General features: G+C 47.1%; 1 protein-coding gene across 1 annotated transcript; it reads left to right on the top strand.

Annotated features, from left to right (window-relative positions):
• Positions 1-32,239: 32,239 nt before the first annotated feature.
• Positions 32,240-70,135, top strand: MMP17 (matrix metallopeptidase 17). The gene is made up of 10 exons (XM_057387278.1): positions 32,240-32,821; positions 54,568-54,700; positions 56,384-56,510; positions 58,367-58,650; positions 61,503-61,679; positions 61,812-61,911; positions 63,502-63,584; positions 65,199-65,351; positions 67,629-67,886; positions 69,077-70,135. The coding sequence occupies exons 1-10, from the start codon at positions 32,693-32,695 to the stop codon at positions 69,400-69,402; spliced, it is 1,770 nt and encodes a 589-aa protein (XP_057243261.1). The 5' UTR covers positions 32,240-32,692; the 3' UTR covers positions 69,403-70,135.
• Positions 70,136-71,427: the final 1,292 nt, after the last annotated feature.

The raw sequence follows: 71,427 nt of genomic DNA, 5'->3' as shown, positions 1-71,427 counted from the left end.
GGCAGACTGGAATGTGAAATATGAGTCAAGGTGTCATTTTGAGAGCACCCTGCATATAGTCTCTCTTAAACAATTGTAATCAAAATGGCATTTAGTCTTTGATTTCTTTTTCCATATATCTTGTGGAATAAGAAACAGAGAGATCACTTTCAGTGATCTTTATTAAAAAAATTCTATTGTTTCTTATGACAGTTACTCATCTCTTGACAGCCTGTAATTAACTGACATGTGGTAGGTATAACTGAGAGCTTCCCAAGTATGCTTCAACTGATTTGGTTTGTAATATTCATCAGATTAAGACAATAGAGGCTCCTGTTGAATTAATGCAAATTTGGTTACGCAGAAAAAATACGGAAGCTTAAAATACTTGTTTTCCTATAAACAGACAAAAGCATTTTCTTTGACAGCCCTGTGCTATTTTTAATGCTGTGTTGGTGTGTCTGCTGCTTGACTACTCAGCATTTTAAACTATAAATTATTTTTAGAATTGTGCCACTCCAAGTTGTAAATTATAATGGCAATTGTGAAATGAAGTACATTGCTCCTCTGTGAATAAGATTACTTGATAGGTAAATATTTTAAACTTCTGTTATGCCTCAAACAGGAAACCAGAACACGACACAATAAAATATGTCAGTAAGTACAGAAGATGTAGACTGAAGAAAGAGTGTTGGAGTTAAACATAGATAATGATATTTTTCAGCTCCGATTGCTGTTATTGAACCAAAAACTCTTTGAGCCCGGACATGTTAAATTTTCAAGTAAAAATGTGATGTACCAGTATTCATGTTCAATTACTTAAGATTCTTCATCTTTCAGCTGTTCTATTTGTTCCTCGTAATCTGAGATGAAAAACACTGAAAAAGCTTACTGTAACATACTTTTTTTGTATGACAAATGTTTGCCAAGATTTTCAAGATTTAAAAACGAAATCTGTTCACATCTTGGTTACATGATGTTTTAAGAAACTGAACCATTAAAGTACCTAGTAGCTAGTCAAGGAATAACTGACTTTGTAGCTGATGGTTTTGTATAGTCATGAAAATGTTAGAGGCTGTGGGGTTTTTTCTCTGTCTCTTAATCATTATTTATGCAAGAAGAGTGTAAGGAGATTTTGCACTTTTAAGTCTTGAATCTTAAATTCTGTTTAAAAATTTTTACTAAATTCTAAGCATCAGAGTTGCACATTGCTTGTATGGGAATTCAATATGTTTTAGCATAGGACCTTTTGAAGTAAAGAATTCCCATGAAAAATCAAAGTAAAGGAATGAATAATGTAATATTTAAAAGATAGTTTTAGTGTTTTRACATGTCCTAGAAGCTTCAACAACATTTTTCTGAGTGGACCTCTGGCAGCGCCTACTAGAGAGAGATGTCTACAATGAGATATTGCCTAACTCTAATTAAGGCATCACTCTGTAGTATCAATACTAGTATGTAACTCATACTGGCAATATCAATACTACTCATTACTCATACTGGTAATATCAATACTAGTATGTAACTCATACTGGCACGAGTTCATAACTAGGTAAAAAATTTTGATAGTTCCATCTCTAATATAACACTAATTGAATTCTTTTTGAGTATATTGCCCATGAGGTGACCATCTCTGTTCCCTTCTGTCAGTAATGAGCACAAGTTTTCATAGTGACAAACATTTGTGGATTTCATTTCCATGTCACAAACAAGTTTCCACTTAAGGCACACTGCTAGGGGTCCAGGTCGGTCTGAGCGCAATGCAACAGCTTGTTTATAATTTTGATCTTGTGGTTTGTTGCATTGCCGGTTGGATCACAAGGAAAAGGGTATATTCTTTTAAAAACCAAGGAAATCATGGATTTGCCTTGTAGATGTTTTACATTAGCTATGATTCCATGTTTTGCTTAATTGATGAGMTAGGAAAATTGTAAGGCTATAAATACATTTATTTCTCATTGCATTTTAAGTGTCTGATGTTGTTTGGGAAGGAACTTCCCTCTGGCAAAGTTATTCTACAAATCTCCAATGAAAGGCTTTTTGTTGTCATCCTTCAAACCGTCAAACACTGACCAGTAATTCCTGTGCATCYGTGAAACAGTATTTCAAATGAGAACCTCGGGAGCCAGCAGTTGTTTAGTGTAATATACTTAAAAGAGCTTCTGATAAAGTGTTTTGTATAACAATAGAAGTGCCGTATTGAGTAAGACTAGTGCTTGCTGAATCCAAGAGCAACATCCTATGAAAGAGGGTACATAAGCTTTCAGAGGTGTGAAAAGTAACTTCAGCTGAGCTGGTGTGTAATATTGCTTTAAATATTGTTCAATGAAATATTTTCTTCTCACAGAAGTCCCCATGAAAAGAAGAAGAAGAGGCRGTCTAGATCACGTACTAAATCCAGGGCTAGGTCTCCCTCACCATCTGTGTCACCAGGCGAACCATCCACACACAAAAATTCTGTACATTCAACTAGTGTCTCTCCTGTGGAGAGCAGGGAATCCAGCCAGGAACGCTCCAGGTACCGTGCTGTGCTGCTGTGMTACCGCCGTGCTGCTGTCTCTTGACTGTGATGGTGTCTGTGACCAGACTCGTGGGGTGAGGAGCTGTGGGTGTGTGTGCAGTGTGTGCCCGTCAAAAGTACAGGCCACCGGGAGCACAGCACTATCTGTCTGATGAAGATGTTGGATCTCTGTTGCTTTCCGGAGGAAAATCTCAACCTACTCTTACAGGAAAACTGATGCAGAAAATTCTGCAGCCTATTTCTAAGTTAGAAAGTGGAAGCTTTCATTATAACTGTTTGAAGTAGAACTTTTGTTGTAGTGGTTTGAATTTTAACATGTCAAGATTCTTATTTAAATTATTTCTACAGAATRTGGAACAGTCTTGTTAAAAATTCTGACCCTGACTTACATCCTCTAGTTGACTGAGAGAACTATTGACTGACATATGAGAGAGACATGTACAATAAAACCCAAATCAAGATGGTGAGTCAAATGCATTTTCAAAACTTTTAATATAAATTTTAAATTTTATTTTTTAGGGGAGTTTCTCAGGAAAAAGATGGCCAAATCTCTTCAGCAATTGTGTCGTCAGTGCAGAGTAAAATCACTCAGGTACAAATAGACARATTCAGAGTGTGTTGCCTAGTTAAGTGTGTCCAGTATGTTGTTTTCTTTTATCACCTTGTGCAGTTCTGAACTTTGCATATGATGCAGAGACATGTTCATTGTCATTCTTAATCGGTTTGCTTATGTGAACACCAGTTCTGTTGCTTCTCTAGCTTCTGTCCTTTCAAGTTTGATCAAGCCTCTAAAGACCAAGCTAACTACGTTATGCTGTAGTGTATTCACTGTAAAGATGTGAAATTCCACATTATGCTGCGATACCCCCCTTAACAACAGCCCATCTTACTGTGTAGAGCTCTTCACAAGTTTAATGGAAGAAATAAATACTTAACTTYTTTTCAGTTGAATATACCAACTTTAAAGGAAAAAATTCTCTTAATTATGCTTTGAAAAATTTACAGTAGTAAAAATCAGAGTTGCTTTTTATATTCTGATGCTTATTCAGTGGACAGGTTATTCTTTAAAGAAATGAATATTGTGCAAAGATACAGTTCTTATATGGAAGTAGTGGTAATTGGAAGTTAATACTAGTGGTCTAATACCTTACATACATTTGATCAATTTTTTATGAGAAACCTTAAACAGGATTATTCAGGAGACATTGCAAATATAGGTAGCAGAGAAAGAAAGAAGGAGTATTAATGCCACAGTACTTCTTGGGCTGCCAAACAAATGCATGGGAATTCCTGGTATGAGAAATGAGATAGAAACTACAACATGGTCTTCAAAAGAGAGTAAACATCCCACTTTTTAAAAACATAACACCCTTCAAASGTGATTGGTTTATGCATTTCTCGGGTTAAATGTTGCTTGTGGCATAGCATTTCGTAGTTTAAAATTAGTCTGCTTGCTTGAAGTGCAGCTGTAAGAGACTGAAGAACTACTGTATCAAAATACAGTTCTTGGTTGCTATTTGCAAAAAGTAAAAATAGGAATGAAACTTACGTGAATCTGCAAGGTATTTCCCAGCTTACATTAGTTAAGCATCTGTTTATCATGAAGGGCTCTAAAAAATGGAATTTATCTAATTATTAGATTGTTGTGCTGCCAACGTGCTGGCTGACCCTAACCAAGTCAGGATCTTTTCTCATTTAGATCCTTCCATCTGTGAAGCAGAAGGAATAACGATGCTAAATTCCCTTCTGGAGTGTTTTGACAACTTCGGATGCAAAATGCATTTAAAGAACAGCAAGGCATTTATTTATATTGCATTTATGAACAAGTGTTCAAAGTAATTCTGATTCATTATTGATACACACTTTCTATTTTGTTACCATTTTTTGCAGCCCAGTTATTCAATGCGGTTGCATGAAATTCCATCTCTTTTTTGTAATGCCATTCCAACTGGATGCTCAGACAACACTGAGAGTCTGGTTGTCAGAATCACTGTGTCATACATGAGAAAACGCCTCCGCTCTGTAAATTTTTGCTTCAGATTTACAAAGCAAGCAGAAAAACCTTTATGTTTTAAAGTAATTGTTGCACTCTTTTCTTACCATCTCTCTCTTTCCTTTTTTGTTTCCTATTCTAAACTTTTAGTGATTAGTAATTGTGTCTTCACTACAGGGTTTCTTTGAAGATCTGGTCATAGTTTCTTTCCATTTCAATTGATGTGATTTGTGTGCTTTGTTATGTAGAAGCAGATTGAAATGTTTATGCAGAGCACTTTGTTGCATTGTAGTAAAACCAGGCTTCAGTTGTTGTTATAGGAACTTTCTCCAAATTATTTGACTCRTTTATCTTAGGGACTAAACATGTGATGGACATGAATCCAAGTATCCAGTGTGACTGGAATACACGCTAACCCTTTCATGAAGGTTTTTGCAGTCGTGTGTTTTAGCTCTGTTCAAAGCTCAGACATGTCTGATGATTTTTCTTTTCTCTTCTACAGGATCTTATGGCCAAAGTGAGAGCAATGCTTGCAGCTTCCAAAAACATCCAAACCAGTGCCTCCTGAGACCTGTTGAATTGACCATCAAGAAATCGTGTGAAAAGAGCGATTGACAAAAAACTGCCTCATCTCAAATGTACAGCTGAGCTTGGCTCACTTGGTTCACAGCTCGCCTAATTAACGACAGTTCGAGAAGCTAAAACCTATGTTTCTGTACAGAAGCTTCTCCTTGAAATTTCATTAAATTTTTTTCAGCCAGAATATCTTTGGAAAGTTTTTGGGTTTTGTAAACTGATTTTTTTGACTAATTCTTCAGTAACATTTTATGATCAACAGTCTATACATGTATATTTGTAAATACTCTGTTTCTGTAAAAAGTATTACACAGTAATAAAGAAGAAAACATCTTTCATTAGCTAGAGGTTTGTGGAGTCCTTAATTGTTTGCAGTTGGGTTTCCTTACAAATTTATTTTCTTTTCCTTTATTATTTTCTTTTTTTTAATGTGACAGCTGTTCTGCCTGCTGACCCCTTAAGCTGACAAATTCTATTTGTCTTCCTTCATGCACATGATGATCTCAGAAGAATGCTTGTTTASCTGGGTGTCAGTAGTAGACGTCCAAGTAGTTTTTGAAAAAGGGATGTGACTTTCTGTCCGTGAGTTAGAAAGATCTTGGAGTGTCCATGTGAGGAATGGACCGTTTGAAGTCCATAGCTAATGGTCAGTAGCCCCATTGTCTTAATGTACCTTGTTCTCTCTGCTTGGGTACAGAAAAGAGGATATTTTTGGACATTCATCAGGCATCCTGTACAGAAACCCAGCATTTTTCTGATCTAACRTCTTTTATGCAGTTGATAAATATATTTACTCACTCATGTTTTACTGACTTAGACCTATTAACTTTTCTCCTGCTYTGGGTTACACAGGCGATACATTCACCCTACTGCGTTTTGTGAAATCTTAAAGCAAATTGTGAGAGTTTATAACAAATCCACTTTTACCTTTCAGTGAACTTGAAACTTCCCTGCTATTAATTTAGTGTCTTAAATTGGGATGAAGACGATAATCTCTTGGCAACAATTAATCCTGAACATGCCAAATGACAAACATTATAAAAAGCTCTGGTAGACCATTTTAGAAGTGATGGTGGTAATCTGCTGTCTCTGGCTTGCTGCCATGCTCTCCTCGGGAGATGTGCTRGGACTTGTTTTCCCTGATAAGGACAAAGTGGCTCCACATGCAATGGTTGCCTGCTGACAAACTCATTTTTCTCTTTACACTGAGTGTTAAACTGATGATCTGTGCATAGGAAGTAAGATGACTTCTTGTTGATATTTGACACTGTTACAGCTGCCTGCTTGGGTAAGAGCAATCCCAGTGTACGAGGCTGGAGGAGGGCGAGTGCTGACCTCCACAGATGGCAGAGAGTGGCAGATATGACGCCTCACCGCAGGGAAACACGTCGTCTGGGATCTCAGATTTTTCTTGTCCTGTTTCCTGTAAAATAAATTCTAAGGATGTATTTTTCCAGGGAGAAATTCCATATATGCTTATATTTTCTCTATTAAAAGGTAGGAGGATTTGGGATTTCTCATTAAAATGCAATCCGAAGATGTGTATCTGCAACATTATTTATTAGGCTATGGCAGCTGTGGTGATTGTGGCACTTTCAGGTAAATTATTGCTCTGGCTTGTTACWATAGCTTTACTCCTCCAGAAATGCTAAAGCTTGAAAAAAAAACTAGCCTTCACCGATCAAAAAATAGGTCAGAGGGTTTGGTATCACAAGGAAGGAAACAAAATCTGTAGCCTTAGCTCCTCCTTTCTGAAGCGAATTCATTTTCTAAGATAAAATGGAAAGGAAAAATTAATTTTGTAAGGACTGATGCAAAGATGAGCATTTTTCCACCTTGAGTCGCGTGAGAGATGATACTTCAGCCTGAAGCTATTGAGACGATCAAAAATACACTGTCCACMGATCTTTGAGTTTTCTAGCTTATGCATAGTGAAGATTATAAATCATTGATTGCAATGATTAAAGGATTTTTATCTAAATCATAAGGTGTTACTTTAAAAAAATGGTGAGCTGGGTGAAGCCTGTATTACAATGGTATTATTGCAGTCCTTTTTCAGTAAGCTCTGCTTCAAGAGAAATTGAAGAGCTTTATGACCTTGACCTTACCTGGAAACCTTCTCGCAGTGGATACTCAACACAGAGTGAAAAGACAGCTACTCCACAGGTACGGTTCTAGCTCTAAACCCCTTATTCCCTTAGAATCTTACAGTAAAATGTGCAGGATTTAAGTATAATGGTGTAATGACAGAGGAATAAAGGTACTTTAGATGCCCCAATATGTTGTTTAATATTCCCAGAACAGAACATTTCTTGTATTTGCATAATGAGGAGCCACCAGTTTACTCAGTTTAATCATGAGGTGTGAAAGCTTGTGACTTTTTAAGTTGATAGTTTTCTTGGAGTAGCCATTTCAAGCAATAGATGATCTTGTGTAGGTCCGTTCTCTGTTTGGATTCACACTGTCCCTGAGAGGGGGTTGCTGCTGCTTTTTGTCAGTCGGGAGGTATGTTACAGCTAGCACGTAGCTGAACTCTGAAATGCATTCCGGATGATCACTCAACTCGCCAAATGATGTTGCGTAGAGGTGACTGTTTGCTGGAAGGCAGCTGTAATTTGAGTTCCTTATGTGGGTTTGTTAGGCATGGCTTCAGACAATGGCAGGAAAAGAGGGAAATGTTCCCTATCTGTCAGTCAAAGCAGTATGAAAATAAAGGTTAAGAACTACCTGCTGGGGGCAGGGCCACTCACTGCCCTGCCCAGGGCTGGAGAGGAGAGGATGTGATGCTGGCTCACTGAGATAAATTGTTCAAGGTCTTGCCTCTGTTTGCTGCACTGTTCTGGTACATCTGCTGTTCACGCTGGCACTGAGCTCTTCCTGACTCGTGGGACTAATAACTCCGGAACTGCTTTCAGAAAGCATTGCTGGCAACTAAGAGTCAGGAGACTTTAATTCTTTTAAGAGAGGAGGGACAGCTATGGGTTAAATCTTCAAGTGCTTAGGCTTGGTTCAMGTGTGACTGTAACCACAGCTACCTGGAACCCTGGATTTATGAAGAAAATGAAACATATTGTGATATAAAAATTTTCCTCTCAAAAAAGTCAGCAGCCTCCAAATGCAGAGAAAGTGAGCCCCCGTGAGCATCAAATCAAATTTATTGGGTTTTATTCTACCAACCATTGATGTCTTGAAATAACAAGGAAAAATGCTGTAAACAGTGCTGTGTTGAAACACTGAATCACTGAATCTAACTTTCTTTTTAATTGGATTGTCTGAAGGATGAGCCTCTGCAGTGTCCAGAAGTGCCCATGAAAACTCAAAAGGGAGAAAATGAATATATTAAAGTAGTTAATTGGTAGCACGGTACCAGTTTCCATGCCCTTTCCATTCTCCCTATCAGCAGAAACCATAACAGGCTAATTTCTTGTTGTAAAATGTCCTTTTTTATTTTTACATGTAAAGCTCATGACATGCTGCATGGAATGGGAAACAGGGAGATTGACTGGTGCTATCAAAGAAAATAATCATCTCATTCCCTTGGAGCAGCACTGAAAGCTATCCTTGCTAAAGGAAAGGCAAAAGCGCTCTGCTGCTGTATAAAAAAAATGGAGGGATTTGCCTTTTCTATGTAATATTTTAAATTTTATTGCTTGGAGTTATAGTAACAAAACTTGTTTAGAAAGAGAAGTTCCAAATTTCAGACTCTATTGTTATCTTTAGTGACCCATATTCGTAGCTCAAGTTTTATTGGAGGGGGACACAGGTTCCCACTTGTGGGCTCGAGWGTTGCTGCTGTTGAGGACTGGAGAGTTCTGTGAGTGCTTCCCCTGCTCCTGCAGGCTGTCACTGCCTCGTTGCCTTGCAGGGAGAGGAGTTCAGCTATCTTTCTCCTTCCGCCTACATCCTCCAAGAATGAAGGAAGACACTTAACTGAGCACGAAGTGMGTGTGTCCTTGTGGGCTCCTGGCTGGTTCGTTTCTTTGTGAGGCCACAGGCAACAACAGGATTGCAGAAATTACGAGTAAAGGCACAAAGAAGGGTTGTTTRTTGGTGTGCTGTTGCTCCTGTGTTGGCTGCCATGAGATTTAGAAGTATTTCATTTTGAGTTAAAGCAAAAAGAAAAACATCAAAGCATTCCTTCCACAACCAAAATATAACCTGAACCCTGTCAGCACACAGCTTTGCTGTCTCCAAATGCTGCTTGTCAGAGAGATTTGCAAGTGCCTTTAGAAATCTGTGTTGTAGCGTAAGTTTTAATTTATATTCATTAAAAATTTTATCTGGACACAGTTTACCCTAGCATTGTAAATGTTATTACCTGCTGGCTTCAATTTTCAGGATTTGTACAAAAATGTTGCTGATTCACTAATTAGACTCTGTCCAAGTGCACAGCATCAGGCCTTGGGCACTTCTGCTAATTGCGTTTGGCTTCCTACCTGTTAGTGTATTTGGATAAATATTATCAAAAGGCTTTGATAATTAGCAGCTGTTCACAAAATGTGCTTGTCACCTGTCACTGTCCTCTCAGATTGCGTGTTTCCTGACCAGGAGGTTGAAGTATTATTCCCTATGTCAGCATATTAACATGCCAAGCAGGGCAACTGAAAGAGACAAAAATGAAACGGAAGATTTTGGCACTCTAGAAGTAAAGCAGAACCTCTGGCGTGGCCAGAGCACGAGGTTGGCCCTGGATGGGAGCACGTTCAGATCTCAGCTCTGCAGCTGTGTCCTTATGTGATGTATGGATCACTTTGGTTCTGTGTGAGAAAAATCAAGGTAATTTCACTTCTTTGCTTTGTTCAGCGGTGCAGAATCAAGGGCCTAAGGGCAGTATGTTTTTTTCTGAGACCTTTCAGCATAGCTCAGAAGTGACAAGCAAGAAAAGCTTAAACTGAGACCAAAAGAGACGGTAAAGTATGTTGCTCGGGTGTAAATGTATGGTTGCATATTGCTGCTCTCAGCTCTGAGGCAGCAATGTTTGTTTTACTGTGCAATGAGGTTGAAATMTGTAGACTGCTCTGGAATGCAGAAACAATCCTACAGCAAGGTGTCTMCACCCCTGTTGTGTCATCACAACGATCTGTATACACTGTTTGATAAGAAATGCACTTTGTGTAGTGCCGAGGTGGACTGAGGTCTCCCGGTGCCAGAGGTTCTGTATAAGACTTCTCTAACCTTTTAAACTGTGTTTTTCTCTTTTTCTAGAGCTTAGCTTACCTGATTTTCAGTTGTATCCTACCATTAAAATTGCCTTTGGAGTTAATTTTAAATAGATTAAATTATTGACTGTTGAAATCTGAACAGTAAATGCACGTAATCTGGCATAGCATTTTTCTTTGACTCTGCATCTTAAATACCTTCACATAGATAAGAAAATAGTTTATAGTTTGTTTAACAAAACAAGCTCATGGTGATGGATGAAGGAACTTTTCCTGCCTAGTTCCTTCTGATCTGTGTACGCCTTTTCTTCTTCCCAGCASTGGGAGTGCAAAAGGCTTCCTTGACTGATGGGTTCATTCAGGACATCTCAGAGACAGGCAGGGAAGATAACTATTGACTTAACAGATGATGGTGGTTGATCTGAATCAAAAAGATGAATTCATAACTAAAAATGACATCTCAGATCTTGAAACATGGGAGTTTTCCAGGCTGTAAATAGTGTCTATGTAATAACAACAAGAAACAAAGGTGGAAGCTGAACCTTAGTAATCATTCTTTCTTCAGTAGCAATCGGTCTGTGCTGGGATATTTTTATAATCCTACCTATTGATCTTCTGAAGAGCTGTTACGTTTGAAATAATTATTTCAAAGAAAGATGGAAGAAAAAAGCAATACCATGTTTCCACAGGAGCTTTTTTCATCACCTAAATATATTCATTGTAGAAACATCTCCCTCAAAAGAGGTAAAGATCATTCCCAGCATCTAGGGCTGCTGTTTTTCTGCTCCATCTGCCAGAAGTTTTGCAGCTGGCACAATTCATTATTTCCGTTCAATCTGTGTTCTCTCAAACCAGCAATGAATTTAATAATTGGCRTGCTGGGCTTTAAACATAGAGTTTTCTTTTGATTCTGAGCTACTCACTGACGAACAGAGCAGCTTTTTCCAGGGCTTGCTCTGGAGAGACACAGCTGCATATGGATGGTGTGATGGGATCTCTGTTTCCTTGGTAGGCAACTGCTTAGTGTCGGTGGTGGAGCTTGTTGGACCTGGCTCGGTGTTTAGCCATTATTTTGAACATCAGCACAGTGTCTCTGCTTGTCCCCCAAGCTGTAGGGCCACCAGGAAAGTCAGCAACAGTGCTCTGTTTTTGTAGAYTCTTGGGTCATAAGGAGCCCATTAACATCCAGGAAACGGATACTGCGAGACATCGGCCCTAAGTGGTRACAGAAGGAGTTGGTGCTGTGTTTGAGACACCTTTTGAGCAATGCATTTGAGTGTCCCAGCTCTGTTCTTGGCTACTTAGTTTGAATTTTGTTGATCAAATAGCACTAAGAAGGGATYGGTTCTATCACCTTCGTGAAGGGAAAACCCCACACTTGCCAAGATGCCCCAGAGCAGACTGGGAAAGAGATCAAAAGGAGGGAAGAATTTGTAATTGGGAACACGGACAGGGGTGCAGGGATGAGGAAAAGTTAGAGGGACAGTGAGAGCAGGAGTAGGGAAAACTTGAGAAGAGTAAGGAGAATAAAAATATCACAGGCTTTTCCTTGTGATAAGGAAAAGCCTGGATAAATTTTCCTGGATGCAAGTGTGGTTATGTATGAACAGGAAGATATAGGCAGTGATGACTATCTCCATAGCACTCTATACCGTTGTTACAACCTTCAATAGCTTACTGTTCTTACTTGCCTGCCTGTTCTTACTCTTCTGAAAGTTAACTGTTTTCTGACAAAGCTCCTTATGTACTTAATTCATGTAAGTCCAGGATTCTGTACTTGTTTTGCTTGTGTAGATCTTACTCTGGAACACTCCAGGGACATCCATTTATCAGGTCCAAAGCAAAGCTTTGTTTTCCCCTCTCCTCCTTGACAAAAAGCTATCAGTAGGTGCCACTGTTCACAATCTGACGTGCTCAGGACCCCGCTGTTCYGTCACATTCCTGATGTCTTTCAGTTAGTGACAAACAGCTGCCACCTTCATCTCCACACGTGTGTGGTATTAACAGCTGATCTGGTGACCCGCGCATTTTTGAATGTATCTGTAGAATTGAAGCAATACACGGATTTTTCTGGGAGACATAACAGATGGGTGACTCAATGGAAAAATCCACCTACTCCTTTGACTACCTTGTTCAAATGTTTCTACAGMTGCTGGTAAATTTGCATAGGTGATGAACTGAGAGCAGTGTGCCGGGACAGGAATCTGATTCAGTGGTTTAAGCATTCTCCAAATGCTTCTGGCTGAGCAAGGATGAAGCCAAAACCAGTGCGCCCTTGGTGCTTGTTGTGACCTTGCACACCTGGCACATTCCCGGCTGCTGGAGGCAACCTGAGCAGTTCAAGTGCCTTTTGATGACCCCTCCTTTTCTTGTAGAGGAAATGACATCTGACTCTTTCTCGGTGACCAAATCCCCTCCAGAACTCCAGGGATTCACTGAAACTGCTGGCAGGTTTTCCTGAGGCCAAAATGCTTGGAGAGTGCAAGCTGGTGGTGGTGTGGCTGCAGTCTGGGCTGGATTCCCAACTGAAATCCTCGTGTTGAGGCCCAGAGAGAGACACTGAAGGATGGCAGGGAGGGAACAAAGCTTTCAGCTCTTTTTCTATGGGTATTTTACAGCAGGAACGGTTGTGTTTCTTTTTGTATTAGGACATTTTGGGTGCATAGGAGAGACTTCAAGGGATGATGATGCTCCTAGGCAACTCTGCTGCTTGTGCCAGCAGTCAGAGCTGAGCTAAGGGACTTGGCGTGGCAAGGGGCAAGGACACTGAGTGGATATGCAGTCTAGTGTGTGAAGGCAGGGAGGGGAACTGTGGTGGTGCTTAATGGATTGTTCTTCAGAAATACAGCATTTGCCTCTGGGAAAGATGCACTCTCCCGGCTGAGCCAGGAGTGCTCGGAGTGAATTAGGCTGTATAATTTCAGGCTGCCTTTGAGTCAAAGAAAGTTTTTGAAAATTTGCTCTTTATTTACTGATGTATTTTCTTTTGTTTCACAGAAAGAAGGGATTTCCTTCAAGATGAAAAACTAAATAAAGCATTTTCCATCTTGCCTGTAAAAAGTGCCTCAAGATTTTTGTGACTTCTTTGTTACAGATTGCCAACAAAGTTAATTGGAAGACTGGACAAAAACCTAGACTTTTTTTCTTGCCTGTGCTTTGCCTAAGAGCACTCAGTGCCTATGCTATTGAATGTGTCCATCTGCAAAATGAAAATGGATTGCTGCTGGAAAGGTAAAGAAAAAAGATCCAACAAAAGTTAATCTGGAATTGCTCAAAATATTTCTTGCATTATATCTTATTGGCTTAAGGCTGACAGTACCTCAGAGGTACAAAATCAACAATGCATCCCTTTCTCTGATAAACTGGAAAAGTAAGAGAAGTTTTGTTGTGCCCTCGGCCCCGGCTGGCACTGAATGTGCCCAGTTTTCTGTGCTTCCCTGTTGCTAATCGGGGTGGCCTTTTCCTGCTGGGGATCTGTTCTGAGCCTTCAAGAGCCTCCCATGCCTGTTTGTGTCTGCATCTCCTCACAGAAGAGTGGCAAATTTATGAAACGCCTCTGCTGGGAAACCACTGGCTTTTCTTTTGGTCTGGCCCTTGCGATGCTGGAAGAGGAAATGATCCATGTTGAGAACAAACAGGAGGGAACAGGTTCCAACACGCATCACTGCATGGGAATGACAATGGCACAGCAGCTATTATCATTYACTGAGGGCACAGAGACTGGCTCCGTGGAGGGATGCCGCCGAGGTGAAATCTGCTCCAGTATTTTCAATAAGAGATGTGCAGACCATAAACAGGTCGGTATCTTCGACATGATCAGCAAAACAGTGCTGGATTAACTCCTGTGTAATGCCCTGCTCGATTTACAGCAGCTCTGGACGTGCRTTACCGACGTCCCCACGCTTTACAAGTGTCCTCACCTGCTCACACTGCGGCTGGAGAATCGCAGGTACAGCAGTAAATCAGCATCATTCCTCAGGCTCCTCTCGTGACTCAGCCCAAGATTTGTGCAGCTGATATCATCCTTTGTCAAACACCTTCTTCGCCCATAAATCAGGCCAAAAATAACTCCTGTCTCCTGCCTGCTTCCTGATTAAGGTTTTTAGGGTCAGGATTCTCTCTTAGTAGCCTGTAACTGCTACGGTCTTAGTCAAGCCCTTTCAGGGCTGTTTTTGTACCAGTCCAGGTGGGTTTGGGGCGGGATGCTACCATTATATCCCTGTCACATTCCTGAATGGCAGCCAGTGTTCCCTCCCCGGTAAAGAAAATATCTAGCAGCAAGTTTTGTGACTTACTGAGACCACAGATAGAATGCAATGTGGCAAGTCTTTCTTAAGGCACAGTAATTTTCATCAGAGTGCACTGCATTTTGAAGTAAAAAGGTTGTCCTTTTTTCCTATATGCTCTGATTTTCCTTATGTGCTGGAAAGCACAGAGAACCAGAGAATATCTGAGTTGGAAGTGACCCATCAGGGTTATTGAGTCCTACTTCTGGCTTACACAGAATACCCCCAAAATTCCACCACATGCCTGAGAGCATTGTTCAAATGTTTCTTGAACTCAGGCTTGATGCTGTGACCACTTCCCTGGGGAGCCTGTTCCAGAGGCTTCACCTTCCAGAGTGGGTGTGTTTTGTAGCATGAGTGAGTCTTTCTTATCTGCTGCTTTCAGTGTCACTGCTGAGGCTGACAGCTCACTCAATCAGAGCTGAGTTCAGCAGCCACACCCCGTTCATGTGCCCAGCACACCCTCCCTCCAAAGCAGCGGTACCACTGGCAGGGCCCTGATGGGAGCCTGGGACCCCTGTGGGGAAACACATTTGAAGAGAGGGAGAGAAGAGGAAGAGGGCACGTGCAGGGTGGAGGGCTTGGCATCGCAGTCCAGCAGCCGCAGGGTTAATGTGCAGCTGCTTTTTGTCTTGCATGAAATGCCCAAGACWTGGGTGTTATGGGAACTGCGGGGTGACTGGGAGCAATTGAGTGGTACTGGTGCAGTGAAATCTGTCATATCGGTGATCTTTGAGCACGGCTGGAGCCATCAGCTGGGTACTAAGGAATGGGAAGAAATGTGGGTCTGATTGTGCCCCTGGGGACGCTGCACTGAGCCCTGTGCTGATGTGCAGGGGACAGGGAGGCAGTGGGACCAGCACAGCCTGCCAGCACAGCAGCTTCGGAGCGTGGGGACGCCAGTGCCCAAGGGCTGAAAGCCTCGAGGTGGAGAGTGGACCAGCCTGGACCCTGCCCGGTCTGGGGAGAGCAGACACCACTGTCCTGTGTTGTGGATCTACTCCGTTACCTCTGGGTTCTGAGAGAGATTGGCCTGGACTAGAGGCACCATGTGAGCTGAAGTGCTTCGTTCGACATTAACACGGTTGTGTTTTGGAGTAGCTTCTGCCAGACATTTAACATCTGCATGCTGATTGCTAATATTCACCCCCCTTAGACCCGAGCGAGGTGCAAGAACTCTGTGATCCTTTTCTCTCAGCACATTAGTGTAAAGCCTCATGAATCTCTATTAAATTTGAGGGAGAACATGAAGATAGTTTGCAGCTGCCTTGTTGATTTCATATTGCCTCTCATTGCAGTGCCTTGCCATGAAGCTGAGAATTAAATGGCTAATAAGGCATCTGCTCCAAGCAGGAGCCTCAAGATTGTGACAAAAACAGCTTACATCAGGGTTTGGGTTATTGTTTTTTCTTGCCATCGTATAATCATGTTATTAAAATCGTTAGGGCTACCTGATTAGGAGTAGTGACTTTCAGAGGCAATTTAGCTGGCAGAGCAGCTAAGTGAGTGTTTCCTGGACTTAATCTTGGTGCTGGAGCTGTGTCTGGGAGCTGTGTCTGGGAGGTGGCCGGAGCTGTGGGACTGAGCAGCATCCACGGGCAGAGGACTCAGGAGGCACAGGGGCCCRGCTGGCTCCTGCTCTCTGCATAAGCTATGATAGATAAGCTGGAATCCTGGAAGAAATGGACTCTGAAAGAAACAGAAGTGTGCTCTGTTTTGGGGCGGCACTTCAGTCACTAGAACACCTCCCAGTCTCCATGTGGAAGAGTGGTACTCAAAGGGAAAGGAATCCTCTCGGGGAGCACGAGGCAGGGTGGTCCGTACTGTCTAACAGGGAATTGCCTGTGGGCCTGGGAAGTAGCAGCAGTCCTGTGGCATTCCACACTCATCCCATAAGGATCCCTGAGCTTTGCACAGGCCTAAGCCCAACCAAAATAAGACATTGCTTATTAAAACTGCATTGCCTCCTGACTTTGAATTTATCCTTGAAATCTGTCTTAAAAAGATGATAAGAGTCCCTGAGTGACTGTTGCTTTGGCTCATGGTTTTCAGAGTGGCTTTGGCTTTTTCTAAGAGTTTTCCCAGTGACCTGACAGTACTGTGCAAGCTGCTTTTGCTGATTTTTTAYGCTGGATCTCCCAGTTTTCCCCATGTGAACATGTTTCCATGCTTTTCAGGCTACTAGTGACTCCACCAGACCAGTGGCTGCCTGTGTGTTCTCAGTCAAGAGTCTTCCTGCCATAGTTGTGTTCTGGATGATGGACGCAGCTACTGCATGTCCAAGGCAGGTGCTCACTTCACTTCTTTTTTAAACTTCTAATTCTACCTTCAGCTAGGCAGGTCTTCACCCTCCCACTTTGCTCCCATCAAGTTAGTGATAAACACCTTCCACATCTTGACCCTTTTGATTTTAACATGCTCAGATTAACAATGATCATGTTCAGTGGCTAGGAGAGAATATATATGTTCCACTTGACTTTGCTAGTGCTGTTCAGGTCAATAGGAAGAAATTTTTCTGGTGATAAAGGCCATTTAAAAATAAAGCTGTGCTGCTAGCATGTGAACTGAAATGATGAGTTCATTTTGGGAATATTACCTCCCCTCCTAAAATACTTCACTATCTGTTTCTAGCCACAGCAGGTACACGTTTGGCCCCAGCAGGCCTCARAGAGCAGGGTGATGTTCTTGGCCAAGATGAAGAGCAATGGAGAGGCTCTAAAGATCAGGAGAACTCAGTTTCCAGCTCTGCCACCAAACCCATGGCTGATACCTCAGTTTGGAGGAGTCTTGTGTTCTGCAGGCCATGGCCTCAGACAGGAGCATCCGTCTCCGGAGAACACAGAGACTCCCAGAGCAGACCCTGCCRTGTGGGCCAGGGGCTGCAAAGGCTGCAGGACAGCTGTGGTGTGCCCAAGAGCAGAACTGCTTTCTCCTGGTAAAGATGTAAGTTGTTCTTCTACTGCAGTAAAGACGGGTGACATGATCTCCTCACAGAGTTTGAGATCCCTCCCTTGCGATTCCCTGTAGACATCTTTCTTTCCTCTTCCCCTCCTCACGCTTGTGGGGTAGGATGTTAAATTACGGAGAAGGAAATCACGACGTGGCTGGACAAGGGGCAGTGACTTCAGGACAAAGCTCCCACGAAGGGCTTAAACCGATGCGGTGCTGCCTGCTGGCCTGATGAGAACATCCTGACAGCATGAAGGGAGGGCAGAGAATGGAGTGGGGTGTGAAATCCACGTCAGGCATTGCCAAGAGGCAGAGATGGGGCTGGCTTGGACTGGGACAAAATGCTCTGTGACTGTCTGGCGGGGGTAAATTCAGGAGCCCTCTGCTCCACTGCATCCCTGTAATCTGCTCTCAGGTGTGCTGGGGAAGAGAGGAGGAGAAGAGGCACGATACAAGGTTGATGCAGGGCTGTGTCATGGGAACAATGATAAAATGCACGTCAGGGACGCTTCTCTGGGTGTCAGGCTCAGGAGAGCAGCTGGATTCTGCAAGTCTGCTGTCATGCTGAGGTAGGGACCGATTCCATTCTCTGCTGCGCTGGAGGGTTGTTTGCTCAGGTTTGCAAGGTGGCAATTGCCGGAGCTCTGGGATGTTGTGGCAGCTTGTAAAGGTCAAAACTCAGCTCTGTGATTGGTTTGCTTTTGGYTTGCAGGGTGCTGCCCTGCTGCACGGTGGCCTCTGTGTCACTCCCAGGGTGATGTCCTGGCTGTGTGTGGGAGCTGCATTGCTGTTTGATGGGGCAGAGGCTGAGACGTTTCTTTCAGAGGTACAAAACCAAGCTCTAGAACCCCACACAGTCACCCCAAATCCCTACTGAGCCCATAATGCAAGACTAGAAGAAACTGCAGCACAACTGACCTATACTGTTAAGCTCCCTTGTGGCCTCACTGTCAGTGCTCAAGTTTAGCAGTTTCCCACAGCTCCATACCCATTGCTCACATTGAGAGCAGAGGTGTTGCAGTACCTGGAAAATGCTCAGGATAACTGAGGATAGAAGAAAATACGGGGCCAGCTAAGAGTCCTGGAGTCATCGTACAGTTAAATGAGATTTGCAGATTAGGCACCTGAAAGTCTCATCAAACAACCTGCTCGCGAARGATTTGCAATTTATGTTGAAGTCTCTGAATGTAGCCCCTAAACTTTTGGGGACCAGCCTGATATGCCTACTCTGAGGAATGCCTCAACGACATGTCACATACCAGCTTTACTCCCTGCATTACAATAGCATTCAACAGGATTTAAATTAGCTTCAACACTCTAATCGTGTTGCTTCTATAACAGCAGCAAGATAACTCCCAGGCGTTGGTCATGTAGCCTCCGAGGGAAAGAGTTTTCAGACGTGTTCAGCAAAAATGCACCGTGTGAACCATGGTTGTAATTTCATTAACAGGATGCTACTYGGCTCCAGCTGGGAGTTGGAGGAGATTAGCATTATAATGGGGATCCTTTCCTTGTGTTCGAAAAGCTCTCCAGCCTGCAGGAGGATGAGCTGTAGGAAGATGTGATCCTCCGACCTCTAGGCCGGTATTTGATGCAGACTTGAGGCTTCTCAGAACACGCTGAGCTCTATGCGGCCCCTGCCTGGGGAGGCAGTGCTGCTGTTGGCTGGGGGTTGGGACATTTGCTGTGGGACCCTTCAGGCTCTGGCATACCATGCTCCGTGGAGGGTTGTTCCCATCCTCACGAGCCTCCGGCGGCGAGGCCAGACTTACAGTGAAGGACAGGGAAGCTGGGGACTGGTTTCAGTGGGACATGGTGGGATGTTGTGTGGGAGGTGAGGAGCTGAGAACCAGCATGAGGTGCCTGCCATCCCTGACTTCCCTGCAACTGCCTGTCCCATGCCAGGAGTTTGCCCCACAAAGCCCGAGCCACATCCCTTGCAGGACAAACCTTCACTAGGCACTCAGGCACATCCAGCTAGAGTTGAGCTGCTTACAGAGCTAAGAAGCCTAGATTTACCGTCCAGGTAACCTCCAGCATCCTGGAAACCTTCAGGTCACCTCTAACCTCCTGCTTCCTAAGCATGGGGACTGCAGTGTCCAGCTCTGGGGATGAACAGGTGGGTATCCACGCACYGAAGGTCTGGATGTTTGCCAAGGGAGACTCACAAGTACTGACATTTAACTCCCTGCCTGCTCTGCAGGAAAATGCAGACCCAGCACACCCAAACTGTACAAGACTGACATTTCCAAGAGCCCTGAACACCTCTCGCTCAGATTATTGTTCCATCCCTGGCTGTGAACACCGTGCCAAGYACTCAGCTCACATCCTGTGGGAAACCCAAAGAGCGGCTGGATGCACTGGCATCACTGACGATGCGCACGAGAAAGACAYGCACGTCCCACACTCAGCAGGCAGAACTGTGACAGCCCAGCCAGAGTGGCTCCTCACCACAGCCACTGCACTGGCAGCGTCCCACAGTCCAGGTCCCAGCCCTGCCAGCAGCCTGGGGATACTGCAGACAGCAGTGGGAAGAGTRGGCACAGATTTCTCCTCTAACAGAACTGCACCAAAAGTGACACACACCCAGCAGGGATTTTGCACAGGTGCATTTAACCCTTGTAACAGCAATACTTGCCACACAACTCACCACACAACTCCAGGCAAAACAGAGACAGAAGCTTTCCAGGAGCTTTCAAGCAATTCCTGAGCATTTTTAGAGATCCCAGCAGCCCAGTCCCATCACAGGCCGTGCACATGTTTACACACACACAGCCCCCATGGGAGCAGCAGGACTCTGGGAAGGGACAGGACATGYGAGAATGGCAGCAGGCCCAGGGCACAAATCTCTCTGTACCACTTTTCCTATTGCTTTTTTAAGTAGTCCAAGTTTAAACAGGGTTTCTCTGGGATTTCTCCTGGAACTCCACTGTTTCTCCATTGCCATGGCACCATCTCAAGTCCTTTCATGTRCAGGAGGCCCTGAGGCAGTTGGTTTTGCTGAGCAGATTTCTCACCTTCTCACTTACTCCCATGGCTCATTTTCCTCAGCTCCTTTTATGCATTCCAGCTCGAAACACAAGATTTAATTCAACCTGTCAGCGTCAGGATCAGACCCAGCCGGTTCACCCCAGCTTGGGACTCTCACTGGGAGCCATTCCCTCAGGAAAGAGCAGGCACAGCCCTGCATCAGCCGGAACACCGGGGCTGAGATGTCCCTGGAGGCATTTCCTATCTTTCAGCAGTGCTGGGAATGACATGCTGCTTTAACATTTGAGATATTTGCGTTTGGCAAGGCACAAAACCTCTGCCCAAAGTGCCTGGCTGTAACCCAGACCCACTCCCATCGCTGGAATGGGTTGTCCCTTCCCTTTCCTCAGTGACACGGTTCATCCTGTCTTCTGGTCATGTGCTGGTCATGGTCATCAAGTATTGATGTCTTGGGGTGTGATTATGACTCTCTTCCTAGTTAGYTGATGTCAGTTTTTCCAAGTGTTTTACTTGCTGTCCAGCTGGAACAAGCTGATCAGACTCAACAAGGKTCCTGGGAGGTCCTTGACTCAGGTGGGAAAAAGGAAAAAAAACATACCCTGCAAACCAGCTGGTCTGGTGTGCCCAGACACCCTGTGTTTGATAGGGAGTGATTTAAAATGGAAAAGGGAAAAATTACAGTCAAAGGCTAGTATCTGGGCAAACTGTTGGGTTTTGGTGCTTGAGATCTAAATTTACCAGCCTAGCACTGCCTAAGGAGGCCAAAGCTCATGTTGGTGTCACCTTCCAGTATTGGACTAATCAGTGTGACTGTGGTGTGTGATAATGCTGCTGCTTCTCTRTAAAACAGCACTTCAAGTTATCTGTTCCTCCTAAGCATCTTTAGGGCTCCTGTGAGCCTCCTGCTTTTTATTTTGCTGCTCAAGGGAAATATTCTTGCGTTTTAGTTGGCTGCAGTCAGTCACCTCTGTTTATGGCCTATTTGGGAAGGTGAATGCCTTCCCCTAGCTCTCCTCTTTAGCAACTCTGAAGTCTCCCTGCCAATGGCACATTCAGCACCTCTTCCCGTTGCCCACTGGCTTTGACTGATGAAATTACAGATCTGTTACTACAACCTTYTGAAATAAATGGGTCTATTTTAACTGTTAAATCCTCATGGCTCTCCTTTAAGAATCAGAATGAAGGAAAAGTGTTTTGGTTTGGTAAGATAATTTAAGTGGAGGGGAAATAAAATGTACTCTCTTAATTTCTCTAGTTATTGTGGATGGTGGGTTGTTTGGGGCTATTTTTGCTAGTTTCTGCAAGTAAAACACCATCTGTCTTACTCTCTGTAGATGCTGTGCCTTTCTCCCTCCAGGGGACTACTTGCATCTCGGCACCAAAGTGGTCTTTTTTACCTTTAAAATCTCTGCAGAAGCCCCTGTGATCCATGGTTCTTGAAGCAAATATCAGAGTAAAACAGGAAGGACAAGACTAAGTTTGAGAATATTTTTRTATGTTCTGAAGTATCTGCCTTTAGGCATGTCTCAGGATCAGAAGGTGCGACTGTGTGTTGAATTTGATATCCTTTTTTTCTGAATAGGCTGGGGTGGGATTTTTTGAAGCCTAAGGAAATAGTATCTTTTTTTTTTTTTCCTTGGCAAAAGTTTGTCAGAGCGATATAATGGTATCTGTGTGCAGAGCAAAGAGTGCGAAAGATAGATACCAGGAGATCCTGTTTAGTCAATAACTGGCACCTAAGATCTTCCTGATCCCACAAGAAATACATAGTCACCTGTGGGCCAAGAAACCTTCATGGAAGGGGCTCTTGGGCAGGCTGCCACAATGTTGTCCATGTCAGACTTGTTTTGACAGCTTTGATTGTTTTTTGGGTTTTTTTTTTTAATTCCTTTGACTTTTTTCCAGTCTCTCTTGCCACCCATCTCCACGTGGCCCTTATCTATGCCCTTGGTACAAGACCAACCAGAGGGCTCTTGGCTGTGACCTCTGATGCCATRCAGGGYCATGGCAGAGCTGGCTTATTCCGAATGTCCTGCCTTGCCCCAACACCCTGAGCAGATCCTGCTGGGGCAGGGCTGGGCAGGTCCCTGAGCCTGCTCTCCTTGGAGCATTGCTCAGGAGGGATGAGACAGAGCCCTGTCACTGCCATCGTCTGAGCCACTACGAAGTGCCATTCATGGAAGAGCCGCAAATTCAGGAGAACTCCTGTGCTGAGCCAACATTCCCACATCAATTGAGTTATAAGTAGGAATAAGCCTAATTGTACCCGACAGCAATAAGTATGGTTTACTGTCAGGAGGCAGTCGGCTTGTCCTGGGCAGGGAAAGTTGCTCCTCTCCCCTGGGGTAGATTTGTGTTCACTGAGAGCTTCTGAGGGACGGCTTTGGCAGGGTGAGGGCTTGTATTTGGGACAATGTGCATACTGTGGGGCAGAAGGTGGATGCTGAGGTGCTGTGAAGCAGCACCCCCCTCACTGAGACCCCACACTCCTGTCCATGCTCACACTGGCTGCTCTTACACSCAGGCCAGCTGAGCAGAGCAGGGTCATCCGCTGGGGTGGGTCAGTTCCAGGTTGTTTCCTGGCAAGCCTGTGGATCTGGGACCCCGGACCATTGCTGTGGCAGCCTCCTTCTTTCCCACGGACCCAAGACCACGTTAACCAAACATCTTGTGCTCCGTCCTGTATCTTCCTCGGGGAGCCCCTTGGAGACACTGCTGTCCGACCGGGATGACTGGGCACTGCTGGTTGTGCCCAATCTCACATGACATCTCCACACCAAAGTGCCACCTGCTCACCCACCTTGTCCATCCTGCTACCAATTCATGTAGCTGCCCATTCCCACATCAAAACAAAGCCAATAATGAGCAGAGCRGGCAGTTGTGAGCCTCCTGCCCAATAGCAGCTCTCTTCTGGCTGTTCAGATGTGATGAGTTCAGGTTTGGATCATTCAGCACAGAGGCTTTAGAAACCCCCAACTCAATTGACTGAGGATTTGCAAGAGCTAGACCCTAGTCTACTTCTTCAAGCTTTAATAAAATAGAAAATTAGTGGTAAGTTTTGGATGACTTAAAAATAATAAAACATTCCTCTAGTGAAGCTTTAATTAAAAAAAAAAAAAAAAACAAAAAAACAAACAAAAAAAACAACAAACATTTGATGGTACTTTGATTAAGCACAGAGAGAGGCTATAGATAAACCATCTCTCTGAAAAAAAAAAAAAAACAAACAAACAAACAAAAAAAACAACAAACATTTGATGGTACTTTGATTAAGCACAGAGAGAGGCTATAGATAAACCATCTCTCTGGACACCCTGTGTCCACCATCTTAATGGAAGTTTGGTTTATGTAACAGCTTTTAATGCATATGGTGAACTTTAGTCTGCAGCATAGACACAGAGCTGAGCTGTGCTGTGAATGACAGAACTGTGGTAATCTGTTATTCTTAGGACACAAGGAGCAAAAAAGAGCTTTTCTGTAAAACAGGGAAACTTTTCAGTAAGATCTTTGATAGAGCATTTTGTGAGATTTTGTGCTGGCTATCATTGCAAACAGAGATATTTACAGGTAGCTTCAAGCCAGAAGGTTCATGAGCAATTTATTTCTAAATTACTGTGCTACGGCCTATGTTTGTTCTTGGGAAAACCATTCAGAGATTTTTTTTTTCCTCTTGTTCAAGTCTGCTGCCATTCTGCCTGCTGCAGCTTCAGCTTCTGATGCAACATGACACCAGTAGCTGCTTAAGATCCGTGGAGTAGAGAGAAGTCATTAAAGTTGTATCCTGAGAAATAAGTTCCCAAAGTCGTTCCACAAATTATGCTGTTTATTTCACATGACTTTGACATACAGAAGCATAATCCTTCTGGCCCAAATGGAGCTTTCATTTCCTCACATTCATCAGTCCAGGCGAGAGCAAAATAAGAGAAGGATGCTACCCCCGGSAGTTGGTCTCGAGGTTCCAATAGCAAATCCTGCCTCTTCCTACAGAACCCGCTCAACTTTCAGCCTTGGTGGAAACTGCCATGGGCGAGAATAGCTGCAAAGGCAAAATGAGTTTTGCCACCAAGAACAGTTTTTGTGGYAAGAATTTGCCTTATTTAACTGATGTTCTTCCTTCAGGCTTCAAGCAGGGAGGACTGATCAAGGGCGTGAAACTTTCCTTTGGTTGCAGCTTTGCTGAGTAGTTCTAGAAAAAGATGTGGAGCAAGAAGCCTTGCAGGTAATGATTTGTTTGGATTTGATGCATTGAAATAGCTTTGCTTGAGAAATGCTGGGTTTTCCCATTAGGGCATTAGCAGGGAAGCTGAGCAACACTGGCAGCTGTCCTTAGTCTGCGCTTAGATCTGCTAAGGGCCGCATCAGCTTTGTGGGCACTGTATTTCCAATACATTAATTGTGTATAGCAAGAAAAAGCCCTGAATTTGCAACACTAGCTCCAAAATATCCCTGGGTTTTGCTGATGTTTCAAAACAGGTTCCATGGCTGCCAGCTGGGCTTCGTAACCAACCAGCCTGGGAAAAGCTCCTGGACATGTAATATGGTAAGTGTTTAGCACTGAATCCAAACCTGTGCCTAAACATATCTTAAAGGTTATTTGCTTACTGAAGGAAAAGTTGAATTTGTAAACTCAGGCTCCTAAATCTCGTTACATGGGGGAAGCAGCGTGGACTATATCTGTATGAGTGCAGCAATGGCTTTAGGCTAATGGCTGATTTTAYTCACCTTTTGAACTACTTCATGAAGATCCTAAAGGCAAGAAGAGCCAGGTCAAATGAGGAACAGAAGAAATAAAATGTAAAACAAGATTAGGAAGATCATCAGGAGACTGTTCTCCATCCCCCTGCACCAGATGTGCCTGAGCTGGTCCTGAGAGCCTCTTGGTCTGGTGGTGGGGATCCCACAGCCCTCCCAGGCGATTTGGTTAAATTCTTCACTATTTTTACAGCTTTCCATAAAATTTGTCTCACATCTTCTGTTTTAATCTCCTTTCTGCTTCCCATTGTCATGGTTTCTGTCCCTTTTTCTGGTAACATTTTCCCTAAGAAAGCTGGGTATGGTCAGTCTGAAGCTCTTTCCCATGAAATGTCTGAATGCTTTTTGTTGCTCCCGGTTAACACTGAGTAATCCTTACCTCAGAGAGATTTGCAGAACTGGAAGGTGAAGAACACCAGAATTTATCCAGAGTTCAAACCCAGGGCTCTCAGCACGGTCAAACATTGTTGCCCTTCAAAAAAAACTGAACTCAGCGGAGAGCAGGGCATGGTCAAAAATGGTTTATGAGCAACTTCACAGAATTGGCAGGATGTATATGAGAAGGGCTGGGAGGAGGAAGAATTTGGAGGTAAAGCAGGAAAAGCAGAGCAAGGAGCCAAGGCCAGGGGTGTGCTGTTTTTAGGCGGGTCCCACGGCATAGAGCGCAGGTGAGGTCTGTTAACATGTCCCCTATGGATCCATGATGGAAATGGCATTGCAGAAGCTTTCCTGACCTTGCTAACAAAATTCCCCAGTTGTCTGAGCTAGGCCTCCAGGTTGTCAATCAACATGACACAAGCTGAAAGAAGATATATGGCCAGATTTAATTGATGAGGTGTTCTGACATTGCTAAAGTCTGTATCTGCCTSTGTAGGGTACAGAGAACGTGTGCATATAACAGATCGTGGCTTTTGATGTGGGCCACATAATTTGCTGACTTCCTGACTGACAGAAAGCACAAACATGTATTAAAGCACTATGAAAGCAGCTCAKAGGCTTGTTGTTATCCCTGGCCAAAGGACAGTCTGTAGTGTCTAAGTAGTGTTAAAATCAGTACTATTTCCCAGTGGAAAAGGTAATCTAATGATACCTTACAGCTTTAAAAAAATTYGCTTGCTTTTTTTTTCTTGGATCTTTTTCTCAGTAAAGAGGCTGTTTTCTTCTCATTAATTAACCTCTGAACTTCTCATCATTGCTTAAACAATCTTTTCATGGACTGTTACTGAAAAGCAATGGGAACAAGGATAGGAATGCTGCCAGTGAAGAGAAAATCACACTTTGGTTTTCATTAACACGGCAGTTCTGCCCCATCCTTCCACCTGACTCATTATTACAAGATCTTGATGGAGACTTTCCTGTACTGGGGACACTGCAGCAAAGCTAAGCCTGCAAAACATGAGCTTCTTTTGTATTGTTTTATAATTCATGGGTGTTAATGCCTTAAACGTTGTTCTGTGAGAAGAACATGATGCAGCAGGGAGGCAGAAGTGGTYGGCATTGTTTCAGATGGTCTGTGCTGCTGTCTGCTCAGTGGCAACACGGCCTTGAGTCTTGGGTGTTGTAGCTGCCACCAATGYTCCCGTAGTGCCAAGGGATTCCAGCAGTCGACCGAGATAACCTCATGTTGGGTACCTCACAACCCTTGAATAAAGAGAAGATTGAAAACAAGACATGTCTGCAAGCAAGGGAGGTAAAGGAAATTAGAGAGTAATATCGTTCAAAATCTTGGAGTACGGTTGTATCAGAAAAAAAAAAAAAAAAATTACCGGAATGGGATGGGTGTCTTTGTAAGAGGCAAAGGCAGGACAGCACTGCCAGCTGGGGCTTACTTAGAAGGAAATATTCCCAGGCAGAAAGGGCAGCATGGAAGAAGGTGTGACTGTGGATGTTTGAGCAAAGGAAGGGAGAGGTGGATTTCATGGCCAGGAGGACAAAGGTGGACAAATCCCACATTTCTTTGTGCTAAATGAGCAACAAAAGACAAAGCAGGGTGGTCTGTGAAAATCTTTGAAACAAAAAGGAGCACTTCATTTTATCTGATATAAAGAATTCCACAGAGASCTGCTTAAGAGTAGTGCTGAGAAATCAGTGTTGGATTCGGAAAAAAAGGCTCTGAAACGGGATTTGCTACAGGTACCGGCAGGAAAGCGTCCGGCAAGGGGATGTAAGTGTTTTCCAGGGGAGGAGAAGCAGGCTGGGAAGAACTGCAGCTTCAGGGGAGGCCAGGAAGGCYGCATTTTTCAGGTGTTCTGCGAGAGAAATCTGCAAGATTTAGACATTCGAGTGAGTTAGAGAGGACTAAGCTGTGCTGATAGACGGCTCTGGTGGAATGATGGTTAGTTCTGTCTCARCCTGCGGAGCTGGAGTTGTCCATGAGATGCTGGAGGTTCTTTGTGCCAATGTGTGATTATGCATAGAAAAAAGGTCCTGTGGCCAGGATCACTGTGAGCATCTCTGCAGCATCTCTCCACTCCAGAGCCCTGGTCTGCAGGAAAATGCTGGTTTCCATGCCCCTTCCAACTTTCTTTTCCCTCCTCTAGTATAAGCCATGAAAAAAAAATGACAGTAGGTTGATTTCAGAGAACAAAGAAGCAAAAAATGTGTATACTCCTAAGCCATCCATAAACACCGTCATCCACTTTGGTTTTACTTAGGGAAAAGAAAGATTTCAAAACTTCCCATGAGTAGTACTTAACATACGTGCAACTAGGTGTCTATCACTGGTCTTGGAAAAATAATTGCTTGCTTTTTAGATTTTATTGGTCTCCCATCAGTCTTAAAAGTAGGAATGCAAATAGTTTCTGGATTATATTAACTACAAGCAAGCAAATTATACTCCAGCCACCGTTTTATCCGGTGGCTACRAAAGCATCTAGAGAGCAGCAGGATAATGTCACAAATGTCCTGATTCTCAGACTTTGCAGGGTAAACTGATTCACCACTGGGACTGAGGAAGAAGTTCTTGCTGCCCCTTGGGAATTCCATGTGTGCCCCCCTCCTGGAGGGGGACCACGGCAGCAGCTGCTTAAGATCCGTAAGATCCACTCTGCTGCAGCACAGCAATTTCCGTTTCCCTGGTTGATAGGGCAGAAAATTCTCATTTCTCAACTTGTTAGAATATAAGCATCTGCAGTGATATAACAGGGCAGAAGAAGTTGTATAGTGTCTACCGATAAGAACTACTGCATATTTTATACAAAGGATATTTTCAGTATGGCTGTGTTAAYTGGGAAATTAGAATTGCCTGGATGTTGCCATACATGCTAATTATGCTAAAGACACTGAGGAAAAATCTTTGTCTTCCACATAGCATGTATGGCTAGAAGATAAAGACCTTTTAAATTCACACTTGTCATCTTGGTGCGCAAGGGTGAAAATATTTTAAGTACGTGTATTGGCCTGGAATTTATGTGGAAAGAAAACAGAGTGTTCTTGTTTACAGGTTTTTCAAAACACTGACAATAATGGGCAGATCAGGGAAATGTGAACTTGCAAATCAGCTTTATTAGTGTTTCTTGTYCAGCATGAAAGTTTTGTGCTAAAAGAGACCACAGGTATCACCACAAATAGCTCTCTGCTCTGTGTGTCTATTTACTCTCTCTCATGTACATCTGCTTGCAGATATCTCTATTTTGTTTTGTGCAAAGCAAATATTTTGGCTAAAATGTGTTGAAATGCTGTTTTAACTGAGTCATTCATTTGCAATAAATGAAGCATAAAGAATGCATTTTGGAAGCTACACTTAACAGAATTAAAATCATCACACTATTCCTTCCTTAAATAAATTCTATTCAGCAACTCGCCTGGATAATGAATGGCATGAAAACTCCATCTACCCTCATATAGCTCTTATGAGCACAGAGTTAAACCTGTGCCACTGAAGTGGGTTATTTTGTTTACTTAGAGGAAAAATATTCAAGTTCAGTTTGTTATAACCAGGTGCTTTTTATTGACCAGCTCTGCTCTCTGTAGCTGTAAAGAGCTGATGGCATCCACATGATCTGCCTCATTATTTTGGGCACAGCTTCCACCTTCCCGGGGAGAGCTGCTCGTCTATTACATTCATTAGGTTAGAGTGAAATTAGTGTGATTACTCATATGCTTAAATTTGAGTATATGTGCTATAAACATTCAAATGTAGGAGTTAGAACCTCTCTGGTATTTATTTAGGTCTTCGTGGTCAGGCAGTCTTTTATTAAAGGAGGAAGTCTCAGCCAATAAAATTACACTATTAAAGATTCTCCTCTGGCTCCTTGCAACTGGCATGGTTGTGGACTCTCTTGGTTTTGTAATTTATGGCAGAAATCTGCTATATTTTCTCTTGTAAGCGTTTGCTAAGAATGTTTATAAATATGTTGGGAATTACTTTCAATAGAGTATGGACAAAGCAATTACTCATCCAGTGTAAGTAATCATTCAGATTGCAGGTTCTTATGGTGCAAGACAGGTTGAGGTGCTGACACAGCACCTGTGCTAATAACTAGTATCTGATCAGACGGGGAAACAGGGCATTGACATGTGCAGAGGTCAGAGATGTTGGGAAATTCAGTGACATTTGGCCCCTTAAAAACTCCAAGGCTTTTGTGGGGCAAGAAACAGATGTGGAAATGGTATTCTCTTGCAATATGCAAGTGTAGTACATTCTACATTTGGTGAGAATGGGAATGCTCTTGCATTTAATGCCACAGAAAAGAATCTAAAAAGGTTAAAGCACATTTGACATGGACCAACATTTTCCATTTGGCCTGCTGTCAATCTGCTTAAAACACCTCCTCTGACAGAAACTCTGCAGAGTTTTGTCCCCGATGTGCTGCTGTGAGAGGATGACCTAGGAGGGGAAGATCAAGTGGTAGCTCGTGCCTTAAAATCTTGACCCCTTGAAGTTAAGAGCAAAACTCTTCCAGCTGGAGTGGGCTCAAGCCTTTATCTTTGGTCCAACAACTCAGTGGCTGCCAGTGATGAACCTTTATTCTTCATTGCCTTCTTCTGAAAAATGGGATTAAAGGTCAGTGTGGATAGTGCAGCTTCTTCCAGAACTGTGAGGAAGGCAGCTGAGGTAACCTTGTTGTTGCAGCCTGAAGTGCCCAGCACGGGAGAGGAGCTCTGTGGGACGGGACCAAGTCCTGGAGCTCCAAGCTGCCCAGCACAAGGACCGGTCTGCCAGATAAACTGTGCCCTGCAGAGGGGCAGAGTGTGCTGAATTTGTGCTGAGCAGTTCCCAGGGGACCCAAAATTCCTGGAAAGCATTTTAAGGTACGGCTGAAGCCTTTGTCAGTGTAGCTCCAAACCCATGACATGTCAGTGAACTCGTGCTGGCAGTTTTCACCCTGTCAAGGCTGCCACCACAGAAGCTGCTCATTCCGAGRGTAGGGCTGCAGATTTGTCCCAAACTCTGGGATTCTGACACATTGCTGTGTTCTCTCTGCCTTCCTCCCGAGGATGGCTCCGATCTGCACACAGTCATGTCTGCAGTCAAAAGAAATTATTTCTAATAACAAGAGATTCCGGAGCTGCTTAGCAGGAAATTACTACATGTGATGTTGCTTAGCAATCTCAGGCTAGCCTGACTGCCCGGAATAACGCTTTTCTGTTGGAAAACCCAGAGMAGGTTGAGGGGTAGTGGGTGGCTGCTGCTTTCCGCTCAGAGCAGAGGAGTCGGGAATACGGCAAATAACAGTGCTTGTCCTGTCGGGGCTGGTGTGATGTTTATTGAAAGCGAGAAGGAGCTCCCCCTCGAGAGCGGCGGCAGCTGCGGAGCGGAGGGGAGGAGGCGGGAGCAGCAGGCGGTACAGGGGGTTGGAGTGAGTCCTGCAGACTGAAGGAGGACGCACAGAGACGGGGAACCACGCCCTAGAGACACGGGCATCGTGGCAAAGAGGCCGTGAACATYTTTCCACGATGAATTTAAACGGTGAGTGGGAACTGTCAGCCCTGTCTCTGCGCCTGTGGAACCAGAGGCTTGGGCTTTGCTGGTCTCTTTTAACTTTGCATTAGTATGGAGCAAAGTTCTCGAGATAACAGCTACCTACAACAGGTAGCTGTTGGTGAGGCTCTGAGCTGTGTGATCCAGGGGTTTTCCCTCTGATTTCTCTGGTGCTAGAGCAGTAACTTCAGTCCAGCTCACAGGGACAAGTGTAGTGCAAACTTGCCCAGAGGAAGTGAGCTTTCCCTGTCAATCCTCTCTAACCAATTTCTTTTAGACAAAGATTTCCTCTTCCCTTATCCAGTGGTTTTCTCCAGTCCTATCTGATGTTAAATATCTCCAGAAGCAGCTACGGTTAATGCTGGATTAATCTATTTGTGCAGAAGATGTCATATCAATGTCCATTACAATTTTGCCCGAGCGGCACCTAAAAGCAAATTTTCATCTTTGCCCATTCTTCATTATCTTCATTTCTTATTTATCTTAAAACAGAAACTGCAAAATTATTTTTWAAAACCCAACCCTTTAAAAATAATTTTCTAAGCTGTTGAGTGTGTTAATATGCCAACAGCAACTGAGGAAGGCTGAGTAGAAGTACACGTTCATCCTGAACTGGCAGGAGCTGGAGCTGTCAGGGTGTCCCCTGCCATCTGGCTTGTCGGAGCATGTGGCAGATTCACAGCTCTCGAGGGAGGACACACTGCAGAGGCCACAGGATCCCATTATGCTGTTTATGGGGACAAGCCAGACGTTTGTCTCGCTGAGACGGGATGCCAGTCGGGGGTGTTCCAGCCACGCGTTCGTTCCATAGCCCCTTAAAAACTCGAAGACGAAACTGGTGCTGACAGAAATGTTTATGTTTGGAAAAAGAAAACAAAAAACGTGTCACAACCCTGACGGATTTCAGCTAGASGCAGATACGGAACCGGGATGAGACTGAGCTCGCCCCTGCCGGCGTGGGCTCGGGATCTGTGCCGGTGCTCAGCGGGGCGCCGCGGCCACACCGCGCTGTGCCAGCCCCCCAGCGCCGGCGGAGCCCTGACACCGCCTCCCTCATTACCATCCCTTCCTCCTCCTCCTCCTCTCCCCCGCCCCAGCCTCCTCCTCCTCCTCCTGCCATCCTCGGTCGCGGGCCGCGCAGAGGTGCATGGCAGCGGCGCCGGAGCTGCGGCGGCCCCCAGCAGCAGCAGCAGCAGCAGCTGCCGAGCCGCGCTCTGCTCCGCGCCAGCGCCCGCAGCAACTTTGCCGCTTCGCAGGCTGCGGGAGCGGGGCGATGTTGTGACGGCGCACCCGGCGGCGGAGCCTCCTCGGCAGTGCGGAGCAGCGCGGAGCAGAGTCCCCCCAGCCTCCCTCTCCCGCGGGGCGGAGCGGAGCATCCCCACCTCCCTCCTCCGCGGAGSAGCGCGGCACGGAGCGGAGCCCTCCCGCCTCTCTCCCTCCCTCCTTCCCTGCCTGCCTCCCTCCCCGGCGGCGGACGCAGCCCGGGGCGGGAGCGCGGATGCGGCGCGGAGCCCGGAGAAGCCCATCGCGGGGCCGGGGCCGGGCGGCGCGACGCGCGGGGGAATGCTGAGCCCCGCCGCCCGGCACCGCGCCCGCCGCCGGGAGATGCTCCTCGTGCTCGCTCTGTGGCTGGCGTGGCAAGAAGCGCCCGCGGCGCCGACCCCAGCGGCGGAGGACATCACCCGGGGAGTTGTGAGTTACCCGACACCCCCGTTTCTTTCCGCTCCCGTTTCCCCCTCCACCCGCCTCGCCGGGTACTCCCCCACCTCCGGGCATCGCCGGCCCACGCGTCGCTGGGTGAGCTTCGGCGGCTGGAAACGCTCGCCGGCGCGCCCCGCTGCCCGGTTCTCCCTTTTTCCGCCACTGCCCTCCATCCTGCTCCCGCTGATCGGGCCGTTTTACAGCCGGTGCCCCCTCCAGCATTATCTACGTGGTGCCGCTCGTTGCAGCTGGTGCCCCCCCGCGCAGACGGAGGGGTCGGTTTATCCGCCCCCGCACCCAGCGCCCGCACCCCATACCCGCTGCACCGAGCCCTTTGGAAGCCAGAGTCCCCTACCCTTGAACCCACTGCATCCCACCGCACCTAATGCATGGTGCTTGCTCTGCACCCCGGCCTGGTGACCCAACTTCCCCCAGTCCGGCATTATGGGGCGATGGCCCCAGCAGCTTTCACACATGGATAGTGATTTCTCAGGCGCTGGGAAAGGGCTGGCCTGTCTCGAGGGCTCCCTTCCTGCCATGGAGCCACCCAAACTCCAGCAGCAAGCAGGGTAAAATGGCACGTTTGGAGTCAGAGCGAACCCGGAGGACTGAGACGTGCTTGGGGATGTGCTAAGGGCTGCTCTGTGACGGCAGCAGGTGGAGGATTGCCTTCATTGCAGGAGTCTACACAGCGAGGGCATCCTTGTTGTCCTGCTTCTCCCTTTACAGGTGGCTGCTCAGTCTGCAGGGAGATGGCAGGTTTTAGCATGCATGGAGAGCTTAGGTCATGCCCCTGCCAGGTCATGGTGGTAACAGGTCTCTACAGCTTCACCTTTCTGACAGGAAAGAAGTGGAGGGTTTTCTCCTGGAGGAGGAAAAGTTTATTGTAGCTTTTACCAATTGTAGCTTAGAGAAGCCCCAGTACTGTACCAAACGTGGGTGTCAGAAAGACAGCTGTGGCTGGGTGTGGGCAGGTGGTCCTGGGGCTGGACCCCCCAGTTTGGAGAAATTCCCTCACGTTCACCGATTTTCAAAATGCGGCCAGTGCATTGCTGTGAAGGAGGGAGGGAGGGAGGGAGGGAGGGTTTGCAGCATGGCAGGGTTATCTAATGAGCAGGGCTTGCTCAGAGGAGCACCAGGACGCTGCTCTGCCGCTCAGGCTTCGGCTTCGAGCGTGTGCTGTGGCTCACAGGCTCCGGCTCAGACACCTACCAGGGAGGACAAAGTCTATCGTTCCCCATCTGTTCCTAGGAGAATAGAAAATGGGATGAATGTAAGGTACACCTCCATCATTATGGTGCATTCCCTTTCCTCTGTAACCAAATGTTAAAGCTAGTATTAATATTTCATGCAAACAGCACTCGAATTGATGTATTCTGCCCCAATCAATTTAACTCAAACTTTGACCTGCTCTTTCCCTTGCTACCGAACATGCTGCGCTCATCTTTTATAGGGTAAATGTTAATACTCGAGGGGCTTATTAGTTACTGATGACAACTGTCAAGCATTAATGTACCTATTTAGTCCTGTACTATATTTGAGCATTGTCTCCAAACCCTGCTGAAGAGCTGGGGCTGTCTGGCAAAGCAGAAGGTGCTGGGGGTGATGGTAGYAGAGTAGGAGTGAACTGCAGGAGAAGGGGATTACATTAAACTAGGACTTACTAAGACGGTGAATCTGACATTTAGGATATACGGTGGATGTCAGGGTGCTGTCTCCCTGCTGTGGGTGTGCATGGTGGGGCAAAGAACCTCCCCAGCTTGAGACAGCATTGATGGGTTTCTAAAGGGTTTGAATGTAAATCAGGTTTATGCTTATGCCCTCTAATGAGCATCAGGGAGCACAAGAAGCAAGATATTTTCAGAGGTTCCGTTAGAAAACTACCGCTCTTTGCGAAGTGAGAGCCTCCAGAATTAATTGACATCCACTTGGTGAAGCAACTAAGAAAGTAAAGATCTGTGAGGTCTTTCAATCAAGTATTTGAAAACTAGGAAGCATGAAATTGTGGCAATAGAAAGCTCTGCTAACCTTGGAAAATGATATCCAGCAATTCTCTGTAGTAAACAGAGCACAATATTGACAGAGCTTTTACATCCTAAATGCTTGTCCCTTGCAGCCAAGAGGTTTTCAGTGCTGAGCTGGTCTGTGCCTCTGAGCTCTGTACTCTGCTCCATTCCTGCTTGAAGTTTCTTGTAAGTGAAACCATGGTGCTAGGCCAAATTAGAGTTCAGCAAAAGGAAAGAGGGCTATAATTCAATGGCAGCTCTTATTAGCATGCTGCCCAAAGCAATATAACATGGAACGTTTCTCCAGATTTCATTACTAGTAGAATATCCTGCCCAGTTTATAAATCTAACCTCATTATTAATGTTTTTATTGTTCTCCATTAGCTGTCTTGACAAAGAGAACATAAAATAGCAGATGGACCAGAGCTTGACAAGAGTGATTCCACTGAATTTTAGTATGCCAGTTTTGAGGTTTATGACTTTGCATTTTGCACTGCTGCCTTTGCACTAAACCCCCAACCCCTCCTGACCACAGCATTCACAAATTGCATCATTTTATGGCTGTTGAGTTCAGATATCTAAGGGGTGAAGGCAGCAAAAACTTCCTATACATTAGTAGTAACTGGGTAATGAGAGCTCTCACTTCACTGGGCTTTGAACCAGGTCTGGGGGAAAGTCTGCCTTTGAGTCGAGCTTTTCAGAATAGCTGGCATGTGGAGACTGAACACCGAAATGTTGACCCAGAGACCAGCCTGTTTATAAGGGACCCGGCTGTTCCTGCAGGCAGCTCCTGCCTGCTGGGCTGCATTGCTGCCGTTGTGAGGCCATGGCTATGCCAGGGCAAAACCTGTGCCTTGGGGATGGACTGACTCCCGAGGCTGGGCAAGCTTGGCCCCGAGGGAGACGCTTTGCTCCGGCGAGTTGCTTTGCCTGGCACTGAGGTTGCCGGACAGGAGTTGACAGTGGGGTGGTGGTGGTGGCATCACTGAGATCATCCTGTGTGGACGCTGACTCTGGTATTAGTGGCTAAGGGATGCAGGAGTGCCGGGAAAGTTTTATTTTGATTACAAGAGCCTGGGTGGAAAAAAAAGACTGTGAGCGTCTTTTTCTGTCTTTGTGGCCAGGGGTGAGGGAAGGTCTATGTATGCCCCCAAGGCATTTCTCCAGCTGGGGATTGCTGGGCATTCCTGGGGGCTTTCGTATGAGCGATGCCTCTTTAAGCCTCCTGCTCACAAAGCCCCATCTGTGTTGTTCCCAGAAAAGTTGCTCCCAGGGGTTGGAGGCATTTGCATTCATCAGTGGAGACCAGGGACCCACGTCCCCCTCTGCCGTTATCCCAAGTGGCTCTTTGTTTAGGGCAAGGCCCTCGACTTTGTGGCAGCTTCTCATTTRAATGACAAGGATGCATTTATGGGCTGAGCGAGGTGGCACAGAGCCCTTCGAGGCTGTGCCCCCGCCCCCCGGCTGGCTGTGGTGGGCCAGGGGAGACAGAGGTTCCTCTGTTTTCCCACGTCAGAGAGTGAAGGGACAGGAGGAGCAGCAGTTTSTTATGAGTGTGTACCCTGTATCTCCCAAGCGCCAGATTCAAGAGTAGAAGACAGCCCACGACTCATCCTTGCTGTTTCTGGTGTGCTTTTCCGGCCCTGCGTAGGGTAGGAYCATCCTGCTGCTGTCACTGCCAGGTGCCCATGTGCCACATCCCGCTCCATCTGACCTCCACTCCCACCTGCCCAGAGTCAGCCAAGAACTCTCCTAAATGTCTGCATTTAAGGACCCAGTAGGACATGTCCCTGAGACATGGATTAGCTCCTGGTTCAAGGCTTGGAATAATCAGCCTCTTAAAATAAAATCCTTGTATGAATGTGGGCTGTTCCCTGTATCAGGAGAAAGTACCAGACTTCTTCTGTTTCTGCTAATGGGGAAATTAAAAATTGATAATTCCAGTCGGAGCTTTATTCGGCCTTCTAAAGTGGCGAGTCTTTAAGGACAGAATGCTCCATAGATTCCCTAAACAACTTTGGAGAGAGGAGCTTCGCGTGGCCCCTCTGCCATTAAAGCACTTCAAGCCTTCCCATATGGAGCAGTGCCCAACCCAAGTCCATGAATTCCCTTCAAGAAAGCTAAGCTACCAAATTAAAAAAATAATAAAAGTGCTCTTGGTTATATTTTAAAGTACCTCTTGAAGCCAAAGCACAATGCGGACTGACAAAAGGCTGTCTGGAAGCTTTCAAACAGCCGGGCTGCTGTGAAAGCATTTAATCTGGTATTAAAGCGCTGGTTGGTGTGAACCTCTCCTTCCCTTTCAGATTTGAGTCCTCCATGTACAGTAATGCAATTTCTTCCTGGGCTTGGCTGCTATCGTGGCCCCAGCCGTGGGAATTACCCAGGGTAGTCAGGTCAAATTACCCGCTTTAATGAAACTGCCTTGGGGAAGTGCTCAGAGCTAGCGGGCGAAACCCTGCTGTCACCAGCGACTTCCCCGCGGTTGGTGCTGGGGATGCAGTAAGCTCCCACATTGRCCTCACTCTTCATCCTTGGTGCTGTGTTAGGAGTAGAAGAAATTGCTGGATAGCAGTCCCTGTCTTCCCTGGGGACAGCATGCGGTGGGGCTGTACCTCCACTCCCTCCTTTTGCCCCTAAGATCTCCTGGGACGAAGGGACATTGCTGCCTGTGTGACTCAGCCTGGCAATTTCGTTATTCTTCCTCCTTAAATTAAGCGTGTGAAGAGGCAAATGCAACGGAGGAATGCAAAGTTGCCAAATGCAACACATTCCCATCCCTGCCCGGCATCGGACACGGCTCTCCCGGTTTGGTGTCGGGYGTCACTCACCAGTGGGCCTGAATGTGTCGGCTCTGCGGAGGACAAGGGGGGCAGTGGGTGTGACATGGGTGATGTCATCGTGAAACCGGGGGTCTTGGCTGTCTGTGACACCCCGTTTGTCCTGGCAGGTTCATTAGTGCCAGCGGCCGCTTGCTCTGACTCATCACCAGGGCCATGCACTAATTTCTCACTATTTACTCATTGGCAAAAGTGCTGCAGGAATGGGACTGTGTGGCTCTGGGAAAGGTCATGCCGTGTCTGAGGGAACCTTTATTTCTGGATGCTGTGGGAGCAGTTGTGTACGCTGTGTGGGTCTCATGTCCTGGCTGACCCTGTGGAGGTGACAACACGGGAGGGAAAAGCCATCGCATCTCGGGTGATGATGAACATGGGCCACCACATTGCCACTGTTTAAAGTGCCTCGCTCAGACTAGAGCAGCACTTGAAAGCTTAGGATTTGCTTTCAAAATAACCTGAGATCTGACAGCAACAGTTCTCAAAATGTTTTCTTTAATCAAAATCACTTTAAATGGGTAGATTCGGGAGTTTTGGAATCTCTTGCTGCTGCACACGTGCCAGCTGCATCTTCTTTGTCCCAGATTTTTATGAGGATTGTCTCTGTTTTCTGGGTCAGAGAATTAAGAGATTTGATGTTATATTAAAAAAAAAACCCACCAAATCACATATGCAAAGTTAAATCCAGTGCAAAACAAAGCAGATGTGGGGGTGAGGGAARGGACCTGCTGAAGAACTGGAGAGTTTTAGATCAGAATGAGACACTACCTTTGACAGTAGGTTTGTTCCAAGGGAAGACCTGACACGGAGTAAATTCTGATATTCACCAAGGAGCGTGGTCTTCAGATGGGATATGGGCTTTTTGATTAGCTCTGATGATTTAATAGAAAAGAACCCGATTAAATATGAGAAATTTCCTGCCATCAGAATASACCATGCACACAGAAAATTGTTCTTCCAAGAAAGCTAGAGGTGATCTAGAGCTCCCGGTGACAACCGTCCAAATATGGTGACTTGGGAAGTGGCAGTATATTCAGGATATTTTTTTTAATGTTGTTTTTTACAAGAGGAAGTTTCTGCCTGTTTTTGACGGTCAGTGGTCAGGCAGAGTTCCTCGCACCAACTCACATATTATTTCATCYTGACAATATTGATCTTTTGAGTCAACAAAAGCAATTTTACCTGTGTCACAGGGCCCTTGCTCGAAGGTGATGTACATGTTTAGACTATATTCTCTTGTCATTTAACGAAGCCCCAGCTGGCATCTCTGTGGTTCAGCTCCCAGCGCTGAAGATCATCAGACAGCTCAATGCTGCCGTTACATCCTGGGTTTGCTCTGAAATCCAAGCGTGTCTCGCACAGCCTGGTACACACGTCCTCCTTTAAGGATACAGGACAAAAGCTTCCACGTCCAAAATAGAATTGGGAGATAAGAAATTTGGACTGCTTCACCGACAGGTTTATCTTCGTTTGTGGAGGTTGCCTCTAATGCATCACGGTGAGGGCATTTAACCCCCATGCAGCTTCCCCAGGGCTCACATCCAAAACCACCTGGCTCTGGAATTTTTCACTGTCCACCAAATGCCTCTGGCTGGAGATGGCAGACTACCAAGAGATCAAAAGGAAACTTCAGGGGCTGTTTCCAGGCTTTGGGGATTTCACCATGCAAGAGCTGAGGAAGCAGATCTGAGAATGGTGTTGGAACCAAGGGAACAGCTGAACCCTGGAGGGGATCCAAATGGGATAAAAAGATGAAAAAGGCCAGAGTGTGAGGAAAGGGTTCCCACGGGATGTCTTTTGAGAGAAAAACCTGGAAATGCTTTTCTGAGGAAGCATCCGCTCGATTGGCAGCTGTAGGTTTACCAAAACACTGCAGGGTCTAGGCTGTAGTGCTTGTTCTTGACTGTCTACGTATCAGTCAACCCTTCGTGAAGATTTGCTTTTCTCAGTGACATGCTGTTACACGCAGAAGTGCTGGTACTGTGGCTGGAGTGCATCTCGGGAGACAGATTTTCCCGTTCCCCTCGAAATGGAAGCCATGACTTTGCTGAGCTGGCTCGGCTGGGCTCCTCCACAGCGATAATTGCCAAAAACTTGGATTGACCGCAGGGAGGAAAGGTACAACACAAGAAAATGTTCCTTTTGTCTTTCTGTAGCTCCTGAGAAGTTTAGTTACGGGATCCCAACAAAGGCACAAAGAGCAAAATGATATCGTGACTTCTAGAGACAGTGCTACCGTGACGGCAGGTCTTATCACCTGCAGCTCTGGAGCTGATGAATTCAGTGGTGARTCGCGGCTTTAGAGCCGAGATCTCCTGGGAGATGTGCATCAGCCGCTTTTCCTCCGAAGACAAAACCCTGGGCGAGACCCCGGCCCCGACTTCCCGCCGCTCCCGCTCCCGCCGCCGCGGGGAGGGGACCGGGCGGCGCCTCTCGGGGACACCGGAGCGTCCCGTCGGTGTCGTGCTGGTGCCCTCTTGTGGAAACTGGGAAAACATCCGAAAAAATACGCTGGTGCTGGAAACCCATCCGAGGGAGCGGTGAGAAGTGCCGGTTGCTTCCCTGGGGCTGCACCGTGCCCCCTCCAGCTGCTGCCCGAGGGCATTTGTCACTGCCGTCAATGGCCACTGCGGGAGATCGTATKAACTGAGCCTGGGGGCAGGGGCTCCCAGGTCTCAAATCCTGCACCTAGTGCACACCTTTGGTGGCTGAATCCCTGTATGGTGATAGCTGTCTGTGCTTTAAGTGGATCAAGTTCCCCAAATGCCTCTGCACCTCCTTGCTCTTGCTCTGCAGTAACYAAACACCTTTATCTATAGCAGCACAAACTTTCTACTTGAAGCAGCACGAACTTCTTCTTGAACCAGAGCTTTCTTCTTCAACCAGTCAGGTGTCTCCTGTAGCTGCAGGGCAGGCACAGACCCACTGTTATCCAACTGCAGCATCTCTGCCGCTTTCTTTGGGAAGGCGTTGCACTGCATTGGTCATCTTCCAACAATGTCAGCCAGTGAATGTGCCCTGGGGACCGCAGGGCCAATGTGCTGGCTCTCGCCTCCACAGACCCCAGCCTTGAGTCACTCTCAGCAGCTCTGGCCCCAAAGGGTGGTGACGAATGGCTGCTCTGGAGTAAACTTGCTGGTGCCGAGTAGCTGCCGACCCTGCCACCTGCCTCGCTCCCAGGCCTCTTGGTAAGAGTTGGTAGAAATGATGCTGGACTGGGTAGGAAATGCCAGCCCAGCACCGTCAGTCTGTTTTCCATCCTCTCGTCTGGTATTCCAGCCCTGTGGGGCTTCTGGTGAGCCRCATGTCCGGATCCCACCTCCATTATTATTACCTTATTTTTGTGGGGTGTAAGGGCCTATCAGCCAGCGAAAAGGGTGATTCTGCTCCTAATTAAGAAGCATTAGGGAAWTTAGTTGTTTCCATAACATCAAAATAGCAGAGGGAAGCTGATGGTCTCCAGTCTCCCCAGGCCTGGCTTGCTAGCAGCGCAGGGGGGCAGGCGGTAGCCTCGGCACAAGCAGCAACTGAGGCAGCTGCAAACAAATCCTTTAAGGACTCTCCTGACATAAATAAACATGGAAAATAAATTATGTCCCTGGCACTCTGCCCTCGACTGATGGGAAATAAGCTGCATCAACAAAGTAGTTCAATAACCTGGAAGAGCTTCAGAAGAAATCTGCTCGCCAGCCCCAGGAGAAGGGAGAGCACCGCCTGCAAGCATGCAAAAGCGGTTATGAAACGTGGTAGAGCATGAAGCCATACAGTGTGACAATACTCACAAACTGAACTATGAGTGACGATGGTTCTCCTGTGAGAAAGAGCAGAAAGTAGAGGTCRCATCTGTAGCTGGCGGCAGGTGCGAAAGGGTCAGGGCAAGGGTGCCGGGTTTCCATCCTGAACTTTAGAGTTGTGACCCGTGCTTTCGCTTAGTCATATGAGCAGTGATCATGTTTTGTGTAGGGGAATATGCCGTGAAGTAAGATATAAAGTCTCCGAGGGGACTCGATGATGTAAACGCCATCCCCTGAGGTTCAGCAGTAGGTGTCATGGGCAGCTGTCCTGGCTCTTTGTGGCACAGAAAACCTTGCACTTTGGCTCTAGTTCACCCCATTCCTTCCTGCTTCCCACTGCTCCAGCTATCTCCTGCTTCATCTGTTAATTAGACAGGAGTGGGCATTACCCAGTATCTGAGCTCCCCGAAGGCTTCTGTCTTACGGCAACCTCTGGATGGATCGGAGCTGTTACTGTTTCTTTAATTCATTGTTGCGTTTCTCCGGCTTCTCTAGAAAATTCCCTTTGGTCACGAAGCGACCTGTCTGTCATGTCCAGATAGCCGCTTTTCTATCGGCTGTAGAAATTGCCTGCTTAATTTCCCTGGTGCTGTGCCAGCCCTGCGCCGGGGAGGGGAAAGGAGAGGGGGAAGGAGGGTGCCCGGCATGGTGTGCAGACACGCCTCGGCTGAAAGGCTCACGCAGGGCTTCCCCGGTACCATCCTTGTCTGCAGGGACAGCTCTGAGCAGATGGGAAGGACCAAAAACTACCACCGTTTGTGGAGTGATGGCTGGAGGACACTTCCCACCCGCTCAGGGTCTCCCGGTGATCCTGTTTCTCCCTCCTGCCCTACTAAAACAGCGCCCAGGAGGGCTCGGTCCCATCACTCACATCTCTGACAGCCTTGTCCTATTTCCATCCTTGTGCTGGCGCTGTTTCCTTGTGATTTGAATTTAACTCTTAACGTCAACTCTTGATTTCCACTGCTGTGTGTGTCAGCAAAGCACTAGGCATTCCAAAACCTGCACACCGTCGGAATCTAGGACAAGGAACCGGACACGGCTGAAAGAACGTGCCGCTGGTTTAGATGGGGGAGAGAGCGCTGCGACCCTGGCTGGGCTTTGGGTTAGGGCGTGAGGCTTTGCAGGAACCTGCTKTGCTTTGCTGTGAATTCAAGATTGTGTTGGAAACTATTCACTCTGTTATTATTATGTTTTTCTCTCCTTGCTGTGCCGTGACTCAGTTGGGCTTTTCCTAAATCATTCCTATGTGGTTGGAGAGCTCGGAGGGCTGTGTTTCACATTTAATAATTTGTGTGACTTGATTAATTTGGCCGTATGTTCAAACCTCATGAAACTGACTGATTTTGCTGAGGTTTAAAAAAGATTATATCCATCTCCTACCATCAGTTTTTGCAAATAACCACTTGTTGGTTTCTYGAAGTGTTAAAGATAGGCTGTGCACTGGCAAGAAGTAGTCATATGTAGAAGAGATAGTATGTCTTCTGTGTAAACTMAAATGAGGAAATGGATGTTTTTAAAGCTCTTTAAAGCATGGTTATGTCAGGAGCAAGAAGATCACATTTGTTTTTCGTTTGTATTCAAGGTGAAGAAAGGACAAGACATTTTTTTCTCCTCCTCTGAACTCTTACAATCTTCCACCATAGAAATTGGTGATAATTGCTGCAAAATAACCTGGCTGGGTCAACGTGTAATTTTGAACCTTGATTATCTTTCACTCTGCGAGCAATTTGAATGATTTGATTTTAACACCTTGGTGACCCATCACTGGAACAAATAGAAATCCGGTGAGCAGATGCCAGCGCAGAGTAGCATCGATCCCAGGCTGTGTGTAGCCCTGGGAAAGGCCAGCTGCTGACTTACCCCACACCCAATGACCTTTTCCATCGATTCACCTCTGTTTTGGGTAATTGGCTATTGCACATCAGATTGAGAAATGCTCTAGAAGATGCTCCTTTTTTTCCCCCCGTGTCTTCTTTCTGGGAGATTTTCTTAGGTTTGAACAAAGAAAGRGTGAGCTTTGAATTGCAGGGTGAAGATGAACTTTGAACTGCAGGGTGAGGCTCCTCAGACCGCACCGGTATGCGGGAGTGGGACAGGGTTCAGCAGCCTGGTGACCCTGTTCCTGACACAGCCCTGGGGCTGGGACGGTCTGCTGTGGAGTGGGATGAGATTTCCTGTTGTGTGTGTGCGTGGAGTCTCGTGTGTCACAACTGCTGCTCTGCCAACCCTGGGACAGAAGAAATGCCTGTTTAATTACTGCAGATTTGATTTTGACAGCACTAATTTCCCTTGCTGCCTTCTAACCTTCTCAGTTTCCTGCCAGCAAAGCTAAAGCCCCTTTGCAAAGGCTGTTTGCCCCTGGAAGGGAAGTGGTGCTCCCACACCAGATGAAGAGAGGTTGAAGAGCAGACAGTGATGCCTCCCACAGCCATGGGACCTTTGCCTGATGGTCCTGAGGATTCCAAAACCAGGAGTTAACCCAGCCTGCAGCAACACCTCCTAATTGTATGTAAATGTGGCTGGAGAGATGGGGGCTTTGATTTGCGATGTCCTTGACAAAACCAGCCAGCCCTTTGTTTTTTGGTGCTGGGAAGTTTTCCGCAGGTAGGGGTGGAACTGCCCACAGCACCTAGGGCAGGATCCTGCCTGCAGGATGCAGGATTGGGCCATCACGGAGCAGGATGGCACAAGCAGTGCCGAGGTGATCCAGAGCATCCTCCTTACCGATATTAGCGAATGTTCTGTGTTTSTCTGTGGGAAGGATTTGGAGGAAACTCATCATCTGTGTGCTCATTCAGATGMAGTTTTGCCTGCACTTTATTTGACACCAGTAGCTGCAAATGTTTTGTCACTATGTTGCAATACAGTTTAAACTGTTTTTTGCACTCTGTTCAATGCCAGCTATGGTTTCATTAGCACTGCTGGCAAAACAAGATGGTACCTTGCAACACGTCTTAATTTCCCTTCTTTCTATAAAGCAGAAGGCTTGCCCGTGCTCCTTGCGCCATGCAGTGGAAAGGCAGCAAATCCAGAGCGATCCCACAGCAGGTGGATGCACTCACCTCCTCTTCGCAGTGCTACGGATCTGTCTCAGCAGCTCTTTTTGCATCTGCCCTTTACCTGAGCTCKAGGCAGAGCGCAGGGTCCCGGGGGAAGGGTTGGCGGAAGCCGGGGCTCATCTCTTCCCTTCCACTGAGTAATGCAAAAATTATCAGTTGAAGGAGGTCTTCCCTCAGCGGTGGAGAAGCAGAAAGGTTTCTCTGTGACGGCAATCAGGCTGATCCAATTCGATAGCTTAAAAGCATTGATTCAGCAATTAGTAAAATATGCACTTTCTTTGTTAACAACTGATTTATTCGCATGCTTAAAACTTAAACACTTGCTTATTCACCTTGACCTCATTGGGCTTTAGACACAAATGCTCACTGTAACAGGAGCAAGAGAAAAAACCCAACAAAACACAGCACAGACTTCCATCTCCAGGTATCGGTTGTTTTAACCTATTCCTTATTAATACAGCTTCACTGAGGGAATAAATGCAATAAAAAATTATAATGTGAAAGCCAGGCTACGTGGATACCTGTGGTGAAAGTCTGACTTCCACTGGCATGGAGGCTGCATGGCTGAATTTGTTTTTAATTTCATTCTATTGGAAGGAAGAAATGGAGGCAGATAAATAAAAAATTAAGGTGTTGTGCTTCRTATCTTGTGTAATTACAAAAGCTGACAAACATAATTAGAAAAAACGTATCTGCTAAGCAAACACTGATTGTGAGTGAGGATAACTAACTGTTTCCTTCAGGTACAGCTGGGAGGTGAGGGTCTCGCTTCAGCTCTCCTGGGTTTAGTTCGCAGGGATGATGGTGCTCAGCAGCTGCTCTTAACGCTCGAGACCTTCTGCTTTGTTCGGTGTGGTCTGACACGCTGTAGCTTCTCCATCCCAAATATAGCGTTGCGGTGCCCAACGGCTTTGATAAGGGAATGTTCCTGCCCAGCTCAATCTGTGTAGCTGATTATGAGTCTCCAGAGCAGAGACGACTGTGCAGCTGGAGGTTTCTTTCCTTTCTCTGTGCAGCTCACAAGTCTGTGTTACAAACTCGGTGGCAGGCTCTCCTCGCTTTGGTGCATGTCAAAGACTTCTCTTGTATTTTGATGATCACCAAGAGATGTTTCTCTTGCACAAGCTTCTCAGCTACAGCTTCTAAATGAACCTGTATAGCTTGGAGGAGCTGTATATTGCTGCCCTCTGGGTGCAATACCGGTGGTATGACATTAAAGTATCAGATGCTGAGAGAGTTTTCAGTGGCCTCATTCCAAGATTGCTGCTTTTGGAAGAATTGGTGCCTTGTTGTGCATTAAATTATTTATAAATAGTTCTGTTGGTGACTGGATTTGAGAATTAAAATGCATATGTGAAAAAAGGTTTTCAATAATGAAATAAGGTAACAAAAAGATAAAGCCATTATATGCATATTTAAAATGATACATAACTGTATCTTCTTTCTGTATCTTAATTGTATCTACCCTTTCAGCATCTCAACTAACTTACTAGGCTGAGTAATCAGCTCCTGAAGCCTCCCCCTGTCTGAGTTTGGCTCCTGCCATTGCTAAAGTTGCTGCAGAGCTGCCCTGAGTAGGGCCCCGGCTTGTCTCTTGAGGATGGTAGTCCTGTCTTCCCCCTTTTCCCCAATTTCTGGGCCTGGAGCGTGGGATAGCATATGACAAGGCAGAAAGACAAGGTCTTCAATTTGCTTAATAAGCTGTTGTTATCATATCCCTTCATTGGTGTATTCCCGTTTCAGGTTTCAAAGTACTCAGAGCTTTCTGAGGGTGCACTGAGGGGTTCAGACATCCCCTTATGAGGAGCAGTAAATATTTTTTCCATGTCTATTTATGAATCTATTTCTTGGCTTGGTGTAGAGCTTAGACGAGATGGAACTGCTGGAGGCTAGATTAGGAGTAATTTTCTTATGATAGGGAGCTCTCCCTGCAGACATGCAGCTGATGGGCAGTGGCTTTGAAAGAAGTTGGACCAAAACCTCCTTAAACAGTGCTCCGAAGCATCCCGTACCCGTAGCGGAAAATACAATGTCCCGCTCTTGTGGGGCAGGTCTTCTGCGAGTGGCGAGGGAAGGATCGTGGTGCCACGGGTGCCTTCCTCGGGTGCAGAGCTCCGGAGAGTGTCTGGCCATGTCGGACCTGCTCAGTCCCTCTAACAAACCAAGGGAACAGAGAAGGGCAGTGTCTGAGGATGCTGCTTTGATTTGGCCCGGGGTGCCTTGGAGACTCATGGCCAGGGAAGCCACAAAACAAGCTTGAATAACAGCATACTCAGCCAGCTCTCTAATAAAAAAATGTGGTGTCACYACTCCTCTAGCTGGTCCCAGCTGGAGCCCACACTGTGGTAAGTGTGCAAATACAAAGAAATATAATTTCCTGCAAAGTTTCTGTTTTCCCTCGAAGCCCAAAGTCCTGCCAGTGCCAGACCCTATGTGGGGCCGTGYTTCTGTCTTCCAGTACTAAAAGGTATATAAAAGACTTGTGAACCTCTGTGTTCACAGAGAATAATTTAAGCTTTAACCTCTCCTTACAGATTAACTGCGTTGTGCTCTCAGTGTGGTACTGACTTTCCCTACGTACCATGATCCATGTGCTGTTCAGATCCGATGAGATGGGCAAGCTCATTAAACTCACTAAGCAAAATCGGGACCTCTCATGTCACCCCTTAGGAGAGCCTCCCTGTGTATTCTCATTTTGGTGAAGTGCAATTTGTACTTCTTTTAAAATAATTCATCATTGTCTTGCTCATCTTGGTCTCAATCCAGCAGGAAGATAGGAGTGTTTGGAATCCCTCAGCACAGTTTGTTTGGGCAATGTCGATAGCCCTATGTCAGATACTTGGGAGGCTTGGAGATTTTAAGTAAAAGTCCAAACATCTGTGTGCTGACAGAAGCTGCCCTCTGTGTGCAGGGCAGGTGTCCTCACTCCAGTGATTCAGAGGTCTCAGGGAGCCTCCCGATGCTGGACTTCCCTTGGACGTGGGCCACAGCAGCTGCCCTCCCTGCTGTATGGATGGGACAGGGTGGAGGAGTTTGGGGAGAGGAAGGTCAAGGCACGTTCTGTTCCCTCAGTCCATCTACAGCAGATGTTTCCTGAGGAGCACTGTCCAGCTGGCTCTGCTCTCAACAGCCCCCAGGCAGCTTTGGATTCTGATGATCCCTATAGAAAATTCTCCAGGAAACCGTGAATAGTCCCATCCGGTGCCCAGAAAACCCTGAATTTACAAAGTCTTGGTTTTCTCTTTCTTTGTTCATACAGAGATTTTGTGGATGAGGCAATCACTCACTGTGATTTATTATGCCAGATCAAGCAGGGAAACATCTTCTCTAGCTACGTGCGGATTGCAGGTGAGCACGTGGGGAGAGGAGTTCTGGGCTTACAAGTGCTGTCAGAACTGCATCTAGTGAGATTTAATCTGTCACAGCAGATCTCAGGTTAGATTTGATCCTGTCTCACCTGCTCAGAGCACAACTGTGGGTGATGCCGGTAGAGAAGGGAGGATGCCAGGGGCAAGGATTTCCTGGATCTGGGCACATGCTGGCTGCCGGTCGCCAGCACAGAAGGAGCCAACATCCAGAACTGCCTGTGCTGGGGTTTTGTGTGAGGTGTGAACACCACAGATCATATCTGCAGCCGCTTCAAGAGTGGTGACTGGCAGGTCTTGTAGATTCCCGTTGCTTCATCTCCTACCCTGGAGTTGAGTTTTCCTCTGCTCTCTTCAGCCACTGCCCATCCTGCCTGGATTTGTCAGTCAAGACCACGTTCATGGCTTGTCCTATGTAAATGGAGCTATAACAAGCCTGTGAATTAACCCGAGAGCTACCCCACTGACTGATGCAAAGCCAAACACAGCCTGGATACCAGCAGCATAGATGCTTTTAAGTGGGTGTGAAAGCACATCCAAACTCTGATAGTCTGGTATTTTTGAGCCATGTATATTGCAATGCTCGTTACTGTGCTTCTCAATGGAATAGAGCACTGGGGTTGTTTAGCTCCCCTCCAATGATGACAACTGGCCTCTGGGCCCACCAGAGGACAAGGACTCATTGCATTTTTATTTTTCATGCGACTTCTGGCATTTTGCTTTGTAGCAAGTGGTTCTGAGGGTCCTCAGGAAGAGCAAAGGTCCTGGGGTTTCCGTTCACCACATGATCTGTCCCCAGGCACGTGTCTCCGAGACATTGCGTTACCAGATGAGAGCCTCCTGTGCCTGCCACAAACAGCCTCCGACTGCACCTGCACAGTGTAACAGGGCTATTTTCATAAAGCCAGCCATGAGTTACGTGGTTTAGAGCTATTTCTGTAGCAAGACGAAACGTTGCTAATTTGGTCATTTACCTAACTCTCCATCACAGCTCAACGGACCATTACACACCGGACATTACTTCCTTTCCTTCCCAGGTAACTCAGTGTTGACAAAGACTGTTTCACCACAACTGGCAGCATAACTAGGACTGATTTAAAAACAATAAACTAATACTGTTGAAAYTGCTTTTTGATGTTCATGTGGAACTTCAATTGCACGCAGATTTTTTTTTGCATTGTTCATTGACTTTGGGTGGAAATTTTTAGGAAATCACTGGAAAACATCCAGGGATTGAAGGACTCCTAAAGCCCTGGTATATTAAATCTCCACCAAGAAGAACACACATTTATGTTGAAAATGCAGAATAAACTCTATCTTGTTTATATGTTTTGTCACTTTTTGGTACGCTGAAAAGAAATCTAAGCCAGCTGTAGTAAACACTGTGCTGTGCTGCGCTGCTCTGCCGCCTTCTATGGGTGGGAATTGGTTCTTTGATCTTCAGTTCAAAGGGGTTGATAAGGCTGTTTCAGTGGTCTGCAGAGAATTTCCTTCTGCTTCCACAGCATCTCTCGATTAAGTCAGTGTTTCTGGGAAGACTCTGGGTATCCATCCAACTAAAGAGATGCTTGCACCCTGCGTAACATCTCTTGCAGAGCGGATGAAGCTCGTCTCCGTCCAAATCACTGCAACCCTCTTCTATGCCCACTCTGCCTGGCAAAAAACATCCTCCCCACAATACTCGGGAGAGTGGTAACATGAACAGAGCTGTTCAAATGAGCATTTGAGGTTACATGCTAGACCTGAGCATGTCTGACTGGACCCACAGGCAGCCAAGTTAGCATCCAGTTGCTGGCTGCTACTCTAGTGGAACATTTAAAGCAAGGGGTAGGGAGAGGAACTCATTAGCAGCTGCATTAACTTCCAGCCTGGATTCTGTAAAGAGCTGTTTGGATTCAAGCGACTCCTCTGACAGCAGCTGATGAAACCGGTCCCGCAGTTCAGCGGYGGCATCAGCCAAAATCCTGGTTGTAATCCAAACTGCAGTATTTTCTCCTAATGAATTAATCAGCTGATTGCGTGCATGCGATAGGTCATTAGAGAGGTGAGCGGCAACTTTTGGAAGGGAAGCGCTAGCTCTGTCGGGCCTAGAGGCCGTTCCTTTGCAGGAGCATGCTCCTCTGAGTATTGCAGCACCATATGGGTTGCTCTAATTAACGGGTGTTGTTCCTTAACGCGGTCTTTTGATCTCAGAAAAATGACTGTAAAAATTGTAATACTATAAACCTTCGATAACTTGGAAGAAAACCTCAAACAGCCCAAAGCAATTTCCTTTAATCTAGCTTGTAGTGTCGGTGATATTTTTTAAAAAAATGATTTTAAAAGCTTCCACCCTATTTAATGGTAGCTGCAGAGATAAAGCGAAGCGTAATTTGGAAATTAGTTCCGGATGTTTGAGTTGTAGCTTTATTTTAGTAATCTGGGTCATTAATTTTGTTGAATGGTATGTTTGGATTTTCTTCCTCTGCATGCGTGAAGCATGGCTGCACCCAGGGTATAATGGGACTTCCGGCAGGAATGGGAGCTTTCAAAATCCTCTTGCCCTTCGTGACCCCACCAAAACAAAGCCTGTTTCTCTATGATTATCTGGCACGGAAGGCAGGAGATGAGCCATGGAGAAGAGCGGTGAGGTGGTTTGTGCTCCTGCTGCAGCCTGGGGCCTGGGGCATGGTGGGGAGAGACTGGGGTGCCCCTGCCAGAAAGCCAAGGGCCAAGTTCAGGTCAGGGTAAGGGTCTTCCCGGCCATGAGAGGACCCTTTTAAAATTAATTAAACCAACTCGTCGTTTGTTTAGTAAGAAAAGATGCAGTTTAGCAAAGCTTTTCAAATAATTTAAATAAAAGCGATCTTTTCAATGGAAAACAACTTGCTTCTGCTCAAGCCTTGGACTGCCCTGAAGATTTGGAAAATGGGACACGCTAGGCTCCTCTCGGTGCATGTTGCACATCCAGATTGTCTCTGGAGATGTGTTAGTCACTGGCTGCAAAGCGGTGTCTGGAGCAATGTTGGTGGCCATGACACAGACCGGGGAGAGGAGCCCGTGGGTGTCACCRCCGACTCCCTCAGGCAGAGCACTGGGGATGCTGCTTGTACCCCTGCCAGCGGTGTCCTCAATTGAACCCCAGTGCCTTCTTTCCGCTTTGATGGAATGGGGATGGAGCCGGTCTGGGATAGATGTGCAAAGCTCAGGGTCGGGTCCACAAATCCGCCAAGGAGCCAGACATTTTGCTGAAGCTCTGCTCTTCTCTTGGCTTGGCAACAGGCTGGGTACACTGAGGATAACAATCTCCATTCCAGAGCAAAAGGAATGTTACAACCTCTACAGGGTAAAGGCTGTTTCTCCCCTCTGTGCTTATGCCACACCAAGAGCAAAAGAAAAGCAACCTGATTTTTTCGATCTGAGCTTTAGAAGTATGGTCATTTTAATACTACAAGAGCAGGCAGAAGTATGAAGCTGGCTTCAGCTGATTTTTTCTTGCTTATCCTGAGTTCTGTTTTGCTGTTTATCCTGTTTATCCTCTCCTTGTTATCCTGAACTAGTTCATCTTCTTGTAAAGGCCAACCTACCAGTCTCCAAAAAAAAATCATCAGGAAGAAAACTTGCTGACTGACTCTTTCCCTTTGCCTGTGGCAGTTGAATAAGCCCATCATCTTATATAATATTAATATTCGTAAAAGCAGACCTACAGAGCTCATAAATCTTCCATAAAAGAGGGGCAATATCTACATCTATTTTAAATTGAAGCAGGTAAGTAGGTTCTAGAACGAAGGGGTATTGATACAAAGGAAGTGGAGAGATGAAAGAAATGAAATTGCCATTTTAATCTGAAAATTGTCTCTGCATAAGTGATACCAGAGGCCTCACTACTGCAGGAGCCAATGCTTTGCTCCGGGTGTTCRCTTGAGCCTGAAAAGCTCCAGTTCCCAGCTGCTCCCTGTTATTGCATTCRAGTGGTTTAGGGTGAGAAAAAAAAAAAGTCCAAAATTGAAGAAGAGCTTATTTGCAAAGGGGAGGACTGCATTACCATTTTTCTTAACTTTGTGCTTCTCCGAATGGAAAAATTAAATGTGAAAAAAATCTGTAGCTTCAGATTCCATGAAACATTTTTTTAAAGGCGAAAGGTAGGCTTTTAACCATTACAGATGGGAACCCAGATGAGAAAAAAAATGCAGTTTATTTTTGGCCAAGCAAGTGAGACGCAGCACAAGTCCGCCCGTCCAGTGTGGGGCCCCGAAGGGGCAGCGTTTCATCCGTAAATATCCGAGCTGTGGTTTGTGGGCAATTTGTGTGCTGCTGCCGTATGCTGAGCAACGCGAGGGMTCTTGCTGGCAGCTGTGTTTATCTGGTGGAGAGGAGGGGCAGATGGGTGGGTGGTTTTGGACCTTTCTGCCAGGTAGGCAGTTCTTCCTTTTTGCTCTTTTGTTTCTTTTTTTTTTTCCTTCTGAGTTGTCTGAACCAATGGGGAGCCTTTCATTCTGTATTGCTCAATGGTGGAGCTGGATCAGAATATTCATTGCGGACTTGGCTCCCAGACCGTCATTGCTGGTGGTGATTCCCACAAAAATTGAGCTGGGATCATGTGAGCTCCAGACTGAGGTACATACCCTGGGGCACGGCATGTGTCATGTAGTGCAGTCACACGAGTCTCCAGCTCCTCTCAGAGCTGGCTGTCAGACATTGGGTTAATATGACTTTTTTGACAAAGCAATTTTTTAAGTTTTGAAATATTTGTTGAAGCTGAATCTTCTCATGGGATTAGGTCAATTCATTTAGCACAATGCACTTTTAAGGAAAAGTTTTTATCGTGTGAGCTCAGGAAAGAAATATGTTCATAGAATTTTAGCATGCAGCCGAAATCGGTATTTCATTTAACCATCTTAAGCTGTCAAAAAAGGTGCATTTTTTGTTAAATAAGGTGGAAATAAGAAGGGCATGTGTTGAAGTTACCTCAATGGAAAATGATTTCATATTTTTTTTTTATGGAAGTATGTAAGTTTAGCCTTTGTCATTATTGAGGACCAGGAAATATTTGAGAAGCTGTCATGGGGCACATAGATAATTAGCCAGGCAATTCATACTGTTCTTTTTCATCTCCAAGCCAGCTGACGTTTCCCCCCTGAAATTTTCTGCCTCAGCAAAGGTGTATTGTTAAAGTTTGATGTTACGATTCAGCTTTGTTTACAAGGAGAGAGGAAACCAGCCAGAACCCCTACACTGGAAAAGAGCTGAACGAGAGCAATATCACAGAGTTCTATAGAACTAAGGAGGACCTGAGTAAAGCAGGAGAAACTTGATGGTCTAGATGAAAAAATCACACGCAGGGAAATACGTGCTTGCAAGGTAGATCGGGCAAATGATTTGTGTTATCTGTCCACTCATTCCATATTCTATGTGGAGAGCCCCCAATTTGCTTTGGGATGTCCATTTGTGTTTGTGCTTTCTCAAAAACGGACAGATAAGCTGTTTCCTGAGTACACCGTCACACCGAAATAGAGCAACTGAAAGGAGGGTGGCAAGTGAATTGCTGCTGATAAACTCAGCACAGCAGACCATGCTCCCCCATGGAACAATCTGTCATAAAGCTCTGTAAGCGTGAATCTGTTTCACCGGACTTTCCGGAGAGGGACTGGGGATGTTGTGTCATTTGGGGTGACATCTGCAGCTGACACCAAACTATGAGGCATTCAAAATACAGCAATAGGCAGCTACTGACTTCTGACACTAATCTGGATACCATAAATTTGTGGTATATTGACTGCAGTGGAAATCTGGATCAATATCAGTCTTCAAGTGGCTCAAAGGATCAATGTTTTACACAGATAGAGCAAATAGAGGGCAGGTGTTTATGGCAATCCCTGCATGAGGTATTATTAGTCCTCGCTCATCCTTCTGTTGTGGAAAGAGAGGGAGACAGAAGGAAGGTAAGAAAGGATTTAGAAAGATAATTTGCAAAGCATTTAGAAAGGCAGTTGTAAGAGGGAGATTTATAGCATTTTTTTCCTATCAATTTTAGCCTGAAGAGAGAATGAGAAAAACCTTCATAAAAATATATTGTCTTTTGAGAGACAAATTCCTATCAAATGGTGGGTTTGAGTTTAATGAGACGCCTGTGGCAAGGGGATCACTGGCACGTGGCTCTACTTGCCTAGGCTTTGGGAAAGAAGGCTGTCCAGCGATTCTGCAGTTCCCTGCTACTTTCTGGTGGTACGGAGACTCACATCTGGCTCTAAATTCTTCAGGGCAACTGTCAGAGAGATGATTAAACCAGCGAGTGTGGAAATGCTGGAGATGGGGACTCAGTTTTGTGTCAATGATGAGGTCATTTGCCTCAGGTCTTGGATGACTGTTTGTCTCAGAGAAGGCTCGGAGACTTCATGGTCGAGTGTATTTCCAAAAATAAACAGCCACAATATCCTGGTGATGTGAAGGACAAAGTAAAAAAAAAAAAAAAAAAAAAAATCCCCCTAGATTNAAAAAAAAAAAAAAAAAAAAAAAAAATCCCCCTAGATTCATTAAATTTGTAAAAAACCCTTGAGATCATCGAGTCCAACTGTGAAGCTGATGCCCTCGAGCTACCGGTGCACTGTAGGGAGAGGACCTTCAGGGCGTCTTTTCCCGTGTCTGTTATTTCCCTCCTTTCCTCCTCACATTTCCCCTTCACCTTGTTTCACAGGACTGGCTGACAAAATTTGGGTACCTGCCTCCTCCGGATCCTGTGACGGGGCAGCTGCAGACGCAAGAAGAGCTCACCAAGGCCATCACCGCCATGCAGAGGTTCGGGGGGCTTGAGGCCACGGGAGTCCTAGGTCAGTGTCTCGTGACCCCTCCTCTACTTGRTGCAGAGGGAGGCAGGGATGGCTCCTTGCAGATCAGTCGGGCAGAAGGCACTCAGTACTGTGTTCTGGAGCAGCATCAAGAAAAGCTCCAGGAAAAGCTCATGTGGGTGGAGCACACAGCCCAGTTTGAAACTGTAAGAGTAATTACACGGCTCAGGTGCTCTGTTGCCTTGTGTTTTCAAGAACCTGAGGCAAGAAATTATTTCAACAGACCCACAGACCCTTGGGGTTCCCAGTGTGCTTAAAACAAGTCTTGGTGTGTTCCAAAGAAGAAACAAAAAAACCCAACAAAAGTGAGTAAAAAAGACCAGGGAAAAAAGGGAGAAAGATGTCCAGTTTAAAGTCTTACCTGCAGCATCAAACTGAATAGAACAAAAATCCTGATGAAGGCTCCTAATTTCTATGCGTAGATAGTTTGGGTTCTTTGCAGCTGGGGCACAGACAGGCAAGGCAGAAGGATGATGTTGCATCGCCCCAACTCTGTTTGCTCCTGCCCACAGAGCGTAGAGCCGGGAGGCTCTTTGTGGTTCTCCTGGGATCTCACTAGGTGCTCCCTAGTCACGCCCAGCCAGCCGGGAGCCCATCACCTGCTCCGGCAGCTCTGTTGGCCAGCAGGGACAGCAAACGGCATCTATGCGGTGGGCACATCTGCCAGTGGGGGAGCAGTGCAAGGGCACTGAAGCAGCACGAGTTCCCCAACATGGCCGGATCATTCCTCTCAAAGCCTTCATTGAGGGAAGGAGAAAGCCGGCATTATCGCGGCCTGTGGAAGGGCATCTCTCCGCTCCGCTCCCCTCCGTGACCCTCCCGCCGCAGGGCCAGCGTGCTTCCGCTGCTTAGGACACAATTAAGGAGAAACCAGCTAATTAGCAGGCAGATCTCCACCCATCCCAACACCCCAGCATCCGTCCGCCGGTCCCTGGGAGCAGCGGCCGCGTCTCGACCCCGGGACTTCCTTTATCTCGTCTTAATGTAGCACATGCAATTGTTTCTCGTCCAGTGAATCTCAAGCTGCAGGAGAGTCGGGAAGGGGGATGGCCTTTCAAACTGTATTTTTGGACAGGGTGTTGGAAATGGGCTGAGGGGGAGGGATGGCTGCCCTGGGGAGGTCATAGATGTGGTTTGTTCATGAAAAGAGAGTTTAAGAGGCAAAGTCAGCAGGGAAATGAACGAATGAAACTTTTCTGTGTTTCAGCTGGTGAGAACACACACTTCAAGCTTTCATTCATTACAAAAAATAAGTAAAAAGGAATATGGCCATTCTTCAAATGACTTCCTAGCTGAACGGAGGCTGAGTTTATTTACATGTGAATGTTTCTCCCTGCCTCTGGATTTCCTAGAGGAATACTGGGAAATTCATCAAGAGAAAGCAAAACAGAATATTTTTAAAAATATGTTTTAAAATATTGTGAAAGCCGGCCCTAGGCRGGCTTCCAGCAGGATTTGCTGCCCAGTGGTGGGAGCAACAGTGGGTTGTAGGGGGCTCAGTATTCCACGGATGTCACCACGACCCATGCTGGGGCTCGTCCCGTGCCCCAATGGGCTCCTGGGTATGGACCTCTGCTCTTCTGGTTCATTCTTAGTGCTTCACTTCCCATCTCTTTATGTCCCTTAACCCACCATTTCCATTATTTCTTGTTTCTCTACCSCTAGATGAAGCTACCCTGGAGCTGATGAAGACCCCTCGCTGCTCTCTGCCCGACCTAGCCACTGCAGAGACCAGGAGGAAACGATTTGCCCAGGCTGTCACCAAGTGGAGCAAAAGAAACTTGTCCTGGAGGTAGGAATTCATCTATCAGTTGGCAAGCAAACTGATCCCTGTCCTACCAAAACTTACGCTTTTTGGGACTGATTTTTCCTCCCTCAAATACCCTGTGCTGCAGTGGTTGTTCCTCTGAGAATAGTGTGCAGCATGAAGTGCTTGAACTGTCCTGAAAACACACACGGATCTTAYGGAAAGTTCTCCCTATTAATAATAAGTTTCTCTTTGGTCCTGGCACACCCCCTAGAGCGATAACAAATCTCAGCTTGGCTGTTACTGTTGACACGTGTTGAAACTATGGCCTTAGCAGAGATTTGGTCTATGTTCCAGCAGATCCCTTTGWGACTTTATTTTCAGAAAACATAAACATAATTCAGCTCCGTTAAGAAACAATTTTGATTCGTGGRTGGCTTCATGTTGTAAAGCCATCCGTGTAATAAAAACTCAGCCCGTCTCCCTGTTGCCCAGCCCTGATTTGATGAGGAAAAAAGAAAGAACTTCACATTTCAGAAAGGAGAAAAACCTTTGGGTAAAAAGAAGAAAACTTGCCCTGAAGTTCTGGGAGCTGCCAGAGCCAGTGCGGGGCCAAGGCTCGTGCACAGCCTGACCCAGCAGCTCCCGACCAACCCGAGCGACATCGCACGGCAGGGCGGGTGTGGTGGCCGGGCAGCACAGTCTTTGGACTGGCGCTGCAGGTACCGCCGGGACTTCGGACATGCAGCACGGATGTGCTGACATGGATGCTTAGTAGCATCCCATTACAGGATCAGAAATGGATGGTTTTCTGTGCCTCATCTCCATGTAAAGTTTCTAGGATATTACAGTATATAAACCCTCTTTTCATGCGATTGTTATTGTTATTACTTTATTTTCCCTGTGCTCTCCACAGGTGCAAAGGCAACTGCTGAGAGAACGGCATGCTGTGAATGCCCTCTGCTGGCATCGATGCCGGAGCTGCCCGCGGCCACTCGCGCCTCACGTTTACAGCCCGGTTTTTCACGTGCTGATTTAGCATTATTGCTTCTGGTTACACCCCGCAGGAGGGGAGTTCACAGCCGGCACCTCCATTTCTTCCTAACGCTCGCCGTCTCTCCCGCAGTCCCGGGGAACTGCAGCGGCAAGGCCGTGCCCTGCCTCCGCATCCTTTGAGCTCCCTGGGGCGGGGGGAACCGTGGAAGCTCAGCTTTTTAAATTTCCGGGTGTTTTTCTTTCAGTGCAGAACTGAGCTGGCTTTCATCTGTCTGTGGTCAAGGTCTACTCCCTCGTGCCACCTCATCAGAGCTGCGGTCTTTGACGCCGTGATGCTAGGACYGTGGGGTGCCGGAGAGGGAGCAGACCCAGCTGGCAGAGGAACAGTGGTGCCTGTCAGCCAGTGCCCGACCTTGCCGTCGGTGTCCTGAGCTCCTCTGAGGGGAGACGTGCCACTGCCAGAGCCCAGATGTGCATTTACTCGGGCACGGAGGGGTGGCCGTCAAGGGGAAGGACGTACACCCCCGGTTCTGTGCTCCCATCCCCGCAACGGTCGTGATCCTCCTGCTTTTCTCCTTTAATCGGTGGCATCTTSCTGCGGGGACCTTCCATCCCAAGCCCGGACTGCCTCATCCCCTATGTCTGGGGTTGACAGATACCCAAGGGAGACAGACTGTCACCTGTCAGTGTTGAGCTGCCATAGGGTTGATGCAGTACCCCTGTCACAGGGAGCTGGGACCCTTGGAGGAACTGAACGATGCTGTCACAGCTGTATTATGCAGGAAGCAAAAAGCTCTGAAGGTCTCACAGAGAATCTGATTCACCAGGCACCTGCGGAGCCAGTTCTGGTGGTTTTTTTTTTTCACACTACTGACCCATCCTCTTTTTTGCTCCCTTTATTTCAGAGTTCGCACCTTCCCGAAGGAGTCCCACCTGGGCCATGACACTGTCCGAGCCCTGATGTACTACGCCCTGAAGGTCTGGAGTGACATCACCCCGCTGAATTTCCACGAAGTGGCAGGAAACAATGCCGATATCCAGATAGACTTCTCCAAGGCGGATCACGATGACGGCTATCCGTTTGACGGGCCCGGTGGCACGGTGGCGCACGCTTTCTTCCCTGGAGACCATCGCACGGCAGGGGACACACATTTTGACGATGACGAGTATTGGACCTTCCGATCATCGGGTAAGTCAGGGCGGGAGAGCTGCAGCCAAACACAAGGGCTCACAATTTCCCTTTCCTTCTCTGGTAGCTGTAGCGGCTTAGCCTCTGACACACCTTCACCCCAGGCTTCAGGATCCCATCTTCTTCTTCCGATTCCTCTCTCAGCCTTGTTTTCAAAATCAACCCAGGYGGTATTGAGGACACTATGTTCCTGGAAGCCTCAGTGATATCTCCATGTTTCTCCTTATCCTGCCAACAGTTGCAGAGCTCCCCATCGCCCAACCCCTGTTACCACCTCTTCTSCGAGGCTGCAGGCTGGGTATGTGGCTGCTGGAGCCCTTGGATGGGGTCTGCATTCTCTGACTTTGGGTGGCTTCACTGTCATACATCCCAGTTTCCTATTTTTAAAGTATACTATTAGCTGACCAACCTGTAATGGGGTCTGTGTTTTGCTGGGAAAAAGGCCTAGTTTTTTCTTGCCATCTCCTGTCTCTTACCTGACATCAGGATGGTTATGAGTTGCAGCTCTGTTCTTTTTTATCCTCATCTAATCTGGCTAAAGCAGAGTTTTAATAAGCAGAGGGACTGTCAGAAGCAAGAGCTTCTCAGCTGCAAAACCATCGGCGGGGACCAGGTCCCCAGCCTTTGTGTCGGGTGTGTTTTGACAGAGTGTCTTCTCYGCAGCCACCAGCTGCTAATTGCCTTGTCATGCTACCTCCTCCACCGACCTCCCAGCGGGATCCTGCTGCCTCAGCCTGATGACTTTGTTTAAATCTAATTGTCTTCTCTGAAACAAGGTAAAAACCTCCTCCCCGCCCAGCTGCTGACCTCCACGCATCCCCCCGAGTGCTCGCAGGCAGCATGATTCACCAGGGGTGCCTGAGGAGGTCTCGAGGCGGAGGTTAAAGGTCTGGACAGGCCAATMCCTCAGGATTACGACCTGCTCCTTTGTTTCATGCTGCTGCGCACCCCCAGCTGGCTGCTCTTATCGGGAAGGGAAAAAAAAAGCAGCAGTTTTGATCTGCAGACCTACAGGGCGGARGCAAGTGCTGTGATTAATAGCTCGCCACAGGGATGTGTTAGCGATGGAGTCAGTTTCGCAGCTGGTGGACTGGGATGCTTATTGTGAAACAAACTTGAGTGAAGGAGCGGGCTCRGGGATGGTGTTCCGTCGGGAGCGTCCCTCCGAGCACTACCGAGGGATGAGGGGATGAGCCTGACAGTGAAAAGCTGCCCTCTATTTTGAAGATCTTGGTGCTGCCTGAGCTTCATCTTTTATTTATTTTGTTTTCCCTACTGACTCAAGAACAACAGCTTGGTAGGTGATATAAAAATATGCCCCAGGTTGTCAGTCTGGCATTAAAATGTCAGAGAGCATGTGTCTTGTTCTTTCCTAGTGCCAGGAAAAACAGCACAGGTTATAAAAAATTTGGCTSATTACAGACAGTGTAAATAATAGCCATGAAGAAAAGGCAAAATTCAGCAAAAAATATCTCCCTGCTCTGACCCCCCCAAGCCTCGTGAGAACACTACGGAGTGTGTGGGATCAGCCGTGGCCACTTTCGTGCACCATCTCCTTCGTGTCCGACCATTCTCAGGGCATGTGACGCTCCCCTGAGCTCCACAGGGACCTTTTCCACCTCACTGTCTCTTTATTACAATACTTGGCATCATGATCTTTATAAGAACCACACTTAAAATCATTGCTGCCCTCCAGTACTGCTCTGGAGGATATTGTCGTGCAGAGAGGGGCAGAAATGGTACCGACACGTGGCCCAGCTCGTCTGGAGCTCGGCGGTCGGAATGCACCGAGCAAGGTCAGTCCCATTCAGCTCCCGGGAGCAGCACCTCCTTTGCTTTGGTAGCAGCGGCGTATGTTTGGAAGTGAGCATTAACCCCTTACGTGAGTGTCTCAAGCTCCAGAGAGGATAGGATTGGACTGTATTGGTCTGTACGTGGGTGTGGTGTGAGGCACTGGGGACTGGATTGCGAAGAAGGAAATTTTGGGGAAGGGCATAAAGTAGAGATAGCCCAGACTGAGGGAAAAAAGTCATTGACAGAGGTATTGATGTTCAGCAATGTCTCCCTCCTTAATGGCCAGAATTGTATGTGGGGATCAAAGTGTTTGCCCAAGGGAGCGGACATCAGAGCCGCAGACTTGCCAGCACAAGGTGCGTAACAGGAGAAGATGGGTAAATCCTCTAAAAGCAAGCTGGACACGGTCACCTACCCGTGCCAGGGCAGCAGCGAGACGGGTCGGTGGCCGACGAGCAGATGAATATTCCCGCGTTTGTGTGCATATGGGAAGGCCGAGGGACGGATTCGGCTGGGGCGGCAGTGTGCAAGGCCAGGCGGGGAAAGCCTCGCGGAACCCCTCGGGCAAACGGGCACCGCTGGCGCTCCCCTGTTCCTCGGCACGTGGCTTGGCTCACAGTCACGGAATGCGATGAGCTCCCGGCTGGTGGCTGCAGAAAATCTGGTATTGGCAACGCAAAGGCTGCGTCAGCAGCTGTGGCGGGCGTGAGATGCAGGGAGYGACGGCTCTGGCCCGGCTACCGCATTGCCCGTCAGCAGATGGCTGTGATRTGGTTGCTGTCTCAGCCCTTTGTCTAGCTTTTTCTCATGTGGAAACGGTCATCTGGACATAAGAGGGATGACACTTGGGCTGGTGTAGGCTGAAGTCTGGCTCTCTTTCCATTTTCATGTGATACGCTCCAGCCTCTGACTGGAAAAAAGTATCTTTTTTCAAAGTTTACCTGTTCCAGAACTCTTCTTTCCCGTTTATCCAACACTGTCTCTTACAGCCCTTACAGCCTACCCAAAKCCCCCAGTTCCTGTCAGCACTGTTATTTCAATTTTGTCTTTATCTCCAGATGCTCACGGGTTGGACCTATTTGCCGTAGCAGTCCATGAGTTTGGCCACGCCATTGGCTTGACCCACATCTCTGCTATAGAGTCTATCATGAGACCCTACTACCAAGGTCCAGTGGGGGATCCTCTGAAGTAYGACCTGCCTTACGAGGACAAAGTCCGGATCTGGCAACTCTATGGTAAGTTTGTGTCAATCGCGTGGCTATAACCCGTTCCTGCCATGGCAGGACATAGAGCAATAGCTGTTTTCTGGGGTGAGCGGAGCCGGTGGGGAGGACAGTGTTCCCCATTACTTCTTCTTTTTGACGCAGGAGTCAGGGAATCTGTGTCCCCCACGGCCAAGGCCGAAGTAAGCCAAACAGATGACCATCCAATCCTACCGGAGCTGCCAGAGAACCGTTCCACCATCCCGTAAGTCAAATTCCTTCCTCTCCTGCAAAGGATGAGTAGTCATGAAGCTCTGCTTCATCAGTATCTTGCCTGCTCACTCTGTCTTTGCTATTTCTCTCTGTACCCGTAATATTTTTCCAAGACTCAAATTTTTCATTCATATCAGTGGAAATTTGTCACCAACAGCCTTAGTTAAATTCATGCTTGCCGCAATTTTAATCACAATTCCTCGGCGGTATGAAATGAAATGTGCAAGCATAACTTACCTAAATCATTCCACGGTGAGCAACTCCCTAATGTACCTGAGGAGGTGAATATTCGACCCGATAGACCGACTGCAATGCAGGTTAGCATTGGCAAAGGGCTGCTTACCCTGAGTGTCATCAAGCAACCAGCAGGGCCTCATTAAGGGAAGTGCTGGATGTGGCTCATGAGTACATGCTGACATGTAGGACAGCAGGACAGTTAAGAGAAGTAGGGACGCTGAATRAAAGGACACTGAATAAAAGGGAGGTGATGGTCACACACATTTGTGCCAGACACCGGAGTGAGAGCGGCAGAGACGGAGCAGATCGCCTTCACCTCACGCTCCTTTTGTTTGAACATGCTGAATGCCATTGGTTGCATTTCTCCCTCTATAGCTTCTAATGGCATTTGTCCAGCAGGCTTCTTGTGGCCTTGTTTGGACCTAGAAATACGAGAGTCTTTCTCCTGCTGTTGCGGGAGGCCCACTGTCTCACACCGGCAGCAGGAACGGTGGGAAACTTTTTTGTGCCGACCCCTCGTTCCTGCCTTGTATGCTGGGAAGGTGGATGGGCTTTGCCTCCATATATGCTATTTTGTGGCCACAAAAGGTTGTGAAGCTGGTGCTGGCAGCCCAGCACAATTTTTCTATCARCCAAATAGATTTATGTTTCCCTGTCAACCACAGCGGCTTTTCTGTGCATCTTCCCAGCATCCTCTCTTTGTTCCTCCATCAGTCGTCATTTCTTATGTGGGCTTTGGGGCTTGGTCCTTTGTGCTCTGTGCCTACCTCACCCACCTCGTTAAAGCGGTTCAGTACCTCCCAGGTGGCTTTGACCGGGTATTTTTCTCCGAGTATCCCATGGCTCCTCCGAGTCCCTCTGTTTAGGCTCAGCTGCTTTCTGCTTTGCGGCTCTGTCACATCCCACCAGCACTTTGGAGCTCAGCCCCGGAGCAGTAGCATCCCGAGCTGTCGGAGCGAGAGGCCGCTAGGCCGTTTTCCACACGTCACGCTGCCACGGGGCAGCCGGCCGAGCCGCACYGTGCCGCTGGGAGCGGAAAGCCTGTTCGGCCCTCACCGGCTACACGAGCTGGTGGATGTAGAGCGTGTCCTCGCTCGAGTCCGTACAACGGCGTCTAGTGGCCCAGGGGTGTCAGCCCGAGCTGTCTTCAGGCTGAGGGCTGCCTGAGCTCGCCTTGGAAATCCCCTCGCCCGTGGCTGCTCTCGAGCRGGAGAAGCGATGGGTGGGCACAGCCTGTAGTCATGTCCGGGAGCAGGGGTGATTCAGTCCGTGGGATAGGAGGCACTGGGGGTCACAGCCCCTCACTGCTTGCCTAGGCCCCACTTACCTGGGCATCTCTCCGCAGGCTCAGGCGGGACGTACCCGACAGATGCAACACGCATTTCGATGCAGCGGCCCAGATCCGCGGAGAGGCTTTCTTCTTCAAAGGTGAGCGCCGGGGTTCCGTGCCYGCGTCAGCCCGCGGCGGCTTCGGTGTGATGGCAGCAGAGGCAGCGTCGTGTGGGACTGACTGGGGTGGGCGGTGAGGATGAGCTGGCTGGGGATTGCGAGCTGCTCCCGCAGACCCAGGGAGGCATCTCTTTGTCTAGTGCCTTGCTTATTACAGATGCAGAGATCATCTTTATTTCATTACATATGTTTCAATTGATGTCAAATGGCCACCAAATCTGAAACCTCAGGTTTTTTTACATTCTTAAAAAGATTCTGTAATTATGGCCATGTCTTCCATGTGGAATGTATTATGTATTGATATTTCAGTGAAATAGAGCAAATATGCAAATTGGAGCAGAAAAACAAGAATATAATATTAATCTTATAATTAAAATAAAACTGGCTGTCTGCAGATGTTAAAAAGTGTTAGAGTTTTGCCTCCTGCATTATCAGGCCAAGATCTAATTTCCATAAAATTTTAAAACTTGGTGTCACTATCTGGCAGCTCTCGAGAAAGAGCTGGGTGCGCGGGGAATACAAATCTGAGGACGCATCTTTGGTTTCCGTCGCTTACCTGTCCTCGGAAATCCACGCAAGACCGGACTCAAATAATGTGCAATAATTTCTAACAGGGAATAAGTAATGTAAGACAAAGTTGAGAGCTGCCTTTTAAACATCTTGCTCTGGTTCATGTCACTCTGTGAGCTCTCTGGAGAAAACGTGGCAYGAAATGTACTGCAAAAACGCAGGCTGAGAATCCCAGAGCCAGTGCAGAGCTGTGTTTGGAGTTGCTTCTGAAAACCATTAAGACTCCTCAGGAAATCCCACGTTAGGCTGCTTTAGCAGGAAAAGGTTTGTCATCCCTCCGCGAARGACAAATCTGTTTTCTTTTCCATTATCCAAAATATTTGAGAAATCTCCAAAACTCTTTACTAGCTGGGTCAATGCTGCTGCAGGTGTCTGCTAGCCCCTCCAGTACTAGAAGCTGCTGGAAGCTCTGCAGGACTGCGGTCTCCCCTTAGTATCCTGCACCTCTAGATGATATCAAAGCCCTTAATTGTGCCTCCTTCCACACCTCAACCCCTCCAGATTTATTCAGATGGTTCCCTTCTCCTCTATTTTCCTATTCCCTTTCTTCATTACAAAAGATCCCATGTGATATTTCTGTTTCATTGTAACGTCCCAGACATTTCCAAACGTGAAAGCCACTGGACATCCTGTGTTCAGGAAGCCGTGGCTGGTCCCAGGAAGGAGGATCGGGGATGTTTTTTTGGACGCCCTCGCTTAAGGCTGTTGTCCCCAGTCCCACCGGCTCGCAYGAGGTCCCGTGCGGAGAGGGAGGAGATGAAAGGCTCAGTCCCACGCTGCGGCGGGGAGTATAACGACGCCAGCGCAATGTCCGGAAGATTATTTTAATGTAAAAAAAAAGGGAATTTATTCTAATGACTGGCAGAAATAGACAGCGGTCTCAGCTGCTGCTGGAAAGCAGGGTGGCTCTAATTCATGGCTCGTGTCTCACGCACTTCGCTTCCTGCTGCCACCCACCCGGCACTCACCCCCTGGCGAAGGTGGGTCGAGCGTGGTTCAGTAATGTCCAGTCTGTCCCTCCAGGCAAGTACTTCTGGAGACTGACTCGCAATAAGCACTTGGTCTCCCTCCAGCCGGCTCAGATCCACCGTTTCTGGCGGGGCTTACCTCTCAACCTGGACAATCTCGACGCAGTTTACGAGAGAACCAGCGACCACAAGATCGTCTTCTTCAAAGGTGAGCGCAAACATGGCGCCGGAGGTGTAGAGCCCGGTGCCAGGCAGGAGACACCGCTGCGAGATGCTAAGCATCTCGAGGGCAGGTCTGAGGCCCGTTACTAATGCGCGAGACCGGGAGAAACGAACTGGCAGGAAGGGCAAGCAAAAGATAGCGGTTACGTTCTTCAGAAAATGAGGGAAATGTCATTGAACGTAAAGTTCAGCCAAATGTAACTAAAATTGGAGCTTTTCAAGAATGAAACACAAGTAGGAACCACCCCTACACACGCTCACGTGTGTTGTGTTCCTTCTTTGACCTCCTCTCTTTCTAGTATTTCTTCGTGAGAAAAGAAGTCGTCAGAGAGGGGATAAAAGCTATGCAGAAGACCTTGGGTTTTCATAATTACATTTCTGTTAATTTTTTTTTTTTTTTTTTTTTTTAAAATAAGTGGTATAAACCTCTCTTCTTATTAAAAAAAAAAAAAAACTGCCAATTTTTTTTCAGAAGAGGTGGAGGAACACTTTAGCTCTTGGTTTCTGTACAACTGTCGGAGTCCTCCACAGACCATCCACCCACGCTGGTTAGATGCCTCCCATGCACTCAATGTCACCCAAGATCTAAGCAGGCACCGACTCTCGTTTCACCGAGGTTGTGCACTTGAAGCACTAAATGCATCCCAGCCCTCCATTTTTCCTGTGTGGAAATTGCATTTTGTCTCCTGACCATTGCTTTTGAAATGGAGGGTAATCATCGGTCGCAGTAGTACTGAACCGAGCAGTTCCGGAAGCGATAATTTGGTTTCAGTTCCCCCAGACAGGGCAGAGAGGCGGTTTACGTCCCACACAAACCCCTAAGCTTGCAGAAGCCTTTCCAAGTATAGCCGGAGCCCTCTCGGATCGCTGGCACGCTGAGCCCTGCGCAGCCACACCGAGCCCCCAATCTCCCCAGAGAACAGCATATGGAAGGCTCTGCCACGCGCGTCCGGCTGCCTCAGACAGCCTGCCCTCCTCTGTTTTCCCAGAGGCAACGGGGCCAGCTGGAGCCTACCAGCCCTTCCGCCGGGCACCGGACCCTCTCGGTCAGGTTTGCGGACCGCAGCCGTCCTCATTTGCTGCCTTCCCTCCCTCCTCCCACTGCTGGGGATGAACAGACAACCAGGAGCTCAGGTCCAGAGACTCCTCCCAGCTCCTCAGGAGGCTGGAATTCCAGATGTGACACAGCTGGCATCTTGCTCCTTCCGAGCAGAACACTCTGTGGTCATGCACTGTCCATGTGTCTTAGTCCTGCTTAGCTCCCAGCATAAACTTAGTATTTTCTGTCCAGCTATAAAAGACATGTAATTTTCTCCTTCACCACTGTTTCATCGATCCCCGTACAGAACCCAAAGCACACAAATTACCTTGGCCTCTAGGGTCCCGCCGCCGATACGTGGGCACGTGTTTAAGGGCGTCTTCAGATATTCCAGGAAACCAAGGGAGGAAGATGTCTGTTCCTTACAATAGGCTATGCAATACATAAAACGACACTGCAGGTTTCCAATGTGGTGTTGTAGARGAAGAAATACTGTCCCAGTGGTTAGTGAATTATTGAGAAATTGAGACATCTGGGTTCATTTTCTTGCTCTCACACAGACCAGGGTCCAGTCCCGTCATGCTTCATTTTTATTGGGGAAAACCCTCATATTGACTATTCTCTCCTGCCCGGGGTCAGACCGAGGGGGTGGCTGCATAAGACCCTTGAAGAGCAGCGAGCCGCTCATATGGGCTTTATGCGGTCGGTCCCCGTGCATTCTCCTATCCCTAATAATGCGCAGGTCTCTCAGTTCATCTGGTTCTAGAAAGAGGTGCTTTCTCCTCCAAAGTGGACTCCATTTGGCTTCTCAGGGGCCGAATGCCAGGCAGAAAGCACCCAGTTTGCCCAGGAAAGCTGCCTGTAACTTTGTTTCTTTGGATGTCAGGCAGAAATCCAAAGGGCAGAAAATCAAAAGCCTCCATCAAATACATAGGAGTGGCAACTGTACTGACACTGTCAGTGTGTTTGTGTCCCGGGACAGTCACGCTTTCAGCAGCAAAGCAGGGCTACGTCCGTGGACGGCCTGACATGAAAAAGCAACTATTTGAAGCTAGAGGTTCCCCTGTGGGCTGACCCCTTCCTATTTTGATCCTTAAATACCCAGAGCTTAGCCCTGAGTCTTTGTCACCACAGTACATTAAATATTAGCTCATCTGTGAAGAAATACTGGTTTAGGTTGTGAAGCAAATACAATTTTGTTTTGTGCTCATTTCCTTTCCACAGGAGACAGATACTGGGTCTTCAAAGACAACAATGTGGAAGAAGGGTACCCACGGCCCATCTCGGACTTTGGCCTGCCCCCGGGAGGAATCGATGCCGCTTTCTCCTGGGCTCACAATGACAAGACTTATTTCTTTAAGGACAATCTCTACTGGCGCTACAACGACCACGAGCGGAGGATGGATCCCGGGTATCCTTCGGAGACCATCCCGTGGAAGGGAATACACAGCCCTTTAGATGATGCCATGAGATGGTCAGATGGTGAGTCCCTATGCTAATTTCAAAAAGCACAATGAAGAAAATCACCGCTCTGTTGAGCTGCAGCCCCTTCTACCCTGCCTGCTGACACAAATGCCGACCCCCCGATGGGATGTAAATTCCTCATGTCTGGAAGCCAAAGAGGGAGGTGTGATTCCAACCAGAGCTGCCCACACCGTTCGCTAGAAGAATTTGTAATTTTAAACAGACAACAGAAATATTGTGGAGGGATGATCATTTCACTTCATTAAAAATACACAGTTGATGCTCTTTTGTATATCCTAGTATGGCCCGATTTGCTCCCCGTTGGTTTCGTTGTCATTGGATTTTTAGCTGGATATATGTGGAAGCAGACAGAAAATAGTTTTAAAGATGTTTTCCCAGAGCTACGACTTATTTTCTGAGGATGAAATTTCTGGCGGTTTCTTCCCTGTGAAAAGACCGCAAAAATTTTGTTGCAGGGGATGTTTACAACCAGCTATGCATTCACAACTAAGTGGCACTTCCAGGGTTTATTTACTGGTGACCTAAGGGTGTAATAGCAATCATTAAATCAGGCCACTTTTCGAGGTGAATTTCCAAAGCTATCGAGAGTGACATTCCCGTAGGCGGGAGTCCTCCTGACCACGGGACCTGCTCAGACAATTCGCAACCCCCTAGTTCAGAGCAGAAAACACGCACCTGAGACCAGAAGGTTCCTGGGGCCCTGCCGGGCTCGGGTTGTCTTTCTGAGCCCAGGATCAGGAGCACACACCCCAGATCATTAACGGATAGGTGGGGTCTCCATTCTTCCCGTGCCCTATTACAAGAAGGAGAGTTGTGCACAGTGTGTCCGGCTGTGAGTCCACAGAGCCTTGACCCTACTCACCCACAGTACCAGGAGGTGCATCTGCCCCGGGATCTGGCATGGAAGAGGCGGCGCCTCACCATCCGCCTCCAGCTACTGGTGGCTCCTGGCTGACGTGAGAAATCCTGGCCAGGCATGGCAATACCCTCTGGAGGAAGCATCCCWCCTGCAGTGAGAGGCGATAGCGACGACATGACAAGGAGCAGTGATATCTCACTTGCCTTCACTCCTCGTGGCTAAGCTGGGGTGGGAATGCTCCCCCGCTGCTCTGGCTGCTGCTACGCCCTCCCCCTGGGACAGCACCTATTGCCGCTCACCTCGTCTTTGCGTTTTGGTCTCTTTGCAGGTGCAAGTTACTTCTTCAGGGGCAAGGAGTATTGGAAAGTGCTGGATGGCGAGCCGGAGGCGCAGCCCGGGTACCCGCAGTCCATCGCCAGGGACTGGCTGGCGTGTGGCGACATGCAGGCCGATGCCCCCGAGGCGGCCGGGAGCAGCAGGACCGGGGCACGCTCCAGGCCCGGGCAGCACGATGAAAGCCGCTCCAAGAAYGGCTACGAGGTCTGCTCCTGCACCTCGGGTGTCCTATCTCTGCAACCTCACCCTGTATCTGGACTGACAGCCGGCCTCATTCCGGCTGTGTGGAYGGCAGCACTGCTGTACGCGGCCCTATAACGGCTCACCTCACCGGCGGTACGACACCATGGTGCTCCAGGATACAATTCCGCGATGCTAACTGCTGTGGGCAGAAAAAAGAACATTCCTAGGAACGTGCCAGTGAAGCGTTAGAATTCTCTATGAGAAATGAACAGYGGTTTTGGGGTTTTCTTTCTTTTTAATTTTAGTTTAAAGGTCTAACAACAGATCTGACTTCTGCATTTTCKTATTCCTCCATCCAGTTAAAGATGAGAGCGGCCTCATGTTAAATTTAGAAACGCTCCTTAGAGACGTGTTGCTCTGGATGTTTAACCACAGCAAACAAGGGAGGGGCTAGCTCCTGGGATAGACTGGGGACAGAAAAGATGCTGCTGWCATAGATGGTGACAGAAAGGCAGCAGGCAGGAAGTAGTTATGTACACATCCCATTGGATGCAGTAGATACAAGAAACTGTGACTCCATTAAGATTAACTGCACGGTGATCATTATTTTACTCCACTAAGATTAACTGCAAGGTGATCATTATTTTACTGTCAGACCTGCTGTGGACACTGGTGTGTGGTTTACTTGTATCAGTTTCTATGGGTCAGAAACACCTCTGCCTTTCAGAAGGTACCGCGCCTATCTTTGTATGAGTCATTGGAATTTAACAATTTCTCTAATAAACCTTGGCTGCCTACTCAGAGATCTCTCGGTCCCGTGCCAGACCGAGCCCGCCACCTGCGGCTAGGCTCAGCCCACCGAGGCTCCTGGCGGCCTCGCCTCGGGACGACCGTCGCCCCGGTTTAATCCGCGCACACAAACTACCGCTCTCGGAATTCTCRTGTCGGGTTTGCTTACGCTTCGGGAGGGATCGAGATGTATCGCATTTGTTTGTGACTCTGCCATACGTACCTGGCTGTGCTGCGCAGGATGGGCTGGAGCAGAGAGGATGCTGCACGGTGAGCTCAAACTCCTTTTGGTGCCTCTGCCGGGAGTCTGGAGTGGCAGAAGCAAGGTCAAGCACTGCATTCGGATGTTCCCGTTTGGGTCTTTTTCTCCCTGYTTATCAGTTTTCTGTGGTACAATTTGGGCACCYGAGAGTCCTTGAAAACGCCGAGTGAGAACTCGGATCGGATGTCAGAGGCCAGGGTCCTCCGGTCCGCCGTTCACGCCGGGCGTTACACGGGCGGCAGCCGCCGGGACGCACTCTTCTCCGCTCTGCTTCTGCAAAGCGCCYGCGGGAATGTCCCTGGCTGCCCAGCCAGAGCCACCTCCTCGGGGGGACCCGGCGGCAGATGGCGTCAGCACGGGACCCGAGGCCGCCGCCGCGGCCCCGGTGCCGGGTGTAACGCAAAGCCCTCCGTGGCAYGGCAAGAACGCCAGAAAGAGTGCACGGTTGCCTCCTGACAGAAAAGAGGGGTCACCTTGAGTTTCCCTCTCCAGTAGCTGTATTTTTAAATGGTCCTAAGCATTCACRGGGTGCAGCTGTTTCCAGGATGTTGTGCTACATCCTGAAAACATGTGCTACATGTGTCATTGTATGGGTCATGAGTCGACTAACCTTCTCATTAAACAATTAAATAGGCTTTAAAAACATACAAGCTGAAAAATCTCAGGTATAGCAGCTCCCTCTGCCGAGTAAAGCCGCCTCTGGTGTTCAGAGCAGCTCCCCATCCCACCTCTGTCAGCCAGGCTGAGCAGAGGCTGCCAGAGCTGTGGGAGATGAGACTTTTCTTCAACCGATTCCCATTGCTTTTCTTCCTCTTCTGTCACCGAGACACAGCTTATAGTCCTTTAGTCTAAACACCGGCACATCACAGATTTCTCTCGGAGCTGCAGCCAGGCGGGAGGAGCACAACGTACACGGGAAGACGTCCTTTCTTTTTTTAGTGCTTTTGTTTGTTTGTGGGKTTTTTTCATGTTGTTGGTTTAGTTTTCCTTACTTTGTTTTTCTGCAAAATAACTACGCAGAAGCTGCAAATGAAGAATCAGCAGAGACAGGTATGCAGGTATGCCTTTCGTGGCATCTCCATCCCACCCAAGGAGCCCGGTGTGACAAG

Source organism: Malurus melanocephalus, unplaced genomic scaffold (genome assembly GCF_030028575.1).
Source record: "Malurus melanocephalus ecotype Western Australia unplaced genomic scaffold, MMel_1.1 scaffold_1165, whole genome shotgun sequence".
NCBI classification, from domain to species: Eukaryota; Metazoa; Chordata; class Aves; order Passeriformes; family Maluridae; genus Malurus; species Malurus melanocephalus.
This window is presented reverse-complemented; position numbering and strand designations above follow the sequence as displayed.